Source organism: Ictidomys tridecemlineatus, chromosome 5 (assembly GCF_052094955.1).
Source record: "Ictidomys tridecemlineatus isolate mIctTri1 chromosome 5, mIctTri1.hap1, whole genome shotgun sequence".
Taxonomy (NCBI): Eukaryota; Metazoa; Chordata; class Mammalia; order Rodentia; family Sciuridae; genus Ictidomys; species Ictidomys tridecemlineatus.
Genome location: NC_135481.1, coordinates 93,411,040 through 93,481,229, shown reverse-complemented (window position 1 = coordinate 93,481,229; position 70,190 = coordinate 93,411,040). Strand labels below are relative to the sequence as shown.

General features: G+C 40.3%; 1 protein-coding gene and 2 pseudogenes across 1 annotated transcript; 1 reads left to right on the top strand and 2 right to left on the bottom strand.

Annotated features, from left to right (window-relative positions):
• Positions 1–12,899: 12,899 nt before the first annotated feature.
• Positions 12,900–12,994, bottom strand: LOC120886959 (U6 spliceosomal RNA; annotated as a pseudogene).
• A 20,664-nt stretch (positions 12,995–33,658) lies between these two features.
• Positions 33,659–51,229, top strand: LOC144377654 (sorting nexin-5 pseudogene; annotated as a pseudogene).
• LOC101957314 (disintegrin and metalloproteinase domain-containing protein 20) lies at positions 46,155–48,412 on the bottom strand. Its single transcript, XM_005321323.3, has one exon. It carries the CDS (start codon positions 48,384–48,386, stop codon positions 46,155–46,157), a length of 2,232 nt encoding a protein of 743 aa, XP_005321380.1. The 5' UTR covers positions 48,387–48,412.
• Positions 51,230–70,190: the final 18,961 nt, after the last annotated feature.

Sequence of the window (70,190 nt, the reverse complement as noted above, 5' to 3'; positions counted from 1 at the left end):
AAGCAAAAACTATCAAGTTACAGCTATTATCAGAAATAAAAATGAACATCTTAGGAAGAACTTGAGTCATTACTTCATTTCCCTCTCTTGATACTCAGGATGCATCTGCAGCTTTCAGAGAGCATCATTTTACCACTTGTTGGTATCTTCTCATGAGTAATAGATGAGAGGCTTTCTCGTTTTTAACAACTGTTTTCATTAAATTTCTTATAATGCTGTTAGGAGGGGCAGGAGTAAAGGAATATTCAAGTAGACACCTGAAATTTTAGCCAAAATCACCCCCATTGTTGCCTTAATTCCTCCTGTCTAAGGACCCCATTCTCCAAAGAATTGTTGTCTTTGGGACACAACTGTCTGTGTCCCATTCCTTCCAAGTCTGTACAGCCATGTGGCAATTTTTATCATTTGATCTACAATCTCTTCTATAACCTTCCCTGTGTCATCTATTTGTAAACAATAGTTATTCAAGTTCCATGCAACTCCTTGGTCTGATCCAGTTACTCAGATACTTGGGTCACATGACGATGTAGAATCTGGTAGGACTGTCCGGGACCAAATTAATAACAGCAAGCAATAGCAATAAGCATTCATATTGAGAAAAGGAAGAAAGTATGTAACAATAAGGGAATATTGTGGAGAATAAAACATTTATTTTAACTAGGCAGTCAACTCCTCAGGCTTTAGCCGTGCATTGACTGAGCAGCTTCTGGTGTGGCCAGAGCAGGCTTTGAGATCATTGTCTCCTCTTTTGTAGCATCAGGTGCAGGAGTCTCTCCAGATTAAGACTGTCCTCCATTTCCCCCATCCTCTGTTGGGCCAGCATATTTGGTTCTGGAGTGGTGGATCCAGGTGTCTATTCCTGTTACTTTGAGAGAAATAGAGGTGGTTAAGATTACAGTGTGGGGTCCCTTCCAAATTGGTTTTAAGGGTTCCTTTTTTTTTTAGTCTTTTATCCATATTTGCTCCTCAGATTTATGGGGGTGAAGAGTTATACCCAAAGATATGGCTATTCTGTGATCCACTTATGTATTTGTGAGACAGCGAGCTCCAAACTTTATAGCTGTTTATATAAATCTAAGTCTCCTGAATCTCTGGTGTCTCCCTTAAGCTGACCAGCAGAGGTGGTTGCCCATACAGGATTTTAAATGGCGAAAATCTCATGTTTGCCTGGGGTAAACATCTCACTTTTAAGAGAGTGATGGGCAGGATGTAGTTTCCACCAAATTTTTAAAGCCCTTGTCCATTATTTGATCCTATGATTAGAGGCATCCCATATCTGGGAATAATGTCCCTAGGAGAGACTTAGTATTCTCTTTTGTCTTTTTAGTTCAGGTTAAAAGACTTCTATCCATCCCATGAAAGTACACACAAAAATAAGTACATCCTCGGCTCAGGGTGACTTCAGTGAAGTCCACTTCCATATCCTTAAAGGGTAACAGTGCACAGTGCTGTGTTCCCACTAGTTTGTTAGGTCCCTGGCAAGCATTGTTTAGTAAGCTGTTCACGTAGCACTGAGAGACAGCAGAGCAGAGTGCTGGGAGATGAGCAATGAGGTGGTCCCAGCCTAATAAGATTTCCATGGCAATTTTCCCCTTGTGGGTCTATTCATGTTGGTGGACCAGTCTGTAAGCTAGTTGTTCCAGATTATACTCTCAGTAGTCTCATGTGAGCCACCAACTTGTCCTGGCCTTGGCTCCCCTTTCTTCTTCTTTTTTCTTTTTTAATCTATTTCTCTTCCTAGGTAGAACAGCTGGTATTTCTGGGACTAGCAAGACTTTGGATTTTTTTGTGAACTGCTTCTGGGCAACCTGTTTGGTGGCAGCCTCATTATGGTGGTTCCCTTTTGACACTGGGTCATTTCCCTTTTGGTGACCCTTGTAGTGGACAACTGTCACCTCCTTTGGCTCCTATACTACTTCTAGAAGTTTCAAACTTTCAGCTTGGTTTTTTATTCCTCTCCCTTCTGCATTAAGGAGTCTTTTTATATAAGTTTCCATGGACATGTAGAGAAGAAAAGGCATAAGATGAGTTGGTTTAGATATTGACCCACTGGTCTTGGCTGAGTTGTAATGTCCTAATTAATGTCCATAATTCTGCTCTTTGTGCTCACCATCTTTGGAGAAGTGCCTCTGCTTCCACCACTTTAGAGTCAGACACCACAGCATACACAGCCATCCTCTTTTTATCTTCCATAAAATTATTTTCATCAATAGGATCAAATCTGGGTTCTGAAGCAGTCCATAAGTCAAGTCTGGTCTGCTGAAAACCAGTACTTTTAAATAGTTATGGTCAGGGGGCCCTGTTTTGCCCAGTAGGAAGGGAGCTGGGTTTACAGTTTGTACAGCTTCCAGTTTCACCCCTGGATTTTTATATAGCAACCCTTAATAGTGAGTCATTTCTACATTTGTGAGCTATAACCTCTGATGTTCATCAGGGTTACAACTGAGTGTGAGACTTTAACATTGAGGTTTTGTCCCAGTGTTAGCTTGACAACTTCCCTTATCAGCAAGATAGTGGCTGCCAGTGCTCTGAGACAGGGTAGCCATCTGGCCGTGAGTGAGTCTGGTTAGGATTCCCAAGGCCATTCCTTTCTTTTCATGAACAAAGAGGTTGAACCCTGGTTATGTCAGGAAGTCCTAGGACTGGGGCCTTGGAGAATTTGGCCTTGACTGTTTTAAAGGTCAGTTCCTGGCTTGGTCCCCACTCAAGAGTTGGGGAGCCTTTTTCTCGCCTTTTAAGGTATCATATAGGTGTCTGGCCAAGTCCAAAAATCCAGGGATCCATATTTTGCAGGAACCTGTTGCTCCTCGGAATTCTTGGACTTTTGGACACGTGGAGGTAAGGATGGCACAAATTGCACATTTTCTTTTAGTCCCTGCATGATGTTAAAACCTAAGTATTTAGCCTCTCTGACAGATTGGTGCCTTTTTCTTTGATACTCAATCTCTTGCCTCTTTTAGTAGGGAAAGGGGGGCTGTTGTTCCTTGTAGGCATTGAGCCTGTGTTGAGCTGGCCAGCAGAAGGCCATCAGCATATTGTAACAAGACACAGTTTAGTTCCTTTCCTGGAAATGCATCCAAGTCAGTGGTTAAGGCTCCACTGAGGAGTGTAGGGGAGTTCTTGACCCCCTGAGGAAGTCTCATCCAAGTGAACTGTCTCTTAGTTCCCATGAGTGGGTTTTATTTGAAGGCAAACAATGTCCCAACTGAGTTGTGGAAGGGTCACATTGATACTGATGGCATCATGTTATTTATTTAATTATGCATGCATGCTTTGAGGAGATCTCTGCCATATTCTACCCTTTGAGGTTCAGATCCTTTTAGGGCCAAAGAGCACCCTCCTGATATAATGGTTTATATTTCTATAACACCATGAGCAACCACTTTGCTTTTAATCAGAATCTCTATGAAACTAGAAATAGATCTTATAACCAGGGGTTACAGGCAAGGCAAGAGACTTATGAGACTCTTGAATTTCCCCCAAAAGTTGAAAACCATCTTCCAAATAATTTCCTAGGGTTTTAAACTGTTCAGGTCTAGAATGGGATGTGGGTGACCTTTTTATCCAACCTGTAGGTTCCTGAGATAGTTCCCTGGTAGGAGAAATGGGTATGATAAAGTAGGGTTATGGTGATACCTTAGCCTGATTGAGTGATTTGAAGACATGGGTCACAAGGTGAGAGGGTCAAGTCCACAACGGGAGCCAGATCAAACACAACCAATAGTAACAAAGCATCCTGTCAAAAGGAGGTAAAAGTCTGCTAGCAGAAGCTTTTCAACCCAGGATCAATGAGCTGGAGCAGTTGCTGGTAATCCTAAAGTGAAAACTAAGGCTAAGACTGTGGCAAGTGAGATGGTAAAAGTATGGCAGTGTCAAAGCATCACAGTAAATAGACCAATATAGAGTAGTCCATTTATTCCAGCCAGGGTTGATTTCTCAAGCTTAGGCTGTATGGAGATTAGTCAGCTTCTGGAGTGACCAGAGCAGGCCTGTTGTCCTCAGTGGCCTCTGGGGTGTCTGTCTAGGACTAGACCTAATCCTTAACAAAGCAATTGACAACACTTGATCTAGTTAGTGTAGGAGGGTTTCCTGACACAGTTTGCTTAGTTGTAACTTCCAGATGTTCTTCAAACCCTTTATCACCTTAGAATGAACACCAGCCTATGGACGGCTGTGCTTTGGTTATAACTCTCCTGCCAGGTGTTTAAGGCCAAATTGGTCAGAATGACCTTGTTCCTATTTACTGTTAATAGTCAGATGAGATTCCTCGGGGGCTTTCTCTTGGTGCCTAGTGAGAAGCTTCTCAACTCCATTAGAGCCATCTCTTCCAGTTGTGCCATGTGCCAGGATGAGTCGCCCATGTGTGGCTTCCATTAGAAGCATTAGAGGCATTTTCCCTTTTTATTTACCAACTTATAAAAACACACATAGTACTTAAATATATTATCTATGGAATTCAAGAAGTCAGGAGTACTGGAGTTTATAAGTAGCAATTGATATTTAGTATTTTATTTTAATATTTATTTTTTAGCTGAAATTGGACACAATATCTTTATTTTATTTATTTATTTTTATGTGGTTCTGAGGATCAAACCCAGGTGCCTGGCACATGCTAGGCGAATACTCTACCACTGAGCCACAATCCCAACCCTGATATTTAGTATTTTAACTTGGTAAATTAACTAAATGTCTCCTCTAACAAACACATTTAGGAAAACAGTCTGTTTATTTTTAGTCTAATTTACTTCATTTTAATTGTTAACTGTGGGCTACCCATAAAAAAATGAACATATCAGACCAATGTAGCTAACAGTATAATCCATCTGCTCCTGATAAAGAAAAATCCTAGAAACAATGGATATTACATTTCTAAACATTTTATAGAAACCAAACACTCTATTGATTCACCACCTGGAAAAATGTGTGGGTAATTTTCAAGACATTTTTATTCTTATCTGTTTAACCAATTTAAATTAAACTTTTTCTTAAATGTTTAAGTCATGTGGACTAAAAAGTCTTTGTTTAAATTTGTTAAACAAATTTATTAAATTTAGGAGTGCTCATTTATCTATAAGCCAATTTTGATACCAGGTACATCACATACACACACACACACACACACACACACACACACACACCCATATAATACATAGATGTACACGAATATATAAAAACTATCAGGAAACAAAGACTTCATAGCTTTTTCTTGAATAACCTCTGAACAAAGTAGAAAAAACATAGGACTAAAAACTTCAGTTGGACAAAACAAGACTAATTGGAACAAAACATATTATTCTGGGCAAGCAGAACCAAATGTGAATTTATCACAGAAACCATGAACTTAAACAAGACAGATTTTTTTAAAAAATATATTTATTTTTTAGTTGTAGTTAGACACTGCCTTTATTTATTTCTTTTTACGTGTCACTGAGGATCGAACCCAGGGCCTTACACATGCTAGGCATGCGCTCTACCACTGAACCACGACCCCAGCCCGACAAGACAGGTTTTGAAGAAAAAAATGGCATGACTGTAATTATGCCCGAGATGTTAGGTTGTCCTTCAAATCAGTCCTTGTTCTTCTACCCAAAATAAAATTTGAATATCTTTTGCTCTAATTCCTTCCTTAGCTTGAATGGGTGAAGGATACAGAGCAGGTGGAGGAATGGGAGGCTCTGCAGCTGGCTCAGATTTTCTTTCCCCTTCATTGTTTGCATCATTCCTGAAGGCAGAAGTCAGGGAGTTTGAGCCTTTAGGAGGCCTAAACTTTGAGTCAGAATACTGAAGACTTTAAATAAATCAACAGTATTTTTATCATCTTTTGGGTTCTTTTTCTCTTTCATCCTAGGACTTTTTAAAATATTTCAACATAAGGTCCAGAGGAATATCTGGGGGGATTTTGTTGTCTTTTCCTCTACCAGCATACTTTTTCTCTAGACTAGAGGTTTTGAAGCTAAACTGCCCATTATGTGAAAGTTCCCACCCAGAGATGGTGCTGCACAACAAGGAAGGAATGCACACCTTTGTCCACCTGTCCACTGTCTTTGCAGAGATTTAGCATCAATGGCAGTTCATTGCCATTGACCTGCCTGGACCAACCCTGCAGGAAGGGACTCTTGATCCCCTTAAACCTTATGAGGTCACCCCAGAACTGCAGGTTAGGACTCACTCAGATTCTCTAGTCCAAAGATGGTGGAACATGGACTCTTGTCATTCCAGCCCCCACCCCCAACACACATACAAAATAGAATTGACGACCTCCTGAGAAAGCCGACCCTATACTGAGTGACACTCTGGTCACTGGGAAGTGATCAGTTTCCCCTTCCACCATGGGGCGGGACCTGACTTGGGCAGATTCCTCTGAGGGACTCACCAGTTTGGTGTCCTGTCCTGAAACCTGCTTTTGTTCTCCTTCTGAGTCTGACCCAGGAAGCAGTGGGAGCTGGGACCAGCACAGCTTAAGTGAGAGTCAGGATCTGGCAAGTGGCCAGGTGGCACCTATCCATCTGTCACCAGGTCTGCAGCCACAGCTTTCTCCAGTTCCCCCACAACAGTCATTGGTTTCCTAGACCATACACGAAAATGTTACAGAAAAATATAGTGCTGGAAAAAGACACGGGGCACTTGGAGATGTAGCAGAGCAAGGTTTATTCAAGCACTGGTGCTGGCTCAGTGGGGTCTTCTCCAAAAGCTGAATCCAGCCCTTTGTTTCAGGTTTCAAAACTTTCTCATGGAAGTAGGTTTATTTTTTCCCCCCCATCTCCAAAGCAGCTCTGATTCCTGCCACAGCTGCTGAGCAAGCATGATTACAGAAGCAGAAACTAGCAGGTTAATAGAGATAAAAATGAACATCTTAGGAAGGACTTGACATTTCAATGTTGCTTGCAAGAGATGTGGTCTCTCCCTCTTGTAAAGCCACTAGTATTCACTCATGGACACTTTTTTAAAAAATATTTTTTAGTTGTAATTGGACACAATACCTTTATCTTACTTATTTACCTTTATGTGGTGCTGACGATGGAACCCAGCGCCTCGCATGAGCTAGGCAAGCTTTCTACTGCCAAGCCACAATCCCAGCCCCTCATGGGCACTTTTGATGTCCTTATCTAATCCTAATTTCCTTGAAAATGCCCCAACTGTGAACATCATAGATTAAGTTTCTACCTTCTCAAAAGTTTCTTCCCTCATAAAAACCTCACAATGTGGATTGAAATTCAATATGTGTTTTGGAAGGGATAATATATATTCAAACCATAGCATCCCTGAAGTTTTTGCCATTATGTTATCTGGGAGAAAATCCAATCTTGTCGACAAGGGCATGATGAATCTGTCTCATACTTTAGAAACCAACTATAAACCAACTTTTAAGCAATAAGGTTAAAACTTATGCCTCTAGTGAGGACCTCCATCTCCAACTGTACTTCAGGTCTAAAGCCAATATTAGATACTGTTCAGAAACATAAAATAAGTCAACTGGCCATAGCCATTCCCAAGTTTCAACTTGAATTTCACCATTTTGAAGATAGCTTGACAAAGAGAAAATAAAAACGGAAACAACAGACTCTTTAGGAATATAATTCAGATCAAGAGGAATACATGCAGATATGGAAGGGTGAGATGGGAAGGACAAAGGGAGAAGGACAAATGCTGCACAGGAGAAGGGCAGGGCTAGTTAAGTACTAGGAACCCTGGGGTGACAGGCATGTGCATGGGCTTGCCTACACACACACTTGCAGCAGTCCCTGGGATTCATGGCCAAACTTTCAGAGCCATCTCTGACACACCAAAGAAAGGCAGGCTAGATAGATACTGTTAGCCCTGAGGGCACAGGTGTGTGCACACTGGCCACAATTGCTGGGATTCCCAGTGAAATAAGCCAGACTCAGAAAGTAAGGTTATATGTTTTCTCTCAAATGTAGATGCTAGAGGGAAAAAAGATAAAAGGATCTAAGGAAAACAGAAGGGAGACCAGTAGGATAGAGAAAGGAATGGGGGAGGGCAAAGGGGGATGGGGGAAGGTACTGGGAATGAAATCAATCCAATTATGTTCTGGGCTTATATGAACATGCCACAATGAAACACCCTTCTGTACAATTATCATACACCAATAAATTTTTGGAAATACCATGAATCCCATTTTAATCGCCAAGACATTTTATTTCAAAATGGCAACCTCAGAATGGCTAAAGGTTTGTGTGTTTACCAAAGTGAGTGATAATCTTTCCCCTAGGATGTGTCAATTGTACTTCCTCTGATGAGTGGTCTTCCATTAGCGTTTAAAAGACATAATTTTTCTGGGTTAAAAGATTTTTTTTTTCTGAGGTCCTTCAAGTTTCATTCATTTTGGAAGTTTTTATTGTTTTTCTTTTCCCTGATGTTTTAGTTTATCAGTGTTTTCCTGAATTCTTTTCTATAATCGTTTAACTATATTTATATCCATAAGGGCAACAAAAGAAAGTGAAAACAGAAACAGCTAAATGGAGAAATACTGTAAATAGTAAACCTACTAAAGATTTTAAACCATGGACTATTTTGAATCAAATATTGTGTTATCTGTTGGTTGAAAGGCTACACTCTGTACCACTCTCTGTCACAAAATGTTAGTCTATGACCACAAAGACAGTTGCAATTTTATTTCTTGTTACATACCCCATTTGCATCAATTCACATCACAGTAAAACCCCATATCTTCCTAATAAATACAATTCTGTAATATATAGTTTTTCCTGGGCCAAATGTTATATTGTCTACTCCTTTGCTCATGGGGCCTGTCTGCCCAATCCTATGGTAACTCCTGTCCCTTGCCTGCTGTTCCCATGCCCCACCAGGATAGCATTTCTCTTCCTCTGAAATCATAATCCCTAGAAAGGTGTCCCCCAGAATGGGTGGAGTAAGAGGTGAGATGCCAGACCAGTTATGCCCAAAGTGTGCATCATATCAAAAGCATTTTTCTTCTTTATTGCCTTGCACTGTAATATGAAAAAAATGTAGTGTTTCCCTTCTCTAGGAATATGTGTGGCACTGCCGCAATGCAGCATTGGGCAAAAAAGATGACCATTGTCACACTTTAAAGTCCAACATTGCCTCATAGTTTCCAAATCGATTTCCCATTACATTGAATTTTGATAGAATGCTGGACTAACATCTTTTATTCTCTAGTAAAGAAAGGCTTGACATGCACTTCATGATCACTGTAGTTTCTTTTCACACATATATCTAAGGCTGAACCTCGAGTTCCTAGATATAAAGGCATGTGGGCACCAGTGCATTTTCCCATCACAATATTCTGGAAGATCACAAATACAAACGGTGTCTCTGCAAATCACTATAGGGAAGACATAATTTTGGTCCATGCAGCAGCTTTCTATGTCACATAACAGTGCCAAGGGTGAGAGCACAACTGGTCTCATGACCCTCACAATTAGTATATTCTTTTAAGAAGCTGTAGTCATTCTTTTTTTTTTTTTTGATTTATGATCTTGTCTCTACAATAAGGAGCTACAAATGAATACTATTGTATGGAGTATTTGGCACAAGCAAGGATCCCAAGAATAAAGCTGATTGTGCAGTTTGTCAAAGGAGCAGTTGCTCAGCATAAATCAAAGAACAACAAGATTCATGAAATAGTTGCCTGTTCAAAATAAGAACAAGGAATTTTGTCATGTCTGAATCCAATGACATCTGTAGCATGTGTTGAAAGATTTCAGCCAGAAACAAGTGATACCTTGATTAAAAGCTAATGATACTTGTTAGTTTGGGGCTGCATACTCCAAAATGATAAAAACAAAGTGAAGACCCTAATATTTCATGCCTTCTAAGAAGAAGTAAAGTGTCAGGAAGAATCTTATCTAAGACATCCTTTATATTTTCACAAAACAAAATCAGTTATAGATATTGAACTCTATATCTGCATACTAGTTTCAACTTACTTTTTTAATCCAATAAGCACAGAAGATGTATGTAAGCATCCACACAAATTGCATAGCAAATAGAATACATTTTGTGGTTTATACTCACTACACTCTATATTATATGTGTGATATTTGTTATTATGTGCAGCAAGTTAGAAACTGTGTGATGTAGCTTGAAGTGTTTTATATTTGCCACAAATGAACTGTGCTTGTTCTGGGATTTTTAGCAAGTTTTACTTCTTCAAATGCTTGATCTGTCTTTTCCCCTTTAATATCATACCTTTCAGCTTCTTTTGTCTTCTGACACAAGCAGAGAAACCACATGCTCAAATTTGGAAGAAGCCTCCCATGGTTTGATTTCAAAAGCGAAGTCATCTGCCCCCAGCATGCCACACAGACCTCTGTAGCAGGTGTCCAGGGTGGCTGTTGCTTCAGGAGTCCTTTCCAGGTAGCTGTGCTAGTAACAGTCATCATTGGTCGTAACAGGAAAATGTAGGGGTGGCAAGTTAGTTTTAAGCTTCATATAGATCATGTCTTTAGCCCCAGAAGCAAATGCTGCAGGAGAGATGGTTTTGGCATCTCACTTCTACCCATTCTGTAAGGCACCTTCCAGGGAATTACCCTCAGAGGAAGTGAAGCAGCATCCTAGTGGGTTCCTTACACTAGGTGCTTCCTCCTAGCAGAAGATAGGGGAGAGGAGTACCCAGAGCACAGGCAGCCAGAGAATACCTGTCTGAGGGATCAGGCCCCTTGAATGAGGGATACTGGGACAAAAATAAAATAAAAATTAAAAAAAGAATGCAATCAAGTGGGAGGCAGGCAAGACTATTCTTGAAACACCAGGTTTCATAATAAGATCAGAGAGAGGGCCAAGGCTTGGAACCCTCTGAAAGGGGAGGCCAGGCTATTACATAACAATGCTGTGCTCATCAGGGGAGGCTGTGCTCAGTGAGCTGAATACCCTAGGGCCTCTGGGGGGCGGGGAAAGATAGTATATACCTGGGCTTAAAAGTCTAGTTACATAGTGAAGCAATAAATAGGGGAAGAATAAATGAGTTTGGTGTAATTTTAGGATAATTAATGATTTTATCAAACAGAAAAGAATCAAGGGATCATTTGTGATTGAAAGACAATCTTTAAATAATAGTAAGACAAGAGTACACTCCTCTTTACAGAAATTTTGATGGGGGAGAATTGGAGTTTGTAGAAATTGAATGGAGTTGGGGTGATTGATGAAATACAAGAGTAAAGTGATGTTCTCTGTGGGAAATGAGGATGTATGACAACAGTGTCCCCAGGGAACTATGCCATTAACATAGAACACATGTGTGTCCTTTGATTACACAAAGTGTGAATGGGTGGGTTCTTTGTCTCCTGAATTTGTTTTTTTTTAATTGGTTCTTCTTAGTTATACATGACAGTAGAATCCACTTTGATAAAATCATACAAACATGGAGTATATCTTATTCTAATTAGAACTTGTTATTGTGGGTGGGCAAGATGGTGGGATTCACTTAGGTATTTTCATATGTTCACATAGGAAAATTATGTAAAATATATTCTACTGTACTTCCTATTTCTATCCTACTCCCCTCCTTTTTTTCCCCATTGTCTAATCTACTGAACTTCTCCTTTCCCTCTTGTGCTTTATTACGGTTTATTTTTCACTTATCAATAAAAGCATTTGACCTTTTTTTTTTAGATTGACTTATTTCACGTAGCATAATAGTCTCCAGATCCATCAGTTTAAGGGTAAACATTATAAAGTCATTCTTCTTTATGTCTGAGTAATAGTCCATTGTGTATGTATACCACATTTTCTTTATCCATTCATCTGCTGAAAGGCATCTAGGTTGGTTCCATAGCTTAGTTATTATGAATTGTGCTGCTATAAACATTGATGTGGTTGCATCCCTGTAATATGCTGATTTTAAGTCCTTTGGTTATAGACAGAGGAGTGGGATAACTGGGTCAAATGGTGGTTCCATTCCAAGTTTTCTGAGGAGTCTCCAACTGCTTTCTAGAGTGGCTGCACCAATTTGCAGGCCCAACAATGTGAGTGTTCCCTTTTCCCCACATCCTTACCAATATTTATTATTACTTGTATTCTTTTTTAATATTTATTCTTAAGTTTTAGGTGGACACAATATATTTTACATTTATGTGGTGCTAAGGAATGAACCCAGTGCCTCGTGCATGCTATGCTAGGTGAGCACTCTACCACTGAGCCACAAACCCATCCCTTTATTATTACTTATATTCTTGATAACTGCCATTCTGACTGGAGAGAGATGGAATCTCAGTACAGTTTTAATTTGTGTTTCTGTATTTGCTAGAGATGTTGAACATTTTTTTTCATATATTTGTTGATCATGTATCTTTCTTCTTTTGAGAAGAATCTGTTCAGATTCTTTGCCTATTTATTGATTAGGGTGTTTGGAGGGGGGTATGTGTGTGTGTATTGTTGTGTGTGTGTATGAGAGGTTTTTGTTGTTTTTGTTGTTGTGTTTTTTGTTTGTTTTGGTGTTAAGCTTTTTGAGTTCTTTGTACAAACTGGAAATTAATGCCATATCTGAGGTGAAGGTGGCAAGGATTTTCTCTCATTCTATAAGCTCTCTCTCCATGCTCCTGATTATTTCTTTTGCTGTAAAGGAGCTTTATAGTTTGATGCCATCCCATTTATTGATTTTTTAAAAATTTTATTTATTGTGCTTTAGTAGTCCTGTTAAGGAAGTCAGTTCTGGGCTAAGGTTGTAGCTCAGTGATAGAGCACTTGCCTTGCAGGTGTGAGGCACTGAGTTCAATCCTTAGCACCACATAAAAGTAAATAAAGGTATTCTGCCCATCTACAACTAAAAAATAGCAAAACAAAACAAAAAAACAAAGGAAGTCAGTTCCTGTGCTAATTCGTTGGAGTGTTGGGCCACCTAGGTCTTTGATCCACTTAAAGATGATTTTTATGCAAGGTGAGAGATAGGGATCCACTTCAAAAATATGGAATGCTTCATGAATTTGCATGCCATCCTTGTGCAGGGGCCATGCTAATCTTCTCTAAATTGTTCCCATATGTGCTGCCAAAGCAAGCATTGTCTGGTGAATTTGAAGATTGAAATCCACAGACCCAAGAGGGAGGGAGGGGTGGGGGGAGAGATAAGAAACAGGATTTATTAGAGCAACAGAAAGAAAGCAGAGCTCCCAAACATGGAGGAGACCCAAGAAAGAGGTGCCAACCATTGTCTGTTGTCTAGGGGTTCTTATACTCCATTAATGAGGAACTAACCTTTCATTGGAAACTCTTCTCTTATTTGTTCTCTTTTTGACTCAATTGAAAGTATACAATTTGAATTTCTTATTCCTATAATGGGATGGTTTAATGTCTTTGCTTACCTGAGTTTGTCCTGTACTTGTTCCTTAGAATAAAGGAACTGCTTGAGTTAAAAACAACTCTTTGAGGTTGACTAATGTTAGGGTAGTCAAGGAAATATCATTACCATTGTAGCCTTACCTTCCTGGAGTAATAACTCCAGGAAGGTATGGTTACCCAAGTGTGAGTGGAGATTTCCACTCAGGCAGCTAAAAACAAACACAACACAACACAACAAAACTAGCATTAGCCTAAGGCTTTAGTCTGGGGTTATGGGACCCCCATTCTCTGAGGTCCCTATTTCTATCTTCACGTAGATAATCTAGCTCCTGCTTTACTTCCACAATGTCAGAATTCATTGAATAACAATAAACTCATCACATATATAACATTCATCAGCATTTTTTGAGAAGTGATTTTATGTATTTTAATTGAGTTTATTCAATTATATTTATTTATGATTTAATTGAGTTTATTCTTTATTCTTTAACAGTAAAGAAAGAAAATAGTAATTGACATTAAGACTACATGAAAAACATTACATGGTTAGAAATCGAAGGTTACAGTGTACTAGCAAGGAAAATGAAATAAACCTCTTTCCGTCCCCCCCTTTTCTTAATAAACATAATTTTTTTCCAAGAAAAGAATGGGATATCCATACTTGTCATAGGCTAGTAAGAAAACCATAACAACTAACAATAAGTAATTTTAGAATAGCCCATTAATCACAAAACAAACTATGTAAAAATTAAACCTAACACCATATTAGAAGCACACTTTGATTCACCCAACCTGTATATATCAAAATACAAAGAGAAAAATCACAAAACACCTCCTCTACTATTAAATCCACCTACTATTGCTTAAAGAATACTTAATCTTATTTGCAAAAGAAGAAGAAATCAAATGTACATATAGATGTCTTGGGATCCTTTTATGAAGGCCAGTGTGTGTGTGTGTGTGTGGAGGGGGAGGGGGGGAGGGGGGGGCAGGTCCGGGAATGAGAGAATTCACCAAGACAAAGAAAGCAATTAAAAGAGTTTATTGGCAGGAGATAGTCTGCAATAGCCACAGTAGGAACAGAGAACTGGGGACTGGGCTTATATATGCTTCTGAATTCTTTGTTTGTCTTTGGTGGGCTGTTTGCTAGGAGTGGTTTATGCTGAACTAGAGGTGATGGGGTGATTGACAGGTTCCTCTGCCTTGCCCAGAGTGCTTATTATGCATGTGTCCAAACCTGTTTCCCTAGATTTCATTAGATGTATGAGATGCAAGCAATAGGTATCAGATCTTGAAGGGGGTTTCTCCCTTATTAGGTTACTCTAGATCCAGTTTGGATCTCTTGAGTATGCTCCACAACAGTGGTCAGGCAATCTTTTTAAAAAATAAGATCTTGCTATTTCCAGTTTGGGGACTCTAGCTCCTCTGATAACAGCAAGAGGGCAGGATGAAGGGGAGGTCCTTAACTTCACATCAGTTCTGCTAATTGAGGTGGGGTGAGGCCTGAGATAAGGCTAATCTATCGTACCCTAATAGATTCATATTAAAAATGAGCCAATTCAGTAGCGTGCTCCCCTGGCAAGTGTGGGGCACTGGGTTCGATCCTCAGCACCACATAAAGATGTTGTGTCTGCCGAAAACTAAAAATAAATATTAAAAAGTTCTCTCTCTCTCTCTCTCTCTCTCTCTCTCTCTCTCTTAAAAAAAATGAGCCAATATAGAACATGATATATTTATAACTTTTACCACATTTTTTCATATTGTAAATTTTTTAGGGAATTACACATGAATTGGTTTTTAATAGTTTTTTTTATTACTCACATTGATAAATTTCTCTCTTGTGTGATAGGGCTTAAAATATTAGTAAAAATGAAAAGTGTTCCTGTGTTTTAAAAATTAATAATGTTTCAATCATCTGTGTAATCACATTTTTTTCAGGATGTAGCCACCAGAAGTATTGAGAAACTGAATATTCTTGAAGGCTCTCACTACAGTGATTGCTTTTATGGCTTTGATTTGTACTGAAATGACAGAAGACTTCCATATTTTAGTATTTATAGGATATCTGCCCATTTTCACTTTTCTCTGTTTGAAAAAGTTGATAGAGGAGTCTATATGCAGTCATTTGCAGGAAAGTGAATGGAACTGGAGAACATCATGCTAAGTGAAGTAAGTCAGACTCTGAAAATCAAGGGTTATAAGTATTATTGCATATATAGAAGTAGAGGGAATAAAAATGGAGTGGAGGTGGATGGAAGAATCTAAAAAAAAAAAAAAATAGAAGAGAGACAAGTAAGGGAAAGGGGAGGCACAATGAAATGAAATTGACCAAATTATGCTATGCAGAGGCAGGAATACATCACAATGAAGATTAATATTATATATATCATAATTATTTAATATATAATTATTATTATGTACAATTACAGATTCCCATACACATATGAATATGTATGTGTATGTGAAAATATTTTTGTGTGTGTGTGTACATGTAGTACCAAAGTTTGAACGCAGGGGTGCTTTACCACTGAGCTACATTTCCTAGCTTTTATGATTTCTTATTTTGAAACATGGTCTTGCTAAATTCCCAAAGCTGGCCTCCAACTTGTGATCCTCCTGCTTCAGCCTCTTGAGTTGGTGGGATCATAGGCATGTACCATCACCCTTGGCACCAATAAAAATATTGTTTCTAAGTGAGCTAGAATCACTGAGACCTTTCCTACATTCTTTATATTCATAGAGTTCCCTCCTCAGTCTGAGTCCTTTTGTGCCATAAAACTGAACTAGGAGAATTAAAGGCTTTCCCACAAAAGTTACATTCATAAATTCCATCTCCAGTGTTCAATACCATGTATCTTCTATAACTTTCAACAGAAAAAAGTGATTTGCTACATGCCTATAATCATAGAATTTCTCTCCAGTCTGTGTCCTTTCATGCGTTTGAAAGGAGTAAAGATCACTGTAGGCTTTCCCACAGGTATTACAGTTACATATTCCTGAGTCTCATACAGATTGTACCTAGTTTCTATCAGCAGAATTCTTCCTATCAAGGGATGAGTGACACATTAAGAATATTCCAGGTACAATGCATTCATATCATTTTACTCCATTAGAACTTCTTTTGCTTACATTAGGATTTGGAACCTGGCTAAAGATTTCTCCACTGAGATAATGGTCTTTGCTTTCACAGGTTGCTCTCTACTGTTATTAACTGTAAAACATGAGTTTTTACTTTGAAGACTACTACAAAAACATCTGTCCTGTTTTTGTAGTAATCTTCAAAGTTCCTGTCTTTACACTTTTTTCCTAGGAAGGCGTAGTTACTGGAGATTTCCCACATGACATCACATCTGTAGCATTTCTCCTAGGAAGGATCCACCAGAGCCTACTGCTCCTGGTTGAAGTCCAATGACTATATCCTCTAAGGCCACTGAGCCCATTTCTGGCTTCCAGAGTGTTCTGGTGTCCTCTCCACTGTTCTCTCAGTTACTGCAGGTCATAGCTTCACTGGCAGAGCCATCTCAGTGGTCATGGTCAGCTGAGATGTGCTGACAAAGGCAGTTTTAAACCATACCCATCAATTTTAATTCTCTGACTCCTCATGGTTCACTTGGTGTCATGACTATGGCAATTATAAATTCTCTTATTTCATTCCAATCTTAATTACTAACACTACAGTACACGAAGCACCCATTGCAATTTATAAAATGACATATATGTCAAAGTGTGGCTGTGAAAGAGTTAACAGTGACCATGTGTTTTGAAGACAGAACTGAAAGCAAAGGCAGAGTGCTGATTTGGAGCAAAAGAGTCACTGAAGGTAGTCACATAAGGGACAACACAGCCAGAGAACTTGTTCAAGGAGCAGAGTTTTTCAAGTGGGGAGCTGTTCAAGGGAAGGCCAAGGTCCTGAAAGCAGGCAGGTTGGCAGGCAGTTTTGAATGTGAGCCAGTCAAGCAGGGAGGTAGAGCAGAGATGAAGCCCCAGGCTTGTCAGGAGTCCCTCGCCTATTGCATTCATGATACATTCATCAGGTCGACTGATAAGGTGACAAGTTGGTGTGTACCACTACCTTAATTGCCTCTCCTTTTATACATTTCAGGTGAGAGGGTTTCACTATTCAGCCATCTGGTCTGTTTGATAAGCTGGCAGACCTTTCACTAATATGAGTTTGATATGCCCATGTATTCATGTGCTTCTGTTTTGTTGTGTAAGTTCACAAGTGGTCATTTTCTGTTAGCATGATTAATTTATCAGTTTGTGTCTTACGATTGTGCTGTGCCACACTGGTGGTTATTCCTTTTGATATGTTCTGCATGTCCTATATCAGGAATACATGGTGGTTATCTTGTTTAGCCCTATAAGTTAACTCATTCAGCCTTAGTACTTGTACTTGGTGGAGTAACCCAGGGGAAACTATGCTTTATAAAATGGAGTAATTCAGGGATAGGTGCAGCCTGAAATCTGTGTTCCATGCAACACAGAGTAATTCAGAGCTGGGCACAGCCTGCTCTCCAGTAATCGGTTTTTTATCAAGTAAAACCAATACCTACTCAATGATCTGCAAATTCTAATTCTAAGAACTTCTACATGTAGTCTTGTCTATGAATGCTCACATCTGCATTGTTCATAAGCTTATTCCACAAAGTAAGCAAAAATGTGGACCAACTTGGTGACTGAATAAGATCTTACAGTAATCGTCTCCCACTCCACACACACACAGACACACCAATTTGAACAAGTATTCACCCAAGAAACTATCTTCACAAGAGCTGAGGAAGTCAGATGAGAGAACACTGTGCCTGGTTTTAGTACAACAGTAAAGGACACATTGCAGAGTTGCACTAAAAAAAGAGTTGTCTCAATCACTTATCACTTATCCCCCAATTCTAAGCAATGCAACATGGAAAGTCTTGTGTCTTTCACTTAGTGAAAGGAAAAATAATTCTTTCTAATCCTAGGGTTAATACCCAGCACCAGGCTCACGGTTGTGCAACCTAGTGCCAACAAGAGCCCCGTGACTCCTGCCATTACCATGGACTCAGCTGCTGGAACTGTGTCAGTCAGGTGACCTAGAGACTACCTCCACTACCCTTCCCACAACATTGGGAAGCAGAATGATTGCAAGACTCCACCTACTAGGGTGCAGGGTGTGAAAGGTAGCACAGGACTTTGCCCTGGAGCTCTGGGCCAAGCCAATTCAGAGAGACCTAGCACAAGGGCAGAAAATAAAGGCCCCCTACCCAAGGCAGAGCTTACAGAGAGATCCTTTAGAACTGTTCCAGCATTAGGAGGAAACCTGTGCCCTGTGAGACAGGCTAGAGTTTGCAGTGGGTCTGGAACATAAACTGTCTCACTCCCAACAGCACAGGTGCCTATGTCAGACTTGGAGATCAAGGACTTGGAGGTCCTCTGACACTCCCTCCTTACATTCAGCAACACACCTATCCTCAGGCCAGTATTCTCAGAAGGACTTCACCTGTCTCCTCTTGACAGACATGCACCCCAGTGGTATACACTCATTTCTTCCTGTATCACTGTTATCTATAGCATGGGACTGCTGCAAAACCTAAGACTATGCAGGTCCTTGTGGCTGTGAGAGTAGGTAAAACTTAGCGTCACCTTTGGTGACCAGCACACTGACACGTCAATATCATGCAGCACAGAATGAGCAAGATTCCATTTGCAGTGAATAATGGGGTAGAAAGTACAGGACTTTGTCTTGGAACTAAGTGCTGGACTGGTAAAACCCAGTAGTGAACAGGTCTTAACAGCTCCCATTCCCAGGCCAGCACCTGCAAAATAGAGCCTCTGGAACAGTCCCAGTGCCAGGCATAGACATGTAATTCCAGTCTATTCAGAAGATATTCCAACCAGCATCACCTGTGCCTCCTTATAGACAAGTAAATTAATGAAAAAGAACAGAAGACACAAGAGAGAAACCCACTCAGATATAGTGCTCTAATCCCTGACAAAGATGTGAAAACATACACTGGAGACAAGACACCCTTTTTAAAATGTTGCTGGGAAAACTGGTTATCCATATGTAGAATAATGAACCTACGTCCTTATCTCTCAACCTGCACAAAAGTCAACTCAAAATAATCAAAATCATGCAGTTTGTTACTATAGCTTATAATATAAATTGAAGCACTACTTTTTGGCTTAGAATTACTTTGGTTATTCTAGGTCTTTTTTTTTTCTTTTCTTTTTTCTCCCAAACAAATTGTACGACTATTTTTCTAGTTCTGTAAAGATTGTCATTGGAGTTTGATGGGGATTGCATTGAACCTATACATTGCTTTTGATAAGTTATGGTTTGGATATGTGGTGCTCCCCAACGGTTCATGTGAGAGACAATGCAAGAAAATTTAGAGGTGAACTAATTGGTCTGTGAGTGCCTTTACCTAGACAATACTTTGGTCCCTTTCTAGGATGGCAACTGGATGGTAACTGTGAGCAGGTAGGTTGTGGTTGGAGGAGGTAGATTATTGGGGGCATGCCTTTGGGGTATATATTTTGTTAGCTGAGCTTAGTCTCCCCTCTCTGTTCCTCCCACTTACTGATGCCTTGTCCCCAGGTGTTCTCCTCTACCACACATTTCTGCCATGATGTTCTGCCTCATTTCAAGCTCCAAGGAATGGAGTTGGCCATCTGTGGACAGAGACCTCTGAAACTGTGAACCCCCAAATAAACTTTTTCTTCTCTAATTGTTCCTGTCAGGTCATTTTGGTCAAGTGGTGAGAAAGCTGACTAAAACAGATAGTATGGCCATTTCAACAATTTTAATTTTGCATATACATGAACATGGGAGGTCTCTCCATCTTCTTGTGTCTTCTTCAAGTTCTTTCTTCAGTGTTCTAGAGTTTTAATTGTAGAGATCTTTCACTTTGGTTAGATTTATTCCCAGATATATTTTTTGAGGCTATCATGAATGGGATTGTCATTGTGATTTCTTTTTCAGTAGATTTATTCTTGGTGTGTAGGAAATGTATTGAATTTTGTAAGTTGATTCTGTAAACTGCTACCTTGCTGAATTTGTTTATTGGTTCTAGAAGTCTTCTGGTAGAGTTTTTTTTTTTTTTTGGATCTTCTAAGTATAGGATCAATCTTATCATCTGCAAACAGTGATAATTTGACTTTTTGCTTTCCTATTTTTAGCCCTTTTATTTTCTTCTGTTACCGAATTGTTCTGGCTATAATTTCTAGTATATATTGGATAGGACTGGTGAGAGTTGAGTCCTTGTCTTGTTCAGGATTTTAATGAAAATTCTTTCAGTTTTTCCCTATTCACTACCATGTTGGCTTTGGATTTGTGGTATAGCCCTATTTTCTTCAATTTTTATTATAAATGGGTATTTATTGAAGGCTTTCTCTGCATCTATTGAGGTGACTCTGTGATTTTTTGTCCTTAGTTCTTTTATGTGGTAAATTACATTTGTTGATTTTTTTTTATTGTTGGTCATTCAAAACATTACATGGTTCTTAATATATCATATTTTACAGTTTGATTCAAGTGGGTTATGAACTCCCAATTTTACCCCGTATACAGATTGCTGTATCTCATCAGTTACACTTCCATTGATTTACATATTGCCTTTCTAGTGTCTGATGTATTCTTCTGTCTATCCTATCCTCTACTATCCCCCCTCCCCTCCCCTCCCCTCCCCTCCCCTTTTCTCTCTCTACCCCCTCTACTGTAAATCTTTTCTTCCACTTGTATTATCTTGTCTTACCCCTCCTTTCCTCTTATATGTAATTTTGTATAACCCTGAGGATCACCTTCCATTTCCATGCGATTTCCCTTCTCACTCCCTTTCCCTCCCACCTCTTATCCCTGTTTAATGTTAATCTTCTTCTCAAGCTCTTCGTCCCTACCCTGTCCTTAGTTACTCCCCTTATATCAATGGAGTCATTTGGCATTTGTTTTTTAAAGATTAGCTAGCTTCACTTAGCATAATCTGCTCTAATGCCATCCATTTCCCTCCAAATTCTATGATTTTTGTTATTTTTTAATGCAGAGTAATACTCCATTGTGTATAAATGCCACATTTTTTTATCCATTCATCTATTGAAGGGCGTCTAGGTTGGTTCCACAATCTTGCTATCGTGAATTGTGCTGCTATGAACATCAATGTAGCAGTGTCCCTGTAGCATACTCTTATTAGGTCTTTAGGGAATAGACTGAGAAGGGGAATAGCTGGGTCAAATGGTGGTTCCATTCCCAGCTTTCCAAGAAATCTCCATACTGCTTTCCAATTGGCTGCACCAATTTGCAGTGCCACCAACAATGAACAAGTGTACCCTTTTCCCCGCATCCTCTCCAGCACTTATTGTTGTTGGACTTCATGATAGCTGCCAATCTTACTGGAGTGAGATGGTATCTTAGGGTGGTTTTGATTTGCATTTCTCTGACTGCTAGCGATGGTGAGCATTTTTTCATGTACTTATTGATTGATTGTATGTCCTCCTCTGAGAAGTGTCTGTTCAGGTCCTTGGACCATTTATTGATTGGGTTATTTGTTATCTTATTGTCTACTTTTTTGAGTTCTTTGTATACTCTGGATATTAGGGCTCTATCTGAAGTGTGTGGAGTAAAGATTTGTTCCCAGGATGTAGGCTCCCTATTTACCTCTCTTATTGTTTCTCTTGCTGAGAAAAAACTTTTTAGTTTGAGTAAGTCCCATTTGTTGATTCTAGTTGTTAACTCTTGCGCTATGGGTGTCCTATTGAGGAATTTGGAGCCCGACCCCACAGTATGTAGATCATAGCCAACTTTTTCTTCTATCAGACGCCGTGTCTCTGATTTAATATCAAGCTCCTTGATCCATTTTGAGTTAACTTTTGTGCATGGTGAGAGAAAGGGATTCAGATTCATTTTGATGAAAATGGATTTCCAGTTTTCCCAGCACCATTTGTTGAAGATGCTATCCTTCCTCCATTGCATGCTTTTAGCCCCTTTATCAAATATAAGATAGTTGTAGTTTTATGGATTGGTTACTGTGTCCTCTATTCTGTACCATTGGTCCACCCACCTGTTTTGCTACCAGTACCATGCTGTTTTTGTTACTATTGCTCTGTAGTATAGTTTGAAGTCTGGTATCGCTATACCGCCTGATTCATACTTCCTGCTTAGCATTATTTTTGCTATTCTGGGTCTTTTATTATTCCATATGAATTTCATGATTGTTTTATCTATTTCTACAAGAAATGCTGTTGGGATTTTGATTGGCATTGCATTGAACTTATAGAGAACTTTTGGTAATATCGCCATTTTGATGATGTTAGTTCTGCCTATCCATGAACAGGGTACATTTTTCCATCTTCTAAGGTCTTCTTCTATATCTCTCTTTAGGGTTCTGTAGTTTTCATTGTATAAGTCTTTCACCTCTTTTGTTAGGTTGAGTCCCAAGTATTTTATTTTTGGGGGGGATATTGTGAATGGAGTAGTTGTCCTCATTTCCATTTCAGAGGATTTGTCGCTGATATACAGGAATGCATTTGATTTATGCATGTTGATTTTATATCCTGCCACTTTGCTGAATTCATTTATTAGCTCTAATAGTTTCTTTGTCGACCCTTTTGAGTCTGCTAGGTATAGAATCATGTCATCTGCAAATAGTGATAATTTAAGTTCTTCTTTTCCTATTTTTATGCCTTTAATTTCTTTCGTCTGTCTAATTGCTCTGGCCAGTGTTTCGAGGACTATGTTGAACAGAAGTGGTGAGAGAGGGCATCCCTGTCTTGTACCAGATCTTAGAGGGAATGCCTTCAATTTTTCTCCATTCAGAATGATGCTGGCCTGTGGCTTATCATAGATTGCTTTTACAATGTTGAGGTATGATCCTGTTATCCCTAATTTTTCTAGAGTTTTGAACATAAAGGGATGCTGTACTTTGTCAAATGCTTTTTCTGCATCTATCGAGATGATCATATGGTTCTTATTTTTAAGTTTATTGATGTGGTGAATAACATTTATTGATTTCCGTATATTGAACCAGCCTTGCATCCCAGGGATGAATCCTACTTGATCATGGTGTATAATTTTTTTGATATGTTTTTGAATCCAATTCACCAGAATTTTATTGAGGATTTTTGCATCTAGGTTCATTAGAGATATTGGTCTGTAGTTTTCTTTCTTTGAAATGTCTTTGTCTGGTTTAGGCATCAGGGTGATGTTGGCCTCGTAGAATGTATTTGGAAGTTCTCCCTCTTTTTCTATTTCCTGAAATAGCTTGAAAAGTATTGGTGTTAGTTCCTCTTTAAAGGTTTTGTAAAACTGTGCTGTATACCCATCCGGTCCTGGGCTTTTCTTAGTTGGTAGTCTTTTGATGGTTTCTTCTATTTCCTCTATTGTTATTGGTCTGTTTAGGTTGTCTATATCCTCCTGACTCAATCTGGGCAGATCATATGACTTAAGAAATTTATCTATGCCTTCACTATCTTCTATTTTATTGGAGTATAAGGATTCAAAATAATTTCTGATTATCTTCTGTATTTCTGAAGTGTCTGTTGTGATATTGCCTTTTTCATCCCATATGCTAGTAATTTGGGTTCTCTCTCTTCTTCTCTTCGTTAGCATGGCTAAGGGTCTGTTGATTTTATTTATTTTTTCAAAAAAACCAACTTTTAGTTTGTCAATTTTTTCATTTGTTTCTTTTGTTTCGATTTCATTAATTTCAGCTCTGATTTTAATTATTTCTTGCCTTCTACTTCTTTTGCTGTGTTTTTCCCTTCTTTTTCTAGGATTTTGAGATGAAGTATGAGATCATTTATTTGTTGGTTTTTTCTTTTTTTAAGGAATGAACTCCAAGCAATGAATTTTCCTCTTAAAACTGCTTTCAATGTGTCCCATAGATTCCGATATGTTGTGTCTGTGTTTTCATTTAACTCTAAGAAGTTTTTAATTTTCTCCTTGATGTCTTCTAAAACCCATTGATCATTCAGTAACCTATTGTTTATTCTCCAAGTGATGCATGATTTTTCCTTCCTTCTTTTATCATTGATTTTTCAGTTTCATTCCATTATGATCAGATAAGATGCATGGTATTATCTCTACTCCTTTATATTGTCTAAGAGTTTCCCTGTGACATAATATATGATCTATTTTTGAGAAGGATGCATGTGCTGCTGAGAAAAAAGTGTAACTACTTGATGTTGGATGGTATATTCTATATATGTCAATTAAGTCTAGGTTGTTAATTGTGTTATTGAGTTCTATAGTTTCCTTATTTAACTTTTGTTTGGAAGATCTGTCCAGTGGTGAGAGAGGTGTGTTGAAGTCTCCCATGATTATTGTATGGTGGTCTATTAGACTCTTGAACTTGAGAAGAGTTTGCTTGATGAACATAGCTGCACCATTATTGGGGGCATATATATTTATGATTGTTATGTCTTGTTGGTGTATGGTTCCCTTGAGCAGTATGAAGTGTCCTTCTTTATCCCTTTTGATTAACTTTGGCTTGAAATCTATTTTATTAGATATGAGTATGGACACTCCTGCTTGTTTCCGCAGTCCATATGAGTGGTATGATTTTTCCCAAACTTTCACCTTCAGTCTATGTATATCTTTTCCTATCAAATGCGTCTCCTGTAGGCAGCATATTGTTGGGTCTTGTTTTGTGATCCATTCAACTAGCCTGTGTCTCTTAATTGGTGAGTTTAGCCATTAACATTTAGGGTTATTATTGAGATATGATTTGTTCTTCCAGCCATATTTGTGTATTAATGTTACTACACCTGATTTGTTTTCCTCTTTGATTACTTCCCCCCCTTTACTGTCCTACCTCCCACTGTTGGTTTTCAATGTTATTTTCCATTTCCTCTTCCTGTAATGTTTTGCCAAGGATTTTTTGAAGAGATGGTTTTCTAGCTGCAAATTCTTTTAACTTTTGTTTATCGTGGAAGGTTTTAATTTCATCTTCCATCCTGAAGCTTAATTTTGCTGGATACACGATTCTTGGTTGGAACCCATTTTCTTTCAGTGTTTGAAATATGTTATTCCAGGATCTTCTAGCTTTCAGAGTCTGTGTTGAGAGATCAGCTGTTATCCTGATTGGTTTACCCCTACATGTAATCTGCTTCCTTTCTCTTGTAGCTTTTAAAATTCTCTCCTTATTCTGTATGTTGGACATCTTCATTATAATGTGTCTAGGTGTGGATCTCTTATGATTTTGCACATTCGGCGTCCTGTATGCTTCTAGGATTTGGGATTCTGTCTCATTTCTCAAGTCTGGGAAGTTTTCTAGTATTATTTCATTGAATAGATTCTTTATTCCTTTGGTTTGGAGCTCTGTGCCTTCCTGTATCCCAATGACTCTTAAGTTTGGTCTTTTAATATTATCCCATATTTCTTGGATGTTCTGCTCATAGTTTCTTAGCAGACTTGCTGAGCTGTCTATGTTCTTTTCAAGTTGAAATACTTTGTCTTCATTGTCTGATGTTCTATCTTCTAAGTGATCTACTCTGCTGGTAGTATTCTCAATTGAGTTTTTAAGTTGGTTTATTGCTTCCTGCATTTCTAGGATTTCTGTTTGTTTTTTATTACCTCTATCTCCCTGTGAAATTGATCTTTTACTTTCTGGATTTGTTTATGTAGTTCCTTGTCAAAGTGACCTTTCATTGTCTGATTTTGCTGTCTCGTGTCTTCCTTGAGACTCCAGATCATCTGAAGCATGTATATCCTGAACTCTTTATCTGACATTCCATCTATTGCAGCTATTACCTCTTCTAAAGTTGAGTTGACCTGCATTGCTTGTGGTCCTTTCTTTCCTTGTGTTTTTATACTGCTCGCGTTTCTTTCTGCTTGGTGAAACTGTTGTGTTTTTGAAATTTACCCCCTATTTATTTATATTGCTCTTGTATAGTTGGGAAGTCTCCCTTGCAGGGCGGGTAGTGGCTGTGCTCCTCCTCTAATTAGGGTGGTCTGTCTACCACTCTGGTCAGTTGCAGATCTGCCCACCCTGTGGGCACAGGTGGCGGCTCTGCTCTGCCCCCACTCCAATTGTGGTGACGTAACTACCACGCCCTCGGGTCGTTGGTCCTGATCCGGATGTGGGCAGCGGCTCTGCTCGGTCCCCACTCCAATTGGTGTGACGTGTCTACCACGCTGGCAGGCCTCTAGGCCTGTTCCGCCGGTGGGTTGCAGGTCTGCCCACCCTGCGGGCTCTGGCGGCAGTTCTGCTCAGCCCCCACTCCCAATGGGGGTACCTGACTGCCTCTCCAACGGGTCGCTGAGCCCCCTCCGGACACGGGCGGCGGCCCTGCTCCACCCCCACTCCAACCAGTGTGACGTGACTGCCTCGGTGCTACGCGTCCACCACACTGGCAGGCTACCAGGCCTGTCTGCCTTGCAGGCTCATACAGCGGCTCTGCACAGCTCCTACTCCAAATGGAGTGACTTGGCTACCACGCCGTCGGGTCGATGGTCCTATTCTAGGCGTGGGCGGCTACTCTCTTCGGCCCCAGCTGCAGTTGGGGTGTCGTGATACCACGCCAGCGGGTCACTTGGCCTGCTCTGGGCGCAGGCGGCAGCTCCACTCTGCCCCCCGGCCCCCACAGCACCCAGCAGGACCCGGACCAAGAAGCAGTCACCGAAGGTTCCCCAGCCCTGGGCCAAAGCAGCTTCGGGAGCCAGAACCTGGCCTCTCCGATCCCGGCGCACGCTCCACTAGGAGCTGGCTCCTAGGAGCGACCCCCGCGGGTTCCCCAGCCCCAGGCCAAAGCAGCTCCAGGAGCCAGAGCCCGGCCGCTCCAAGTTCTCCAAGCTCGGTGCACGCTCCGCTGGGAGCAGGCTCAAAGATGCAGTCCCTGCGGGCTCCCCAGCCCCGGGCCAAAACTGTTCTGGGAGTCAGAACCCAGCTGCCCGAGCTCAGCGCACGCTCCACTTGGAGCTGACCTCCACACGCAGTCTCCGCAGGTTCCCCAGCCCTGGGCCAAAGCAGCCCCGGGAACCAGAATCCGGCTGCTCAGAGCCCGGCGCACGCCTTACCAGGAGCGTGCCCCCAGGAGTATTCTCCACAGGTTCTCCAGCCCCGAGCCTGAGCGATCTGTCTGCGAGACGCAGGCAAATACCAGCCTGAAATCACCTGTTCCATAGCTGAATGAGCTGAGATCAGTAGAAAACAGGGATGATTACATCAGCTCTCCAAGATGGCGGCTGCTGTCCTCCTCCGTGGTCCGACCAGTGTCGAGAACCGAACTGGACCGCTTCTCTCCTCTGTCTCAAAGCCGGAACTCAGCACTAAGCACGGCCATTGCACCACTGGCAGGAGCCCCCAAAATCCGCATCGCTGCACCCCCGCTCCGGCACCTCACCACTTCCTAGCGTGTGCCATAGACTCCAGCTGCGGGGTGGTCCGCCGATCACATTTGTTGATTTCTATATATTGAACAATCTTTGAATCCCTTGAATGACAACCTTGATCATGATGTACAATCTTTTAAATGTGAGTTTCAATATGATTTACTAATATTTAAAAATTTTGCATCTGTGTTCATCAAGCATATTGGTCTATGGTTTTATTTCCTTGAAGTGTCCTTATCTGGTTTTGGAAAAGCATTATAATGGCTTCATAGAATGAGTTGGGAAGTGTTTCCTGCCTATTTTGTGGAACATTTTGAGGAACACTGACATGAGTTGTTCTCTGAAGGTCTGGTAGAATTTATGTGAGAATCCATCGGGTCCTGGGCTTTTCTTTGTTGGAAGGCTTTTGACTACTTTTTCTATCTCATTGCTGGTTATTGGTCTGCTGAGGTTTTCTGTGTCTTTTTTATTTAATTTTGGCAGGTTCTATGCATCTAGAAACGTATCTGTTTCTTCTGGGTTTTCCAATTTCTTGAAGTATAAACTTTGAAAATAGTCCCTAAAAGTCCTCTGAACCAAAATAAGTCTGTCCTCCATTAAGTTGAATTTTAAATGTATTTTGTCAGTAACTAAAGCTGACTAAGGCATGGAGGGTGCAAAAAGATTCAAAATGCACCATATCTTGAGTGTTCTCTTTCACATTGTCTTCTTTCTTCTCTTATCCCTCTCCTTTTTTTTTCTATGTTTTCCACATCCCATGACTACCCAGAAAACCCACAAGGATTGGACATGAATTATTGGATATGCTATTGTTATGAATTTGAGGACTCTAAACAAGGGACAAGGAAACATAAATAACCTCCATCTACAAGTTGTGGTTAAGGTGAAATCTGCTGCTTAGTTAGAAGGACAAGAAGAGTTACTCAAATTTCTCCTGTCTTATAAAAACCCTGACGGTGGTTCACTTGTAATGGCACCTCATTTTCTCAAGTGAATTAAGCCTTTAACTTCTCTGTGAGAAACCCAAATATACAGAGAATTTTTAAATAGGTTACTGCTATTACTTGAAATGTGACAAACCCTCAATACTGGGAGGTTTTGGGTCAAGAACAGCATGTATCAGAGAAACATGAATTCCTTCAGTGGGGAAGCGAGACCTGCTCCTGCTGTTCAGAGATTGTTTTCACAACATGGAGGATGCAGGCTCTGATAATTTTTTGGTCAACCTTTCTTTAGATTGAAGTAGGTATTTTACATTTGTTTTTAGGAGTTCTTTGGATGAGCAGAGAATTTAGGTTATTTCCCTAAATCCAAAGACAGAGCTGGGCTTTCCTACTATCTCCAACTGCTTGTACTATAGAAACTCCAATTCAACCCAATCACCTGGCAAGATCTGGACTAGATATATGTTCTGGCACTAAGTTTGTAGTTCTGTTCACTTATACCTACATGGCATGATTTCAGAAAGCATAATCTTGAACTATAGTACTCCTTTGGTTATGAGAGCGCATCACACTGTGCATTCATGTAGCTCCATAGATGGGAAGAGTACTATGGTAGGTGACTTACCAAGGATAGCTTATTTCAGTTGATATGAGGAAACCAAGAAAAGACAGCTTGGAAACTAACCAATTTATTGAAATATAAACTTTGAAAATAGTCCCTAATAATCCTCTGAACCCAAATAAGTCTGTCCTCTTTTAAGTTGATTTCTACATGTATTTTGTAAAATATATAACAGGTCTTTGGAGGTCTCTTTCAACAGGTTTCCTATTCTATCTCTTCCAAAGACCTGTTCCCTTCTATCTACTTTGTTTCTTTTTCTTATAACCTCACTATTTACATAGGCCTTCTATCCTGATCCTGGTCTACTTTTTGGCTCCTTGCCATATCCCTATTATGCATTATAAGTATTACCATTGGACTCAGAACATTAACTCCCACTGTATACGACAGAGTCCTAGAAATGCAGGGAGGAGAATCCTGTAAAGGTTTGTTTTGAAGTTTTCTTTCCTTGTGTTGACTAAGTAAATGCAAATGTGTTGACAATGGTATGATGACTCTATCTCAAATATCTGGCACCAATTAGATACTGCTTTTCATATATCACCTTAACAATGACACTGCTGCCTTTTAATTTATGGCTCCAAACCTGAATTATCAAATACTACTCAGAAACATCAGAGACGTGGCAGATCACAGCTGCCTCTAGGTACAATAGCTTGGTCACTACCTTGAAGACTGCATGATAAACATCAAGTAAACCACACTGGTTCAAACTTACCATACCACAGAGCATAGTAATGGCTCAAGGGAAACAAAGAGGCCTGAGTAAACACAAACCACATACATAAGGATACCAAGCGAAATGAGGAAAGAGGTAAGGGGGAGATGAAGGCTTCTGAGCCCACGGTTATCATGCTTTGGCAAACAGGCTGCTCAAACAGAGCCTGTATGACTGCCCTTCTATAGAGAATGACAGGCTGTAGTTTCATTTATTGCCTTTGGATCAAAAAGAAACATCCCTACTTTGCAAATGGTCATACAGACTTGCTTTCAGTAGGTGCTGGTATTAGGTGAAAATGCAGCTACTGATATTTGAGAAGGGCTCAATAAACAGGAACTCAGACCCATCTTGGAGGAGCATGCAACCTGCTCTATCACATAAGCCACCTGGGCAAGAATTGCTGGCCCACAGAACTCTGGAAAGATGGACAAACTATAATGTCACCATAGCAACTCCACTGATTCTCTCCTTCTGTATCCTTCTTCTCCCTTCTGGTACTTACCCTAATCCAGACTCCCTGTGAAGAGGAAGAATTTGAAATGAGACCTTTTAAAAGACCACCAGACTCCAAACCCTTTAAATGAGACCCTTGAAAAGGCCACCAGACTCTGAACAAGCACACTGTTTCTGACGTGGTTCTTCCTGCCCTATGGTTAGTTGCATGCTACAATTTGTAGCCCGGCTGAGTTTTTGCAATTCCTGGGATTTTGTATGACTCATGAGAAGCATTAAGAAGTGTTCTATTATTGCCCATCATTTTTCATGTGATTGTTAATCAACAAAGTGTCAAAGACTTTATGCATAGAATATCACAGGTTTAGCACAAGAGAATAAATCTGAAGATAATGAGACTGATGGCCACTCACATGTACTCAGTCCTAAAACGTTCCAGGCTTTCCTTTGGTGCCATCATTCCATTTTGATTGCTTATGGAGAAGTACATTTCATGTCTCCATGTTAAATTTAGTCCTCAAAATTCTGAAAGATTAGTGCTTTTTCTATAAACTCTTGGTCAGCAGGTATCAAAACCTGAAAATCAAGATGCCTGTAATGTAAAAGTTTTCGTCCTCCTTGTGTATCACTGACAGATGTCAATTTTTATATTTATTAGTTTTATACTACCAGTAAAAAGAACAAAGAATAAAGACAACAAAAACCCAATGCTTACCGTTTGGAAACAGTCTGTGACAATGTTACAACCAGGCACACTGATGCAACTAAGATTTACTACAGAGGCATCTAGAAGACTTAGAACCCACATTTTACAAACATATCTCCTCTTGCAAGTGAGTCTGATAGTTTCTGTTTCACCTCTACCAATATTAAGAATATGTAGGGTATAACTCAGTAATAGAGCACTTACCTGGCATGTGAGAGGCCCTGGAATCTGTGCCCAGCAACACACACACACACACACACACAACACACAACACCAGATATGAAGTGTTAAATGAATGTGAACACAGAGACCCATTTTTTAATACCCAAGTGGTTTTATTTTAAGGTGACAACTTCCAAATGAAAACTTCAGAATGACTAAAAGATGGGTAATTGTCAGAGTAATTATTGAGCATTTTTTTTCCAACAAGTGCCAGTGTGATTTTCTTCACTTGATTTTCTTCATCTACTTCCTCATTTTTTTTTGCTCTAGTATTTCTTCATCTTTTGTCTCTATAATTTCTTCATCTTTGTTCTCTAGTATTTCTTCAACTTTAGTACTCTCAAGTCCTCCTGGACATAATTTCCTTATTATACTGCTTTTTGGTTTTATAATTGCACCAGCAGTAATTGAAAGCAGGAAAAAAATGAATGAAAAATCACTAAAAGACTACTGGCTGGTTTATAGTTACAATTATTCTGACTTGCATATGTGGTTGTCTTTGAGGTGGAAAGCCACTATCTGTACTACCACCTGTTCCTTTCTGTTCACAATTTGGTGGTTGGCAACCCTGCATATAGTGACAGTATTTTTTGTTATTATACACACCTTTGAATCTGCATGTGTTCACATCACAATCAAAACCCATGTATTAATGAAAAGTACAATCCTGGTCCAAACAGGTTGCATCATCCACTACAAGCCACATTTCTGGTATTTTTGTGCCATGGTGTGCATCATATCCAAAGCGTCTTTCAGGTTTGATATTGTGAACTAATATTTGATGAAATGTGGTATGTTTGCCTCCCCCAGGAATGCATTTAATTTTACCACAGTGCAATATTCCACATAAAACATCATCTATTTCACATTTCATAGGTTTACTTCCCCCTTGTTGCAACCTGTTCCCACAGTTTCCAAATCAGTCACCCATTACATTCAATTTTTCATAGCCTGCCAGTGAACCATCTTTTACTTGGGTATCCAAAAAGGGCTTGACACTGCATATCACGGTCACTGCAGTTTCCTCTCACACAAACAGCCAGTGGTGAACACGGGGTTCCATCCTGGATGTAGAAGTCATTTGGTCAAATCTTCGTTTCTCCATCACAGTACTCTGGAAGGTCACACATACCAAGTTGTCTCCTTCCGGGAATATTTATGGTTTTTATAGCAACGTCCTCAATCACACACACTGCCAAGAGTGGGGGCACAGAAGTTAGTACAACACTCATCATGGGAACATTCTTTTAAGGAGCCACAGTCACATTCCTCACCTATAGTTATGTTCTTGTCTCCACAATGAAATGAATAATAAGGATAATTTTGGTATGGAACATTTTCTTGACTCAAGCAAGAATCCCATCCATGAACATGAACATAAGAGCAATTGCTGAACATATCTAGAAGGCCAGGCCCAGGAGCCATGGCACAATTATTTCTTCGAAAACAAACACAACCAGGACCATCGTGGGGTGTGCCTATATTATGACCAACGTCGTGAGCTGTAATAGTGGTGGCCAAAAATATATGATACCTTACTGCATACACATACAGTACTCCCCAGTTGAGGCTGCATATTCCTTGATAGCTGGCATAATAATCTTGACTTGCAATTCTGTGTCCAGTAAAAAGCTAAAGTCGAATGTGGAATTTCATCATACTATCCATGCAATTTCCACAAACCAAAATCAGTTACAGCACGTTCAGCATGGTACCTGTTATCTAAGTCAACCCAATCTCACCCATCCCATATACACAAAACATGTATGAAGACATTTAAATTGGTTGGTTTGAAAATGGTATCTAAGATGCTGTTTATAATTACTACATCCTCTATGATAGTAAGGCTAATGTTTATGGCTTGCTGAGCTAATGAGTTACAAACAGTGTAATGAAGTCTCAAGTTTTTCATATGGGTGTACCACAAATATGCTGGGCCTGCTCTAGGACTTTCAGCTAAGTTTACCCCTTCAAGTGCTTGATCTGTCTTTTGCCATTCAATGTCACACCTTTCAGTTTCTTCTGCTCTGTCTTCTGACACAAGCAGAGAAACCACATACTCAAATTTGGAAGAAGCCTCCAATGGTTTGATTTCATAAGTGAAGTCATCCACCTGCAGCATGCCACACAGCCCTCCATAGCAGGTGTCCAGGGTGGCCAGATAGCTGTAGTAGTAACAATCTTGAGGGACATATGGGTAGTACTCCTGCTTGGCCCCTTGGTCATTATTAGTAACAACAGGAAAATGTCTGGGCACCAACTTCTTCTTGAGCTTCATGTGGATCACATGTCTTTGGCCCCGGAAGCGAATGCTGTAGGCAAGCTGGTTTGGCATTTTAATTTCACCCCTCCTCTGGGATACCTTCTTGGGAATCACAATCTCAGATGTGAAACGCCATTTTGGGGGGCCATGGGAGCAACAGACAAGGCAGAGGAGTACCCAGAGTATATGCAGCCAGAGAACTCCCATCAAGGGTCTCTGGGCCCAAGCAGGCCCCGTGAATAAGGGAGCCTCCGCCCAAAGTAAATAAGGCCAAGTGGGAGGCAGGCAAGACTGTCCCTAAGGTGGTGGTAGTCTAGAGGACAACAGTGACTGCAGGCCTAACCAATTCTGAGAGGTGGAGAGAAGAGTGAGGCTATTACATCACAATGCTGTCCTCATCAGGGGAGGTTGTGCTCAATGAGCTGGGTACCCTAGGGCAGAGGATACTCTAAGGCAGGAAGAGATATAAAAGGTAGGGAGGGTATTTGGAAAAACAGTGCATACCTGAATTGAAAACTCTCCAGTTCTAAAGGGAAGTCATAATCAGGGGAAGAATAAGTTGATTTGGTGCAATTTTTAGACAGTTATGGCTTTTTATCAAAATAGAAAGAACCAAGATATTACTGTGATTAAATGATGGACCAGTAAACAATAAAGTCATAAGTGGGGGAAGAATAGGTGGGTTTTGTCCAATTTTAGGACAGACAGGAATTTTTTTCAAAGCTGTATGAATTAAGAATTCAACATGTAAGAAAGACAGGAAACTTAAACAACAGAGAGCAGATGCTCAACCTTTTTATAATGTTATGGAGGAACCAAACCTGAATACAAAATGAAATTATAAGAACATTATGATGAAGAACCAATGCCTGGGAAAGGGTTAATTCCCCCCCTCCCAGCCTCTCTTTAGGGCAACTTATTAGCCTTGGTGAAGCCAGAATTAAAGACAGGCAGTTAGTATAAATAGACAATCTGATCAATTGAGAGAAGACCAATTTGGGTTCAGAAAGACTGCCCCTGAGGAACTGAAATGTTAATGCCTTCAGAGGCCTGCCTTCACTCTTATCAAGATAGACTGCTCCTGCTCCAATCGGTTGCTAAGATAACCTGTCCCAGGAATTGTCCCTCCTTATAAGGAGTTGGAAAAGTTGTTAATTAATATGACCTGGGTTGCTTCCTGCCTGGATCACTCCAGTTGGCCCTTCCCCCAGTCCATCTGCTTCTCACCTTTTGGCTATCCCACCAGAGCATCTCCTGGGCCTAGACACATATGCAGGAAGGAGAGAACTCAGGGGTAAGAGAGCAGGAGAAAAAAGCCTAGGATGTATAAAAGAGTAAGAATGCTCTCGTATCACAGAAAATTTGAGGGAAGAATGGGAGTTTATAGAAATTAAATGGAGCATTGATAAAATTCAAGAGGAAAGCGATGTTATGTGTGAGAAATGAGAGTATATAACAATGTTGTTCTGAGTAAGTTATGTCATTAATGTAGTCCAGAGACATTTGTGTACTTTCACAATGTCAGAACTTATTGAATACCAGTAAATTCACCAACTACCGAATATTTTATCAGCACTTTTTTTTAAAAGTTGTAAATGGACACATGCCCTTAATTTTACTTGTTTATTTTTATATGGTGCTGAGGATCAAACCCAGTGCCTCACAGGTGCTAGGCAAGCCTCCTACCACTAATCACAACCCCAGTCCTCAGCACCGTTTTTTTGGACTTTGCATATTTTAATTGAGTTTACACAGTTTTGAAAGGGATGAAAATAACAACACAAGGCTAATTGATAAACATAGTTAGAAACTGAATACAGCAATTTATTGGATGGAAAATGCAAGAAAATTTTTCTGCCCTATTTTTTTTTTTTTTACAAAACAGTTTTTTCTTCATAAGAAAAAAAATGAAATATCCATTGCCTGCCACATAGGCTGGTAGGAAAATCACAACTGACAAAAAGTTATTTTACAATATCTCTTTAATCATAAGACAATTAAACTATGTACAAATTAAACCTACCACCATATTAGAAAAACACTTCAATTTACCCACCTACATATATTAAATGGAAGAATAATTGTATTAAATTGCTAGGAAAAACACCCAACCTATTACTATTGCTTAAAGACTGCTTAGAGAAATATCTCACTTTAATTTTATTTATAAAAAAAGTGAAATCAAATATACATAGATATATATAGATATATATCAAAATTGAGCTAGTGTAGAACATAATATATTTATAACTTTCAAAATATTTTTTTCATGTTATGGATTTTCTAGAGAAATACATAGAGTTCCATTTTCAACAGGTTTTCCTAATCACTTCATTTAAAAACTTTCTCCACAGTGTGATTTTTTCAGATGAGTGAACATACTTAGTAAATTGGAAAATCTTCCCACATTATAATAATTAGTTGTATTTCAATCCTCTATGTAAGCTTACATCCTGCTGGAAAGGGTATAGGCTACCAGCAGCTTTGACACACTGCATGTATTCATAGACTTTCTCACCAGTGTGAGTTTTTAATGGGTTTTATTTGAACTAAGAAGACAGAATGTTTTCCCATATTTCCATAAGTATGGAGCATCTGCATTTTATGCATTTGTTTCTTTGTTTCAGAAGTTACAAGAGAAATTAAAGGATTCTCATGCAACTTAAATAGAATTTCTCTGCAGTATGAGTTATTCCATGAGTTGGAAAGAAATTAAGAATTTTCAGGCTTTCCAAATTTGTTCAATTAATTTGGTTTGTCTCCAAGATGAACTGTCATTTCTGATACTTAAAACTAAGTAAATCTACTCACGCTTTTACCACACTATTACATTCATAGTAATTTTCTTCAGTGAGGGCTTTTGTGCCTGAGAACTGAGCTGGGAAAGTTAAAGTCTTTCCCACAAAACTTCCATGTATAAGGTTCATCTCCATTAAGAACAGTCATGTGTCATCCAATGTTTGCAAAAGAAATGAAGTTTTTCCCACATTCCTAGAATTCATAGTTTCTCTCTTATGTGCCTCCTTTTGTGTACTTGAAAAGAGTGAACATGAACAAAGGCTTTCCCCTCATTATTAATATTTGTAGGGTTTTTGTCCAATGTGAGTTTTGTCACGGACTCAGACCCAGAACCACACAAAGCTTTCCCACATTGCATATGGTTATACAGTTTCTATCCTCGGTGAATCCTTTCGTGAACCCCCAAAGAACTAGAATCACTAAAGGATTTCCACGTTTCCTACATTCATAGAGTTTCTCTCTAGCGCCAGTCCTTTCATGGACTCAAGCAGAACCAGAATCATTGGCACCTTTCTTACCTTTCTTACATTCGTAGGTTTTTTCCCCCATTGTGAGTCTCTTCATGCCTCAGAACTGAACAGGGAATCTTAAATGCTTTCCCACCAAATTTACATTTATATGGTCCATCTGCAGTATGAACTATTGTGTGTTTTTCAGACCTTTTAGAAGTGAATTCTTTCCATAGTGCTTGCATTCACAGGGTTTCTCTCCAGTGTGAATCCTTTCATGCCATCTCTAATATGAAAAATTCAAGTCTTCTGTAGCTTTAAAAGGAGAAATGATTTCCCACATTCCTTGAAATCACAGAGCTACTCCCCCCCACCACACTGAGTCCTTCCATGTCTTTGAAATGAGTAGTGATCAGTGAAGAACTTCCCACATTGCTTACAATTATGTAGTTTTTTCCCCTACCCTGAGTCTCATATGGTTTGTGTCTGATTTACATCCACAAAATTAGACCTATTAAGGAAAGAATTCACATTAAGAATAGTTCAGACACAATATATTCATAGGGGTTGAGCTCCACAAAGGCTTTTCTTGCTCATATTAGTATTTAAAGTCTGGCTAAAGATTTCTCCAACATCATGATTCTCTTTAATTTCACAGGCTCTCTCTGCATTATTATTGTTATAAAACCGAGAACTTAGGAGCCATTAATTGCTCCATAGATGACCAAGATCTCTCTGTCGAAGCACACCTCCCTGGAAGAGTGTTAGTGGGCTCCAGTCCGTATCATAGCCCTAGAGTCAGTGGTCTCTGCATGGTGCCAAGCAAGGCTGAGGTCTGTGTGTGTGGACCTGAATTTTGATACCTCACTTCAGATTGACCTACCTGATGCACTCAGTGAGAAGAGAGAAGGTCAAGTATACAGTGCACACCGAGACTACTCTGCCCACTTTTCAGAGCCCAGTTTTCTGTTACAAGACATGAAGACTTCCTGTGGCTACATGATGATCCTATTGAAAGCATAGACTATGCTGGACTCATTATTGCTGCTGCTCCTACAAAACCAGATTTTGGTGGTCTCAAGAAAAGATGCAGACCTAAGAAGAATTTGCAAAGATGAAGCAAGAACTAGAAGCTGAATAGTATCTTACAGTCTTTAAGAAGACTGCATCCTCTCATGAGGTATTTCTTCCGCGGTTTTCTTCTCATCCTGTTCTTAGTAAAGATGACAACTTTCATGTTTTCCTGGAATATATCAGGATCTAAGTATTAGGTGGAAAAATACCACAGAAATGTTTGGTGGCTTCTTTCAAAGAGTGGTGAAAAGTGCTGATCAAGTTCTTTTTTTTTTTTCTGAAGTTAAGTGGGTGGGTGACTTCTTTGAGCAAGAGAAGAACTTCCTTATTAATTATTCCTTGACTCCCAAGGTCCTGCTGCTCAAGCTGAAAGAATGACCACATTTCATAAAAATGTTGCTGAGGACTATATTCACACTTCAGCCTGCTTGCAGAGTCTGGCTTTAGATGAACCCACTGAAATAAAAAAATACCTATTGAAGGGTGCTGAACTATTTGAAAAACTTAGCAAAGTAGGGGGTCAGGTCTCATCAGATGAAGACTTAAGCGGAGAGAGCTTCTCTGATACTACATGCTCAACATAGAGGCTGCAGAGTATCTCATATACAGATGCACCAGAGCCCTCTGACTATGAGAACTCAAAGCTCCTGATAAGGCCTGGTTAAAAAGCAAAGATGTCAAGTTGATTGAGGCACATCAGCAGGAATGCTGCCAGAAATTTGAACAGCTTTCTGAATCTGCAAAAGAAGAACTTATAAATTTCAAGTGGCAGAGAGTGGCAGTGTTTAGAAAGAACCTAACTGACATGTCTGAACTGGAAATAAAGCATGCCAGAAACAATGTCTTGAGCTACATTGACTTGTTCAGGAACAACTGATCTGTCTTTTCTCTGAAGGAAACAAATGTGAAAACTGCATCACTTGCACTTAAATCATTACCATTGAATATAACTAGCTTTGACTTTCCTTTTAAAATTCTATGAATAAATATTCTGATTTCTAAAAATCTTTCCATGTGACCATGTTGGTTTAAAAACATTTTTTTGCATGCTACTTGGACATAAATAATATTTTCCTGATGCATTTAATATCTCAGAGTGAGCAGAATCTATATACTGGATTCTCCTCTAGTTTGTCTTCAGTTACTTAAGAAAGGATGTAGAAGATGTGTGTCTTCTGGAAATTAGTAGAAGCAGTCAACAAGCCTATGTCGGTCTCCCTGATTCATAAGCCCATGTCCCTACAGACTGATTCAGTCAGCGAGGTGCCAGTTTGACAGAAAATAACAGCTATTTGTTACAGCTAACAGACATTCCATTCCTTCATTAGGTATTTTTTCCTCCTCATTACTCTCATGGTTCTTGAGTCACCTCAAGTGTTTGTATAATAACGAGGGCAAACAGATCTCATGTATCTCTGTAAAAACCCTTTGCAGTTCCATTTTGGTAGCTGGGATATAAATATGTGAGGAAAGAGAAGTATGTAGGGGTATACATAGAAACAAACAATTTTGGTGTGCTTTAGAAGACAAGAAAGATGTAAGCTCTTTCCCTGATGTTGGGGGGAATGTGTATTTGGGCTTTCATCTTCTATAAAGTATGCAATAAAATAATAAATCATCTTAAAAAAAAGAAAAAGAAAAAACTAGAAATTAACCCCCTTGTTTTGGTAGCAATCTTCATTCCGTGGCTTTCTTATCCTGTTCTTAGTAAAGATGACAACTTATGGTCCGACTTTTTTTGCTAGAGAAGCCAACTTGCTAAAGGTATCCCACATTAAATCTCTAGAATTTCTTCTGGGAAGGATCCAGCAAAACTCCTCCTGGGTGGAGTCTACAACTACATCAATCAAGGCTGCTGAGTTCATACCCAGCTCCCAGAGTGTCCTAGTGTCCTTCCCATCCTTCCTTGGTAACTACCTACAGGTTACTTCAGGTCACAGTTCCACAGACAGAACCACCTTATTATGGTTTGGATATGAGAGTGACCCAAAAGTTTATGTGTGAGACAATGGAAGAATGTTTAGGGGTGAAATGATTAGGTTATGAGAGGCATAACTGAATCAGTGGCTTAATCCATTGATATGGATCAAGTGAGTAGTAATTGCAGGCTGGAAGGGAGGGTATGGCTGGAGGAGGTTAAGTGACAAGGGTATGCCTTTAGCACTTATGATTTGTCCCTGGTGAGCAGAACTCTCTCTCTGAGTGCCATGTCTTAAGCTGCTTTTCTTTTCCATACCCTTTCACCATGATGTTCTGCTTCCCCTGAGGCCCAGAGCAACGGAGTTGGCTGTCTGTGCACTGAGACCTCTGAAACCATAAGTGCCAAATAAAACATTTCCTCTTCTAAAATCCTTGTCAGGTCTCTTGGTCACAGCATTTAAAAAACTGACTAAAACCCACCTCATGTAGTTATAGACACATGAGATGTGCTGACAAATGCCTCTTGAACCATTTTCATCACCCTTAATTCATTGAACACTCATGGTTCAATTGGTGTTGTGACCATTGTGATCCTTATGTCTCTTATTCCATTTCAATCTTAATTACTATATATTTCTTAATTTATACACATATATGCATACACACACACACACCACACACACACACACACACACACACACACACACACACACACACACATACACACTTCTAGACACACCTCTAGGGGTAATCTGAGAAAGGGTTAACATTGGTCACAAGATTTGAGAAGACTAGCCGGAAAGCAAAGGCAGAGAACTGATGGAAAAGAGTCACTGCGGGTGGTCAGATAAAGTAAAGCCCAGCCAGGGGACTTGAGGGAGGCTTATTCAAGGCACAGAATTTTTCAGGTGGGAACTGTCAAAGATAAGGCAATTGTCCTGACAGCAGGAATTTGGGCAGATAGTTTTGAGGTGAAGCAGGGAGATGGATGTGAACTAAAGTCCTGAGGATTGAGTTAGGAGTTCATCACTTATTGACCTGGTGATTCTTTCACTAGGTGGTCTGATAAGAGGACAGGTTTACAGGTCAGTGTGCCACCATACCACTGCTTTAGGTGCTTTTCCTGTTAGGTATTTCATGTAAAGGACTTTTGACGTTCAGTGATCTGGTTAGTGTGTTTGCTAAACTCATGGGACTGGGTTTCTCTGGTATGGATTTGATATGCCAGTGCATTCATGTTCTTCTGATTTAATTTGACAAATTCACAGGTGGTCATTTTTTATTAGTATAATTAATTCACTTTTTAGTTTGTGCCTTATGGCTGTGCTATGCAGTTGGGGGGTTATTCCTTTTGATATGTTGAACATGTCCTACATCTGGTGATTTATCTGCCCAGACAAGGCACCAAATCATTGTGCCATAGCACTTGCACTCCAAATAGAACATCTCAGGGAAAACTGCTGCTTTATAAAGTGGGAGGGAATTCAGGGCTAGGCACAGCCTGAAAGCTGATGTTCTATACAACACAGAATAACTCAGAACTGGGCACAGCCTCCTCTCTATAAATAGTTTTTAATCAAGTAAAACCTTATACATATAGTCTATATATGAAATTTTCCAATCTCAGGAGGAGAAAGAAATAAGAATTTAAACACTCAAGCAGAATATAAAAGACTGGTAATCCAACAAACATGTACCATGAGGATCTGAGATGAAGAATTCAAACCTAGTCTGAGAATTCTCCAAGTCTTTACACTCTATCTACTTCATTTTTAATGTAAATTCTATTTTTAAACTGTTTATTTTCACATTTTGCTATAAGAAGTAAATAAAAACCATAGAGATCCTTTCAAGATTTGTTTAGATGCTCTAGTTCACATCTCTCTTTGTTTTTGTAAACATTCATTTAGTTGTCGATGGAGCTTATTTATTTATTTAAACGTGATGCTGAGAATTGAACCCAGTGCCTTATACATGCTAGGCAAGTGCTCTACCACTGAGCCATGACCCTAGCCCTAGTTCACACCCTTTTTTTTTTAACACCCCTTCCACAAAACCCTCAGGAATGGACACAAGTTACATTTTTGAAATTTTATAACAAAGATGACCTTTTCTACAAATTAAAACAAGTTATTCCTCATTTTCTGCAGTTGACTGGCAGAGATGACGCTGCCACTACTGGCCAAGCTGATGCATTTCTAAATGTATTAGTTCTTATTTATGTTCAAAGCTTCTGACTTTCTGTGTCACTATGATTATTTTACCATCTAATGTTGAATCTCAGTGAAATCCCTCAGTCATCCACCTTGATGATGAGCATTAGTCCTGCTGCTGGAATCTTGAGCTAAGGAGAAATTAGAGAATGCACCCTTTCTCTAATCTGTCATTTTCCATTTTGCCTATGCCTTCTTGCAGCAATCTTGGTCACAAGTCCTCCTCAGCAATAGGCAGCTGATTGCACTCTGGGCCTCGGTCCTTTCAGAGTGCTGTGTTATTCTTGGCAGGCTGTGGGCTCAGGGTGTAGCATGACCTTTTGGTGTTTGGGGCCACAGTCATGACTTGAGAATCTGAAACTAATTTCTGTGTGGTGATTGTGCTCTGGACCCAGGATGGTGACTCTGGATGAGGCCAACTGGGTTTACCATTGCCTCAGGGACAGGCTTGTAGGGACTACTCTTTTTAAGTATACCCAATTTCATTATAACACACTAAATGTAAATTGGGACATAGAAGGTTTTGGTCAACCCTGTTGTTGAAACAGCAAAAACTTGACTTTCCCTTTTACTTCCCTGTAATAGTATCTGAAAAACTGTGGCCATATTAAACGGGGTATTCTACATGATGCTGCCTCAATTAAGTAAAAATCAAAACACACACATACACACACAGAAAAAAACCCCACAAATAATAGACTCATGGCAATTCTAGAACATAGGGTTCCATCTAGTGCAAGGAAAAAGTGACTCTAGGCTTAGTGAAAATCACCAGCCTACTTAGAGCTTAATTCTTCAATACCCTAATGATAATGCATGTCAACAGGTATCAAGAACTTTCATGGAAACATGTACTCAACCAAATATCAAACAAGGCACCAGAAACTGTCCATAGAGAGTCCCCAATGGGAGAACCTTCAGAAGACCTGAAAGCATCTTTTTCATCAGAACTCAATGAGCTTCAAGAGAACACAGAGGACAGATGCAAAACCCTAAGAGAGAAACTTGGAAATATGGAAGCAATTTGAAAGCCCCAACAGATATTGAGCGGAAGGATATGCCAAGTAAAAATTAAGAACATGATTGAATAAATAAATAAATCAAACAGAAGAATAAATCAAACAGAAGAAAGAATGAGTGAGCTTGAAGACAGGCTCTTGAAAATACATAGTCTAGAAAGCAGAAAATAGAAAAAATAGAAATGGAATTTGGGGACAGCATTTGGAGAGGAAATATTTCCAGTTGTTGGGGTTCATGTCCGACTTGAGAATGCCAAAGCAACAGAAAGTTTATTCTAAAAGATAGTAACAGAAAACTTCAGAGGCCTAGGAAAGTTGTTCTGGTTTAGATGTCTTCCAAAAGCTCATATATTAGATGACACAAGAATATTCAGAGGTGAAATTATTGGGTTTTTTAAGAGATGGTCTGGGGTTGTGGCTCTGTGGCAAAGCACTCGCCTAACACGTGCGAGGCCCTGGGTTCAATCCTCAGCACCACATAAAAATAAATAAAAATAAGAGACTTAACAAAATCCATGCAATACCTTCATCTGCTTGAATTAACTGGGTGGTAACTGTAGGCTGATAGGGTGTGACTGGAGGAGGTGGGTTGCTGTGATTTTACCTTTGGGATTTATATTTTGTCCCTGATGAATCAGGCTCTCTGTGCTTCCTGGTGGCCATGTCCTGAGCTGCTTTCATCCACCACACTCTTGTGCCATGAGATTTTGCCTCAACTAGGGCCCAGAGTAATGGAGTTGGCCATGTATAGACTGAGGCCTCTGACATTGTGAGCATTAGGTAAATTTTTTGTCCCTGTAATTGTTATTGTCAGGTTTTCTGATAACAGTTGTGAAAAAAAAAACTAACTAAAAGAGAAGCATACAAAAATTCTGGTACAGAAAGGTCCAACATTATCCATCAGATAGAACCCAACTAAGCCTACCTTAATGTATAACACAATGAAGCTCTCAAAGGATAGAGATAAATTTCTCAAGGCAGTGAGGAAAAAGGAAAAAAAATAATGCATCAAGGGTGTTCCAATTAACCTGAAAGCAGACTACTGAACAGGAACCTTATGGGCTAGAAGAATGTGGCATGAGATTTTTCACAGCACTGAAGGTGGGGGGAAAAGCTGACAAACATAGCATAGCAAAAATATAATATATATCCCCAGAAAAAAACAAAAACTGAGAGATGTCTCCTATAAGAAATGTTAAATGGCATTCTTCAAACTGAAAAAAAAAAAAGATCCCTTAATGGGTAGGAAGAAAAATTGGAAGGTGTACCTCATTGGTAAGAATAACTATACAGACAAATTCAGAATCTCTAATACTGTAAATATGATACATTTATATATTGACTAAAGACTAAAAAAGAGAAGTTTTTTAAGAGAGAGAGAATTTTTTAATATTTATTTTTTAGTTTTCGGTGTACACAACATCTTTATTTTATTTTTATTTTTATGTGGTGCCGAGGATGGAACCCAGCGCCCCATGCTTGCCAAGTGAGCGTGCTACCACTTGAGCCACATTCCCAGCCCCAAGAGAACAGTTTTTAAAGTAACTATATTAATATGTTAGGTAAGCAATTAGAAACTCACTTCAACTCTAAGGAAATGCCTAAACTGAAAGTGATGGACAGAATAAGATATCCCAAAGAGGAACCCAAAAGAAAGCAGGAACAGCCTTGCTAATATCCAGATGAAATATAAGTTAAAAGCAGTAAAAGAGACAAAGATGACCGGTATATAATGATAAGTGGTTGATTCAGCAAGAGGAAATAACAATTCCAAATATATGTGCACCCAATATCAGAACACCCAAATATAGAAAGCAAATATTAACAAACCTAAAGGGAGAGATTAGATAGCAATTTAGGGACATTTAATGCCTCTCTTTCTGGGATGGACAGAACTCTGGAAAGATGAACAAACTGTAATATCACCAGGGCAACCCCACTGATTATCTCCTTCTGCATCCTTCTTCTCCCCTCTGGTACTTACCCTAATCCAGACTTCCTGAAGAGGAAGAATTTGAAATATGACCCCTTTAAAGGAGGAATATACTATCCTAGTCACTCACCAGGCTCCAAATAAGCGCACTGTTTCTGACGTGGTTCTTCCTGCCCTCTGGTTAGTTGCATGCTACAATTTGTAGCTGGCCTGTGTTTTTGCAATTCCTGGGATTTTGTATGTGCTATCTTATTATTTCAATCATGAGAAGCATTAAGAAGTGTTCTATTATTGCCCATGATTTTTATGTGATTGTTAATCAATAAACTGTCAAAGACTATGCATAGAATATCACAGGTTTAGCATAAGCTAAGAATAAATCTGAGGATAAAGAGACTGATGGCCACTGGCATGCGCTTAGCCCTAAAACGAGATAAGATTACAACTAGTGAATTTTGGCTTTCATAGGCTTTTCTTAGGTGCCATCATTCCATTTTGATTGCTTATGGAGAAGTATGTTTCATGTCTCTATGTTAAATGTGGTTCTCAAAATTCTGAAAGAGTAGCACTTTGCCTATAATCGCTTCGTCAGCATGTGGCAGAACTGCTGTTGAAATTTACAATGCGGGTATAATACACAAGTTCATTTTAGTCCTCCCTGTGGATCTCTGACAATTCTTACCCTCAGTAGTTTTCCACTAATGATAAAAATAACAACAAAAACTCAGTGCTTACCAGTTGGAAACAGATTGTGACAGTATTAAAACTAGAACATCCTAGCACATCTGGGATCCAGAACAGGGCATATACGAACACTTAAGAGTCCACATCTTCAATGAGTTTCTCTTCCTAGTGAATCTAAAAGTTTGTTTCACCTATAGGAGTATTAAGGATATGTATAACCTGGTCAGTGGGTGTAGCTCAGAGGTTGAGCTCTTACCTGGTTATTTGCAAGGCCCTGTGTTCAATTCCTAACAAAACACACACACACACACATACTCACATAAAACATACACACACACACTCAATCTCTCTCTCACTCATTCAAAAATATGATCAGATATGAAGTGAATTTAAGCACAGTAAACCATTTTTAACTTTCCAGTGAATTTTATTTCAAGATTAACTTTAAGATGACAACCTCAGAATCACGAAAATTTATGAAATTGTGAGAGTAATCATTTCTTTCAGCAAGTGCCATTGTACGTTTTTCCATACAGTGAGTCCCATTAGTATTCATTTCTTAGGAGGTTTAGCCTTTTTCTTCGCATCTGCAGTCATTTTTGCTTTTATAGCTGCACCAATACAAATTACAAGAAGAAAAGCAGTGATACGAGATAAGATTACAACTAGTGCCTTGTTTACAGTGACTTGAATTTTGGCTTTCATAGATAACTCTTTATCTGGTGGAGGACCACTGTCTTCACTGCCACCTGTTCCTTTCTGCTCACAATCTGGTGGTTTCCAACCCCTCAAACAGTGACACTTTTCCAGATTGTTGCACACACCTTTGTAATTGCATGTCTTCACATCACAGGTAAAAGGAAAATCCCGATGAAAAGTACAATTTTTATTTAAACAGTATTGTCCAGGGCCACAGGTTGCACCATCCACTACTAGCCCCATTTCTGGTAGTTCTTCACCATAATGTGTATCTAATCCAAAGCATGATTCCAGTTTAGCGTCACCTACATATATGTGATGAAACGTGCTGTGCTCAGCTACACCAGGAATTTTGTGAACATTACTACAGTGCAACATTCCACATAAAACATCATCTATTTCACATTTCATAGGTTTAATTCCCCCTCTTACATACTTAAGCCCACAGTTTCCAAATCGGTCACCTATTACATTCAATTTTTCATAGCACATTGGTAAAGCATCTTTTACTTGGTATCCAAGAAGGGCTTGACACTGCAAATCACGGTCACTGCAGTTTCCTCTCACACAAACAGAGAGTGGTGAACATGGGGTTCCATCCTGGACATAGAGATCATCTGGGCAAATATTCCCTGTCCCATCACAGTACTCTGGAAGGTCACAAATACCACGTACATCTCTGCAAAGCTTTCCCGCACCAGCGAGTTTACAATGATCGCAGCAACCTCCAATATCGCATGTACTGCCAGAAGTGAAGGCACAGTTGGTAGAACAACAAGAGTTATTGGCACACTCCTTAAGGGAGCCACAGTCACATTGTTCATTCACATTTAAAACCTTGTCTCCACAACGATTAGCAATATAAGGAAAATTGTAGTATGGTACATTAGGTAGACTCAAGCAAGGATCCCATTTATGTACCATCCAATGCAATATATTATAAGAACAATTGCTAAACATATCTAGAAGACCAGGTATTGAATTCATAACACAATGATGTCTTCGAAAACAAACACATGAAGGGTTGTCATGACCTATGCCCATGTTGTGACCAATTGTATGTGCCGTAAGAGCTGCGATCTTAAATATGTGATAGTCTTCAAAATGCACATATGCTGCTCCCCAATTGGGGTTGCAGTAGCCAGAACTGGAGGCATAATACTTTGAACCTCCTATCTTATATCCTACATAAAGTATTGAAGTGTCATGTGTAAAAACTTTCCACAGTTTATAAAATTTCCATAAACCAAATTCATGTGTAGCCGCAGAAGCACTTTTGTATGATTTCAGTTCAAATTCATCTTTTTTTTCCCAAATGCACAGAATACGTATGTTGGAATATAAATTGCCTTGTCTGAAAATGGAATCCAGGATATTATTTATAATCACTACATTTTCTATTACCTGGGTCTTATTTTCATTCTTCGAATACACTGAACTAGTAATTGTGAAATGAAGTTTCATGTGTTTCATGTGTAATCGCCACAAATAAACAGGGCCTGCTCTAGGACTTTCAGCTAAGTTTACCTCTTCAGGTATTTGATATGTCTCTTCGTCTTCAATTTTACACCTTTCGTCTTCATCTGCTGTGTCTTCTGACACAAGCAGAGAAACCACATGCTCAAATTTGGAAGAAGCCTCCAATGGTTTGATTTCATAAGTGAAGTCATCCACCTGCAGCATGCCACGCAGCCCTCCATAGCAGGTGTCCAGGGTGGCCACAGACCCAGGAACCCCTTCCAGATAGCTGTAGTAGTAACAATCTTGAGGGACATATGGGTAGTCCTCCTGATTGGCTCCTTGGTCATTATTAGTAACAACAGGAAAATGTCTGGGTATCAAGTTCTTCTTGAGCTTCATGTGGATCACATGTCTTTGGCCCCGGAAGCGAATGCTGTAGGCGAGCTGGTTTGGCATTTTAATTTCACCCCTCCTCTGGGGTACCTTCTTGGGAATCACAATCTCAGAAGATGTGAAGCGCCATTTTGGGGGGTCATGGGAGCAGCAGACAAGGCAGAGGAGTACCCAGAGTACCTGCAGCCAGAGAACTCCCATCAAGGGTCTCTGGGCCCAAGCAGGCCCCATGAATAAAGGAGCCTCAGCCCAAAGCAAATAAGGTCAAGTGGGAGGCAGGCAAGACTGCTGTGGAGGTGGTCAGGAGGACAGCAGTGACTGAAGGCCTGGCCAACTCTGAGAGTTGAAGGGGAGAGTGAGGCTATTACATAACAATGCTGTGCTCAAGTAGCTGATTACTCAGAGGATTGAACCTTCTTGGGAAGGGAAAAAATTGGGGTTGTATTTGGGGAAAAAAGGGTGTATATCTGAGCTGAAAATCTCCAGTTCTAAAGGGAATTAATAAGAAGAGGAAGTGTTAGCACAAAAAGATTGGGCCTGACGCTTCACAGATTAGCCCAAATCCCTTATTCAGGAATGGAGTCATGGTTCTCATGGGCCCACTCTCCTAGTGGAAAAATGTATCACTAAACAAAGGAGGGGATTTGGCTTATGAAGAGAGGTGATTTAATTAATGAGCATGTCAGCTTGGGCACACAGGAATTTGGGGTCTGTTTTACTGGGTCAAATGGGAGGGAGTCTGGGGTCAATGGTGGGTCTCTGGGATTTATCTTACTGGGCCTGGTGGAAGGCCTGGGGTCAGTGGTTGGTTTCTGGAAAGGATTTGTTCAGGGAAGGATTAATGCTTTGGCCTCTTCCCAGAGACTGCCTTTCTAGGTTTGATGGACATCTCCTCTCCAGGATTTTTTTTTCACTACTGGAAAGTATATACTAGGAGAGGATCAATGTTCTCAGTGTAGGGATTTCCTTCCCACTCCCCTTTTCCTAGGTCTCACTATTTGGGAGTTTGTCATTTTCCATATGCAATAGGAAGGATACATAGATTTGGTGCAATTTTTGGACAGTTATGGCTTTTTCTCAAACTAGAAGAACCAAGTAAATAATAAACAATAAACAGTAAACAATAAATCATAAGTGGAATAATAATAAATGGGGTTTGTGCAATTTTAGGACAAATATGAAGTTTTTCAAACCTATATGAGTTAAGGGTTCAATAGTAATTAAGTTAAGAACCTTATAAAATGGAGAATAGATATTCTCTTCAGGAATTTAGAGGGGAGAATTAAATTTCATGGAAATTGAATTGAGTTGGGGGTGATTGATGCAATGAAAGTATAAATACATGTCAGGAAATGAAAAATATAAGGTGTGAAACAATTTTCTTATCAAATTCAACCTTACCTACCCTGTGGTCATCAAAAAATTCCAGCCCTATAGGGTGGCTCAGTGGAATCCATTTTGTTAATACCAACAATTAGTTGCTTCATACCCAGTGTGGAAACCAGAAGGGCATTCATGGGTCTGCCAGTCTTGGAGTGATCAGCTTCAAATTCACCAATACTAGTAGCAATTATCAGCAATCAGCCTGAGATAGGCCTGTAATCATGTTCTTTATAAGGTCTCTCTGTCCTGGGGCATCCATGATAATCACATAATACTTGCAGCTCTCAAATTTCCACAAGGAGATGTCAATGGTGATACCACGCTTATACTCACTTTTTTTTTTTTTGTCTAAGACCCAGGTACACTTGAAGGAGCTCTTTCCCTTCTCAGCAGCCTCCTTCTCAATGTTTTAATGGTTCTTTTGTTGATTCCACCACATTTGTAGATCAGATCCCAATAGGGATAAACTTGCTTGAATCTATGAGTCCAATGATAACAATGTTGTTTTCCCTTTCCCATTTGATTTAGTGGTAGTTCTTTTAATGGTGTTCTGGCACCAAACCCATGGGGCAGGGTGGGATGGGGTGGGGGCCTTTTTTCATGTATCTTCTTCATTTGTGTGAGTGTATGTGTGTGGTGCTGGGGATTGAACCCAGGCCCTTCTGCATGAGAGGCAAGCACTCTACCAACTGAGGTATATCCCCAGCCCATTTTTCATGGATCTTGAAGAGCATTTTATAGTATCATTTAAAGGTTCACTTTACTTTTAGTGGCCTCATAGTATCCTTTCATATAGATGTATTCAAGAAGTTTCCTAATAATGGACTTTGAGATGACTTCCTATTTTATTTGGTTCTTACAAACTACTCTTGAAAGGGTAAAGTTTCTAAGCTGCAAAGCCTGAGTTAAAATGTAAAGGACCATGTGGTGAGCCGCCTCTGCCGCTTATGCAGATTATGGTCGCCATTACAAGATGGCGATTGCTCCGTTGTGGTTTGTGACAAACAACTCCTTATTTGGGAGAGTTGGCGCATGGTTTTTCAGCACCCTATGAGAAAGTTCCACGTGGCAGCTTCGCATTGGGCCTTGAGATGCTTTATTAAGGCTGGGAGGGGCATCCGAGGGATCAGTAGAAGAAATATCAAGGGCCTGAATAAACCGCTGAAAGAAGATTCCCGAGTTGCGTCTTCCTTGCGGGCAAGGGGTCGCGACAGGACCAGGCATTGTAAACCTGCTTCTAAACTGCAAAGCATGGGTTAAATTGCTGAGGCAGTTAAGACAAGGCCCTACTGGGAATTTGGTTGATTTATGGTCTGGGATCCTGTGTAACTCCTCACGTAAGCATTCAAGACCCTGTGCTGCTTGTCACGTAGACATTCAGGGCCCAAACCAATCAGTTTAAATGTAACCCCCTCCTTAGGAATGACCTATCACTCCAGCCAGCCCTGTTCCCGCCAATGAATGTACTAATCAAGTCTAAGAATTGTTGTTTGATTTTCCCTCGTTGTATGGTGATTTGTTAAAGGAGACTATGATGTATGCAAAGCCCCCGCCCTCCCCAAAAAGTGTACTTAAGCATTATTCAACCCCTGCTCTGGGATCTGGGCTGTTTTCCCTTCCTGAGTGAGCCTAGAGCCTCAGCTCGCTGAATTGTATCCTCAATAAAAATCCCCGTCTGCTTATTGCATGAAGCCAGTCTCTTGTGGTCTCTTCCTCTGACGTTTCGCCGGTCCCTTACACTCTGAGAACACACTTATAAGATATATTTTGGAGTACAGTAGAAAATATATTCATAGAAAAAATTCCTAGCAGTGACATTGTTGTATTAAAAAATTTGAAAACTGATTTTCTATATTATTGAACCAAGCAAAGCATTGTAAAGTTTGGTCCTGTTATGGTTTAGAAGAGGTGTCCCCCAGAAACTCACATGTGAAACAATGCAAGAAGGTTTGGAGGAGAAATGATTGTGTTACAGCCTTAACATAATCAGTGAATTAATTCCTACTGGGATTAACTGAGTGGTAACTGGAGGCAGGAGGATATGGCTGGAGGAAGTAGTTTTGTACAATATATTTTGAATCTCTCTCTGCTTTCTGATCATAATGTGAGCTGTTTTCTTCCCCCACACTCTTCTGCCATGATGTCCTGCCTCACCTGGAACCCTGAGGAATGGAGTTGGACTTTTATGAACTAAAACTGTGAGCCACCAAGTAAACTTTTCCTCCTCTACAATTGTTCTGGTCAGGTTATTTTGTCACAGCAGTAAAATAGTTGACTAATACAAGTTCTATTTTTTTAAAAAAAATCCAATCCTAAGAAGTTATACACATAGTCTTGTCTATGGTGCTCAAAGTGTTATTACTAGGGGACACAAGATCCCACCCAGAGAAGAGTACATCTTGTGTCCCCTAGGGTCACCTAGTAAGAACAATAATTTTTCAGGCTATTCCAGAAAAATTCAGAGTCAATTTGGTAGGAAAATAGCCAGCTTTGAATGAAAGTGGAGGAAACTTAAATGTTTCAAAATTTCTATCTCTGAAATCCCTGAAAATTAGAACTTTTAAAGAATAAGAGGCAGGGAAATGTACATAAGTAGATTTAGTCTGTATTAGGCCTGAGTAAGCAATCTTCATTTCCTTCTCATGGAGCCTGTGGGGGGGGGGGTCACAGCCTCTCAGCTTCCTTTCTCAGCAGGAGGAATGTTGTTCCAGATTCAGGGGTGTGGCCTGTTTACTTTATATCCTGATTCTGAAATCACTAGTGAAAATTCTCTGGGTACTTGCATCCTATGTGAGAGAAAATGTCAGGCAAGTGTAAATGTTTAGCAAAAGAAAATTTTTTAGTCAAAATGAGGATGGAAGTAGAGGCAAATGTTCACTCTTATGAAAGCCAAGGGAGAGTGAAAGTGGGAGAGTAGACTGATTCTGAAGAGGAAATAGGCCTTATGTTTCTTTGTCTTCTATAATTTATTTAGTTTTAAACATGCACAGCACTGCAGATATAGCTCAGTTGCATGCACAAGGCCCTCGATCCCCAGAACCACAAAACAAACAAACAAACAACAACAACAATAAAACATGCACAGCAACTACACTCCACCTACTAGGTAACTTAATTCCTTTCTTATTGCCATAATTCACAACAATAACCCTCGTTATATACCATTTTGGCTGTGAAACAGCAACTCCTTCCTAAGATGTTTCTTTTTATCTCTGCTAATAACTGCAACATGCTAGGTTTCACTTCTATATCATGCTTGCTCAGCAGCTGTGGCAGGAACCAGAGCTACCTGGAGTAAGAGGGAGGGATCAAGGCTACTTGCATGAGAAAGTCTTGAAACCTGGAAGTCTGTATTGTATAAAAGATACTAAGAATATGTTGAGGGCCACAGCTGAGTGGGAATGATGCCTGGCATTTTGCCAGAGGGAATGGTTGAAAGGTGACTGCCATCGAGCCATTGAGATGATGATGGTTAGTTAAGCTGTGTATTCATTTGTATATTAGACCTTTGCTGTCCGGCAATAGGGCGGCTCTTGCTGCCTCTGGCGCCTGGCTCCGTGCCCACTACTTTGGTGTTCCCATTGAGTTCTCCTGGGATTCCGAGAGGGTTGGCGCGGAGCCCAGGGGAGAGAGATTCCAGGAAGTGTGCGTGGAGTGCTGGTGGAGTTTGGGCAATAAAGTTTCCTGTTTGAACATACAAGTGCTTTGTGGCAGCTTGGTGATTTGTGCCCAGCCAGACTTCAGCAAGAACAAAGGGCTGAACTTAGCCTTTGGAGAAAACTACTGAGCTCACACTGGTGCTGAATAAACCTTGCTCTTCTGCATCTCCAAGTGTTTGTCTCTTTGACCCATTGCCATAATTTTCCATATTTTCTGTAACAGCAATATGCATATTCATTACCCATAGGCACCAAGCCCACTGGTGGAGCAAATCTGAAACTACAGTAAGATGTAAATTATATGATAATCAAGCAAATCAACTATTGGTCACTCAAAATGGCGAGAGCAGGCCCTGTCTTTATTGACTGGTGGAGAGTGTTTTATTGTGTGGATCCATTTTCTCCCCTGACATAGAGTCTGACAGTCTGGATCCTCCATTTAAAGCTACTTATCTCCCATGATCCAAGGACTATTTCTAGTCTAATAACCTAGATTTCTCTTTTGAAGTGCTTACCTATCCCAGCCCTGGACCATATGATATTTGAAATATAAGAAATTAATTATAAACCTAAGAATCTTAAAATGGCAACTGTCACTTAAGATGGCTGTCCAGATGCTAAGCAAGGACCTTACAGTAGTTATGAAGGACAAAGTTCATTAATGTCCTTCTCTCCTCCATAATTTCCAGGGTTGAAGATATTCCCTTCTCAAATTCTAGGGTTGTTCTCTTCCTCTACTGCTAGAAAATTGATATTTTTTTTTCATCCTAGTAGCTAAAAATTAATTTTGAATAGTCTTCTAAAAACATACTGCTCAGACTGATAAACCCAGCCTAATTCCCTCTTAAGATCAGGAGCCATCTTGTCAAAAGTTATAAAAGATACATTTCTGTTTTCTGTAAAATATCAGGATTTCTATTTGGCCTGGCCATATTTTGATGTTTTAAACTTGCTTGGAATGCCTGCTCGTGTCTTGAACTCACCCATGCCTGGTTTTCCCTGACCAGATAACAACCCTCTCTGAAACCCTAATGGCACCTCATAAATTCTGATGTTGGGATCTAAATTTACTCCCTATGTGCTGAGCCATTAAAACTATTAACCTACGGAGGAGGAAGACACCCGGCGCCAAGCCAGACCGGAGGAGGAAGTCTGGCCCCGTCCCGAATGCTAGTCCGGAGGAAGCCCATCAACCCTTAAAACCCATCAAAGGGGGTGTGGCTACCAGCCCGGTTCTGCGGCTGATCCAGGTACCCAGTTTCCAACTCCCCCACCCTTAGCTGCGATAACTCAAAATATTTCCCACAAGCTTTTGGGAGTTGTAGCTATCAACGCAAAACAACAACTGTACAGGCACCTGGTTTCTACCTCAGAGACTAGAGTAGGGAAGATACAGGTGGGAGCTCATTTCCTTTCACACTGGCTATACCCACCACCTTGAAAACAGAGGCTCAATCTAGGAATAGACAACGCCACCTACTGGAAGCAAGGAAAACAGTGTTCTGAGAGACTTTTTTTTTCCTCTTTCTTTCTCTCTTCTCTCTCTTCCACAACTTCAGCATATGTGAAACCAAGAACTATGCATGAACAACCGAATTACCAAAGTAATATAATATAGAAGAATTGCATATACCCCACCTTCCCCCCATTTGTTTTCTTTATTTCTATCTTAATTTCCTTTTCCTTCTCTTATTTCTCTTTTCTTCCTTGTTATTTTTTCCTTTTTTCATTTGTATTCTCTCTATCACACTTTCAATCTCCTAACTTTTGCTATCTATACATAGGGTAACTATCTAAATACAGATAGGAGGTTGAGTCTATACATTCTTCCATAAATTACCAGTCTATTGGTTAGAGTTCTCCAAAGGTGCTAAGTTAGTTTAAGCTCATACCCTCACTTCTTTCCCTCTAAGTATATCATCCTTCGTCTGAAATTAAGTTTTCTATATGCCACCAAATATGGTACGCCTTTTATGAAACTAATGAATATATTCTAAAGTAATAATTAAAACCAATATCTATAGTCTTAGAATCTAACTATAAATGTATTAATAACGAAAACTTGTGCTTAGATAATGTACTGTTGATATTGGGAACTGTTAACATTGTCTTTCTCCGCAAAAGAGGGATTTTGGAACTATAAAAGAACAATACAAATATATAAGGGGAAAAACATTAACACAACAGTTTCACAAAGCTAGAAAGAATCATGAGCAGTATGAAAATACAAGGAAAGAAAGGACCACAAACAATACAGGTCAATTCAACATTAGATGAGGTAATATCTGCAGCTGATGGAATGTCAGACAAAGAGCTCAGGATATACATGCTTCAGATGATCTGGAGTCTCAAGGAAGACATTATACAGTAAATTCAGACAATGAAAAATCACTTTGACAATGAATTACATAAACAAGTCCAAGAAGCAAAAGATCAACTCTATAGGGAGATAGAGGATATAAAAAACAAACAAACAGAAATCCTGGAAATGCAGGAAACAATAAACCAAATTAAAAACTCAAATGAGAGTATTACTAGCAGAGTAGAACACTTAGAAGATAGAACTTCAGACAACGAAGACAAAGTTTTTCAACTTGAAAAGAACATAGACAGCTCAGCGAGAATGTTAAGAAATCATGAGCAGAACATCCAAGAATTATGGGATAACATCAAGAAACCAAACCTAAGAGTTATTGGGATACAAGAGGGTATAGAGGTCCAAATCAAAGGAATGAGCAATCTATTCAATGAAATAATACTAGAAAACTTCCCAGACTTAAAGAATGAAAAAGAAATCCAAATACTAGAAGCCTACAGGACACCGAATGTACAAAATCATAAGAGATCCACACCAAGACACATAATAATGAAGATGCCCAACATACAGAATAAGGAGAGAATCTTAAAAGCCACAAGAGAGAGGAAGCAGATTACATTTAGGGGTAAACCAATCAGGATAACTGCTGATCTTTCAACACAGACTCTGAAAGCTAGAAGATCCTGGAACAACATATTTCAAACGCTGAAAGAAAAAGGGTTCCAACCAAGAATCATGTATCCAGCGAAATTAAGCTTCAGTATTGAAGATGAAATAAAAATCTTCCACTATAAACAAAAGTTAAAAGAATTTGCAGCTAGAAAACCAGCTCTTCAAAACATCCTTGGCAAAACATTATAGGAAGAGGAAATGAAAAATAACAATGAAAACCAACAGCAGGAGGTAGTACAGTAAAGGAAAAACTAGCATAGAGGAAAAACAAATCATGTTAATATGGCTGGAAATACAAACTATGTATCAATAGTAACCCTAAATATTAATGGCTTAAATGCACCAATCAAAAGACATAGGCTAGTAGAATGGATTAAAAAAAGATCCAACAATATGCTGCCTACAGGAGACTCATCTGATAGGAAAAGACATACACAGACTGAAGGTGAAAGGTTGGGAAAAATTATATCACTCATACGGACCCCGGAAGCAAGCAGGAGTGTCCATACTTGTATCAAATAAAATAGACTTCAAGCCAAAGTTAATCAAAAGGGATAAACAAGGACACTACATACTGCTCAAGGGAACCATACACCAACAAGACTTGACGATCATTAATATATATGCCCCAAACAATGGTGCAGCTATGTTCATCAAACAAACTCTTCTCAAGTTCAAGAGTCTAATAGACCACAACACAATAATCATGGGAGATTTTAACACACCTCTCTCACCACTGGACAGATCTTCAAACAAAAGTTGAATAAAGAATCCATATAGCTCAATAATACAATTAATAATTTAGACTTAATTGATATATACAGAATATACCACCCAACATCAAGTGGATACACTTTCTTCTCAGCAGCACAAGGATCCTTCTCAAAAATAGACCATATATTATGTCACAGTGCAAATCTTAGCAATTACAAAGGAGTTGAGATACTACCATGCATTTTATCTGATCATAATGGAATGAAATTGTAAATCAATAATAAAATAAGAAAGGAAAAATCCTACATCACATGGAGATTAAACAATATGCTACTGAATGAACAAAGGGTTACAGAAGACATCAAAGAGGAAATTAAAAAATTCTTAGAGGTAAAAGAAAACTCAGACACAACATATCGAAATCTCTGGGACACTATGAAAGCAGTACTAAGAGGAAAATTCATTTCATGGAGTTCATTCCTTAAAAGAAGGAAAAGCCAACAAACAAATGACCTCACACTACACCTCGAAATCTTAGAAAAATAAGAACAAATCAGCAGCAAATACAGTAGAAGGCAAGAAATAATTAAAATTAGAGCTGAAATCAATGAAATTGAAACAAAAGAAACAATCAAAAATTGACAAAACTAAAAGTTGGTTCTTTGAAAAAATAAATAAGATTGATAGACCACTAGCCACGGTAAAAAAAAAAAAAAAAAAAAAAAGAAGAGAGAGAACCCAAATTACTAGCTTACGGGATGAAAAAGGCAACATCACAACAGACAATTCAGAAATACAGAAGATAATTAGAAATTATTTTGAAACCCTATACTCTAATAAAATAGAAGATAGTGAAGGCATTGATAAATTCCTTAAGACATATGAACTACCCATATTGAGTCAGGAAGATATAAACAACCTAAACAGACCAATATCAAGTGAGGAAATAGAAGAAGCCATCAAAAGACTACCAACCAAAAAAAGCCCAGGACCGGATGGATATACAGCAGAGTTTTACAAGAACTTTAAAGAAGAACTAATACCAATATTCCACAATCTATTTCAGGAGATAGAAAAAAAGGGAGAACTTCCAAATTCATTCTATGAAGCCAATATCACCCTGATTCCCAAACCAGATAAAGACACCTCAAAGAAAAGAAATTACAGACCAATATTCCTAATGAATTTAGATGCAAAAATCCTCAATAAAATTCTGGCAAATTGTATACAAAAACATATCAAAAAGATCGTGCACCACGATCAAGTAGGATTCATCCCTGGGATGCAAGGCTGGTTCAATATATGGAAATCAATAAACGTTATTCACCACATCAATAGACTTAAAGATAAGAACCATATGAAATCTTGATAGATGCAGAAAAAGCATTCGACAAAGTACAGCATCCCTTTATGTTCAAAACATTAGAAAAACTAGGGATAACAGGAACTTACCTCAACATTGTAAAAGCCATCTATGCTAAGCCTCAGGCTAGCATCATTCTAAATGGAGAAAAACTGAAGGCATTCCCTCTAAAATCTGGAACAAGACAGGGATGCCCTCTCTCACCACTTCTATTCAATATAGTTCTCAAAATACTAGCCAGAGCAATTAGACAGACAAAAGAAATTAAAGGCATTAAGATAGGAAAAGAAGAAGTTAAAATATCACTATTTGCGGATGATATGATTCTATACCTAGAAGACTCAAAAGGGTCAACAAAGAAACTACTAGAGCTAATAAATTTATTCAGTAAAGTGGCAGGATATAAAATCAACATGCATAAATCAAAGGCATTCCTGTATATCAGCGACAAATCTTCTGAACTGGAAATGAGGAAAACCACCCCATTCACAATATCCTCAAAAAAAATAAAATACTTGGGAATCAACCTAACAAAAGAGGTGAAAGATTTATACAATGAAAACTATAGAACCTTAAAGAGAAAAATAGAAGAAGATCTTAGAAGATGGAAAAATATACCCTGTTCATGGATAGGCAGAACTAACATCATCAAAATGGCGATATTACCAAAAGTTCTCTATAGGTTCAATGCAATACCAATCAAAATCCCAACGGCATTTCTTGTAGAAATAGATAAAGCAATCATGAAATTCATATGGAAAAATAAAAGACCCAGAATAGCAAAAGCAATTCTAAGCAGAAGTGTGAATCAGGCGGTATAGCGATACCAGATTTCAAACTGTACTACAGAGCAATAGTAACAAAAACAGCATGGTACTGGTACCAAAACAGGCAGGTGGACCAATGGTATAGAATAGAGGACACAGAAACCAATCCACAAAATTACAACTATCTTATATTCGATAAAGGTGCTAAAAGCATGCAATGGAGGAAGAATAGCATCTTCAACAAATGGTGCTGGGAAAACTGGAAATCCATATGCAACAAAATGAAACTGAATCCAACTGAATCCCCTTCTCTCACCATGCACAAAAGTTAACTCAAAATGAATCAAGGACCTTGATATCAAATCAGAGTCTATGCGTCTGATAGAAGAAAAGGTTGGCTCCAATCTACATATTGTGGGGTCGGGCTCCAAATTCCTTAACAGGACATCCATAGCACAAGAGTTAATAACAAGAATCAACAAATGGGACTTACTTAAACTAATAAAGTTTTTTCTCAGCAAGAGAAACAATAAGAGAGATAAACAGGGAGCCTACATCATGGGAACAAATCTTTACTCCTCACACTTCAGAGAGAGCCCTAATATCCAGAGTATACAAAGAACTCAAAAAATTAGACAATAAGAAAACAAATAACCCAATCAACAAATGGGCCAAAGACCTGAACAGACACTTCTCAGAGGAGGACATACAATCAATCAACAAGTACATGAAAAAATGCTCATCATCGCTAGCAGTCAGAGAAATGCAAATCAAAACCACCCTAAGATACCATCTCACTCCAGTAAGATTGGCAGCCATTATGAAGTCAAACAACAACAAGTGCTGGCGAGGATGTGGGGAAAAGAGTACTCTTGTACATTGCTGGTGGGACTGCAAATTGGTGCAGCCAATTTGGAAAGCAGTATGGAGATTCCTGGGAAAGCTGGGAATGGAACCACCATTTGACCCAGCTATTGCCCTTCTCGGACTATTCCCTGAAGACCTTAAAAGAGCATGCTACAGGGATACTGCCACATCGATGTTCATAGCAGCACAATTCACAATAGCTAGGCTGTGGAACCAACCCAGATGCCCTTCAATAGATGAATGGATAAAAAATGTGGCATTTATACACCATGGAGTACTACGCAGCACTAAAAAATGACAAAATCATGGAATTTGCAGGGAAATGGATGGCACTACAGCAGATTATGCTTAGTGAAGCTAGCCAATCCCTAAAAAACAAATACCAAATGTCTTCTTTGATATAATGAGAGCAACTAAGAACAGAGCAGGAGGAAAAGATTAACATTAAACAGAGACATGAGATGGGAGGGAAAGGGAGAGAAAAGGGAAATTGCATGGAAATGAAGGGAGACCCTCATTGCTATACAAAATTACATATAAGAGGTTGTGAGGGGAATGGGAAAATAAAAAAGGAGAGAAATGAATTACAGTAGATGGGGTAGAGAGAGAAGATGGGAGGGGAGGGGGAGATAGTAGAGGATAGGAAAGGTAGTAGAATACAACAGTTACTAATATGGCATTATGTAAAAATGTGGATGTGTAACCAATGTGATTCTGCAATCTTTGTAGTGTTTTGAACAACCAATAAAAAAAAGACTATTAACCTACTACCTGCCTTTGTATTATGCTTGTGAAAATTCTGTTACCTGTATGTTCTCAAGACACCCTCCTTTTGCAACTTTTTGTGCTATGAAACTGTGCTTCTAGAGAGCTGGAGTACTGTTCTCTAACCCAAGATTTCAGGAGAGACAGTTCCAGCTGGTCGGATTTACACGCTTGCTTTAATTTGATTTAAAATTGGAGTCGCTGATCTTTTCTTTGCGTCGTGGTTTAACAAGACCCAGGCTTTCCTTCCTTGTACCAATAGGACAAGAGAGAAAAGAGCATTTTTATGAAAAGAATTAAAGAGAATTGACTTTAAATTTCCTGATCCCCTTTCTGTTTGAGCTGACACCAAGAGGATGTAGTTCCAAGTGGTACACCAAGAAGATGAAAAATGCCTAGGAATGGTCAAAAGTACCTAAAATTTCAAAATAGTGCTATGTAACCTCTTGCCCCTCTTATCCTGATATTAATTAGGAAGTAGTCAAAAGAGTATGCTTCCTTTCTAGAGATAGTTGTATTTAATTACCTTTCTAAGCCCTTATTAAGAAGTTGTGTGAGCCATTGTGCAAGCCAAGAGATACAGGAGGTAAAGGAACAGGGTAGGTTAACTATAACACCTAACAATACCTAAAGCCTGTAGATGGTAGGGAATGTGAATAGATTGTTGAATACCTTGACAGCCCATTGTTGAGTGACTTTAGCAATCAAATATACACCATTGTCAGGTTGCAAATGGTCTTGAAATTCAAAAACATGATGCAGAATAGTTTCATGTCCTCAATTACAATGATGTGGCTGAGTTCAAGTGATCAGACTAGAGCAGCAATATAGGTAAGTCACTACTGATAGCCCCAACAAGGGATCAAAGTTCTGATGTAATTGGTCTTCTGGGAGAAAGCTGGGGCAGCACCTATAAAATGCAGACTTCCTCACTTTGAAACAAACAGTCCAACTTTTAGCAGGTATCAGAATTCTGGCAGGCAGTTGTAGCCTCTGCATCAGACATATAGTCCTTACTTTCTGCCTAGTAGAAAGGCAATTGATGTTATTTGCTTATAATTCCTGAACTATAAGTTTCTGCCCAGAAACTAATGGTGTCATTGTGTGGTATGATAATAGATATAGGCAGGAAGGGTAATAATCTAAGACATGTGTGCTCAATCAAAGCCAGTCCACTCTTCAAACATTGTTGAAAGGAAAGTCTAGAACAAAATCTGTCAGTGCTAATGTACTCAATATGTATAGAAATGTAAGAGATCCACACAGAATTGTCTCTCAATGAATAAAGATATAGAAGTGTAAATACTGTCTAAACTTCTGCTGAGGACTATTGCAAATAACTCACTTGCTGGTCAGCATGAGAAAGAAAGAAGAAGCAGAAGAAGCCCAAGCAGCAGAGGGAAAAAAAAGTCACTTTATTGTATACAGCAATCTTCTTATAGTATTGTGAACAAAGAAGGCAGCCTTCCAACAGCAATAAGTCAGGTCTTTCAGCTAGTTAAACATAGCATACAGAAGTCCTACTTTCTAATCAGAAGTGACCCACTTCTCATGGCTTAATCTACTCTTGGCCCAGAGCATACTGAGCTCTGCTCTTTGTTAAGAACAGATAAAAATTTTCTCAGTGCCCTCCTAGCCCACTTGGCAGAACATCTCATTTGCGAGCAAGTCCTCCCAAGGGCAGCAGACACCTTGTTTTCAAGCATGTCCGCTGTTACCTATCTAAACCTTGAAGGAACCTCTCATTTGCAAGCAAGCTCATCAAAGACAACAAACGTCTCGTGTGCAAGTATGCTTGCCGTCACCTTATCTAGACTTAGATAGAATATCCCATTTGCAGGTAGGCTCCATCAAGGACAATAAGAATTACGTTTTCAAGCTAGCAGTCACATCTAATTCTCTATAAATGACTGTAAGAAATCATACACCAGAAACAATGCATATATTTAGCATCCCCCATCCCCTGCTAGTCTTATTCTATAAATACCATTATCCGTTCAAAAGAAGTCAGGAGTCCTGGAAAAAACTGCTGTAAAAAAAAAAAAAGCAAAGAAACCTAGAACAGGTAAAATATAAGATGAGCCTATGATATTTTGTGCCGAAAAGTAATGGTATGCTCAAAGAATAACAGAGACATGTTGAAAGGTGACAGATGATAGCTTAAATATGCTCCCACCTGTCAATTCTAACAATTTAGCCTTAAAATAAATGAATGAAATGAATGAAATAATGGATTGTTGGTAAAGATGGTGCCCAGAGCGCTTCTCTTCCGGGAGCTCAGGTCCATGACGCACTGAATGGCGTGTGAACCATCACCTCCAATCCCTGTGAATGGCGCGGACTTTGAATGGTGCACCTCCAATCCCTGAAGTGGCGCGAACTCTCAGCCAATGAAGAAGTAACAGCCCACTTGCCTTGCTCCTCCTCATCCTGTGAGGAGCCCATAAAAATCAACACCGTGTTGGTGCTCACTCTCTTGGCTGCTACGGTACTGCTAATAAAATCTCGGACAGGTAAATGGTTGTTTTGGCTTCATGGGTTTATGGAGCTTTTCCACCATTCCTTACATTGGTGCCAAAACACGGGACGGGGATCCTCATCGCTCAAGGTGGAACCCCGTTCCCAAACTCTGAGCCCAACCGTTCCTGTCGTAGTCCACTTCCCTGCCCACCTGCCTGATATCCACCACCAGCCTGCAGATTGGTGAGTTCCCGCATCCCATGAGCACCTGAACCCTAACTCACCAGAAGAAGGGAATTGGCCATTGAGTGTCCGGCAATCCCCCCGAGTATTTTAGGGGGGAATGCACCCCACTCAGACCCATCAGGGTCGTGGTGGACCCCGGGTGCTCTGCTAGGACACCCCTGGGAATCAACCGCCTGGGATGTAGGATTAATTCTCTCTAACTCCTCCATCTCCCTTCACTCTTAGCTCCCCTGGACGGGTTAGCGCAATTGCTACAGCCTGTCTCACCCGAGTCTGGAACTCCATTCCTCCCAGACTGAACTCCATTCCCATTCCAGACTCTTTCGTTCCAGTCAAAAAACTCTCCTGACATCAGGTTGCCCGCAGCTCTGGCCCTATTTGGATCTCACAGATCATACTTCACTGGTGACCACCGGGAAGTGCCCTCTGTATTTCCCTGCGGCAGTCGGTCATTTTGGGGACGCCCACTTGATCCTCTGTTCACTCGGGAGCTTCCAGGAAGCTCTTTCCAGCCCGGGTTTTCTCTCTCCCTCTCTCTTACTCTTTCTCCCAGCCGATTCTCCCTTGTGTGCCTCTTAGATAATTTGAAAACCCTAAGCCTGGCCCCTGATATTAAACCAAAAAGGCTCATAAAATTCTGTACCCAGGACTGGCCTACGTACCCCTTAAACAACCAAAACGTTTGGCCCACGAGTGGGTCTCTGGATCCCAATTTACTCCAGGATCTTTTAATTACTGTGAGCAATCAAAGAAGTAGAACTACATTCCCTATGTGAAGGATTTTTCCTTGCTTCGATCTCATCCAAATCTCTGCATCCAATGCAAGCCTCAACAGTTACTCCTCGCTCTCAAGCCTCCTTCCTCCTCTTCTTCTCTACCCTCTGCTACACCTTCTCTCCCTTCTTCCTCTTCTCTGCTCTCCGCCTCCACCTTCGACCCAGCTAATGAACCGCCTCCATACCGCTCTCTCCCACCCTCAGCCTCACTTTCCCCACCCCCCACTTCCCCATCCTCTACATCTGTAGCTTCTTCTGTGGACACTCCTCCTCCTCTTCCTCCCAATATTTCCGCACAAACTCCTCCCACTTCTGTTCCTTCTGCCCAGTCCCTCCACCTCAGTTTAGTCCGGCCGCCACCTGTTTAGCCACCCATTCATGTACTAATGCAGCACCTAACCCATAAGTCACTACATCTCATCACCTGACTCAAACTTCACATGTTGTGGCCCCCCTTCGAGAGGTTGCCCAGACCGGATGAGATTTTAAGGGTTTATGTTCCTTTTTTCTATACTTGATCTTTCTCAAGTAGAAAAAAATGGGATCTTACACTGCAAACTCTGTCTCTTATATTAAAGAGTTTCAATACTTAACTCAAGCCTATAGCCTCACCTTTCATGATCTCTATATGATTCTGTCTAATACTCTCCTTCCTGAGCCCACCATCCCATAGGGGCCCAGGGGATTCCAGACCAAGACCCCCATTGAGATTATAATAACCCCCAAGATCTGGGATGTAGGGACCACATTATTACCTGTCTGATAGCTGGCCTAAAGGCGGCAGCACAAAAGGCTACTAACTTGGGCTGGGGATGTGGCTCAAGAGGTAGTGTGCTTGTCTGGCATGGGTGCCGCCCAGGTTCTATCCGCTGAAAACTAAAAAAAAATAATAATAATAATAAATATTTAAAAATTTGCGCGCTCTCTCTCTCTCTCTCTCTCTCTCTCTCTCTCTCTCTCTCTCTCTCTCTCTCTCTTTCTCTCAAAAACAAAGGCTATTAACTTTGATAAACTCCAGGAAGTCATCCAGGAGAAGAATGAAAACCCATCAGTTCCTAGACCGACTAACAAAGGCTCTCCTTCAGTACACTAATTTGGAGCCTGAATCCCTGGATAGGAGGCAGCTTCTTATGAACTGTTTTTTCTCACAAAGCTACCCCGACATCCAGGCAAAGCTAAAAAAATTATAGAAGGGACCCTTGACTCCTCAGACCGAGGTGTTGGCCCCGGCTTTCAAGGTCTACCACAACAGAGATGAAAGAGCAAAACACCCAAAATGCCAGATGTTGGCCCAGGTGTTACAGGGCTCCTTCCAACCTATGGAAAGGGGGAGACAATAACCCCCACAATGAGGACCCCTGGGCCCTGCTTCCAACCTATGGAAAGGGGGAGACAACAACCCCCACAACAAGGACCCCCTGGGCCCTGCTTTAAGTGTGGTGATGAAGGACATTGGGCTAGGGCTTGCCCTAACCCCAGGGAACCACCCAGACCATGCTCCAGATGCCGACGTCCTGGCCACTGGGGATCGGACTGCCCCAATTCCCGGAGGGGAGCTGAGGTCAGTCACCCCACCAGTGACTTGCTGGGCCTAGCAGCCGAGGATTGACAGGGCCCTGGGTCTTCTGTCCCGACCTATTCAATCACCAAGCAGGAACCCAGGGTGGTTATCCGAGTGGATGGGCGTCCTATAAACTTTTTGGTAGACACCGGGGCCACATCCTCAGTTCTGAGAGAGTTTTGGGGAACTACCTATCCCTCCGAATCTCCTATTGTCAGGGTAGGAGGTCAAACCATCATCCCGTGCAGAACTCCTCCCCTCACTTGCTCCTTATCTGAGTTCTCCTTTTCACACCATTTTTTGGTTATGCCTCAGTGTCCAGTCCCCTTGCTGGGAAGGGATATATTATCCTCTTGAAGGCCTCCATAACCTTACCCTTATTGTCCTCCCCTCCTTATATCTTCATCATGCCTTTACTTCCTAATGAAGAAGAAACTTTACCCCTTTGTGTCTGGTGTGGAGACCCCAACGACCGCCAGAACACACATTTTCCCCTCCCCTGTAAAATAGTAGATCCAATTGTATGGGACACTAAAACCCCGTCCTCTGCAAATTGCTCTCCCGTGGAAGTGCATCTTAAAGACCCTAACTACTTCCCAAACCAGGCCCAATACCCACTGCCAACTGCCAGTCTTAAGAGCCTGAAGCCAATCATTCAGAGCTTACTAATAAAGGGATTCCTCTGGGGCTGGGGATGTGGGTCAAACAGTAGCGTGCTCGCCTGGCATGCGCGCAGCGCTGGGTTAGATCCTCAGCACCACATACAAATAAAAATGTTGTGTCCACCTAAAAATAAATATTGAAAACTCTCTCTCTCTCTCTCTCTCTCTCTCTCTCTCTCTCTCTCTCTTTAAAAAAAGGTGGAGGTTCCTCTGTCCCACACACTCTCCATTCAATACCCCAATTTTAGCCGTAAAAAAAGCCTAATGGAACATACCGTTTGGTGCAGGACTTAAGGTTAATAAATTCTTCAACCAGGCCCATACATCCCCTGGTTCCAAATCTTTATACTATCCTTTCCTCCATTCCACTATCTTTCTCTTCCCAAGACATATTTGCCTTCACCTGGACTGATCCAGAAACTGTAGACATTCCCGACAGTTAACCTGGACTGTCCTGCCCCAGGGGTTTCAAGACTTGGGACAAGTCCTCGATGAATATCTTGAGGATTTTTTTCCCTCTATGCCCCGACTTAACCCTCCTACAATATGTTGATGACCTCCTCCTCTGTAGTCCCTCATTAGAAAACTCAAAGTCTGACACAGCCACCCTCCTGAATTTTCTTGCTCACCGAGGATATAGGGTTTCTCCACAAAAGGTGCAGCTCTCTCTCTCTCGCTCTCGCTCTCTCTCTCTCTCTGTCTCTCTCAGGTTGTTTAATTAGGGTTCCACATTTCCCCAGGGAAGAAAGCTATTACAACCAATAGAAAAGGCCTTATTGAAAGCCTTCCAGTACCAAAAACTAAAGAGGAGATTCTCTCCTTCCTGGGTCTGGCAGGCTATTTTAGGGCATGGGAACCAAATTACTCATTACTTGCCAAACCATTATATGATCTAGCAAAGGGGAACAAGCATGAGCCCTTGTTACTTTCAGTTGCACCACATTTCAGAACCCTCCAGAAAGAAGGCCCTCTTACAAGCACTGGCTCTACACCTGCCAGATGTTAATAGGCCTTTTACGCTCTATGTTCATGAAAACAAAGGGCAAGGTTGGGGGTGCTGGGACAAATGTATGGGCCCACCTTCACTCCGGTAGCATACCTCTCAAAACAGTTAGATCCAACTGTCTTTTATCTCATGCAGCAATTTGGAAGGAGAGAGGTCTCCTGAACTCAAAGGGCACCTCTATAACCAACCCCACATACATCACCCAGCTACTACAAGCCTCCCAGCTTCCTAAAAAACTTGGAGTTGTCCATTGCAGATCACACCAAAACGACTCCTCCCCCGTCGCACAGGGGAATTCAAAAGCAGATCAGGCAGCCAGGTCAGCCGCCCTTTCAGACCCCACCGGGTCTCTCATTGCCATGTGCTCTCCATCATTACCCAATAATGGAGACCCACCTAAACACGCCCTCTTTACTTACCTCCACTCCATTTTCCACACCAGTCCGTAGACTCTCAAAGCCTTTCTCCACTCTTTCTTTACTCCGACTCCCCAGGATAAAGAAGTGATACAGCAAATCACAGCCTCCTGTCAGATATGCAAAAGAGTGAATCCCAATACATCTTTAAAACCTGGAACCTTCCCTTCTCATCAGGCTAGGGGCCATATTCCCGGAGCAGATTGGCAAATCGACTTTACCAACATGCCCAGAGTAAAAAACTTCAAATATATACTAGTTTTAATAGACACATTCTCGTGTTGGGTAGAGGCCTTCCCCACCTCAAATAAGTGGGCTACCACAGTGGCTAACATCCTCCGAACCAAAGTAATCCCTCGGTTTGGGATGCCTGCTTCCATCCAATCTGACAACGGGCCTGAGTTTGTCTGCCAAGTAACCCAGAATGTGGCAAAGACATTGTCCACCCCATGGCACTTTCATTGTCCCTATCGCCCCCAAGCCTCAGGTAAGGTGGAGTGAGCCAACCGCACAATGAAAGACCTCATGACGAAACTATCTTTAGAGACTCATTTAGATTGGGTTAAACTCCTCCCTCTTGCCCTACTATGACTGAGGGCTTTACCAAAAAAGCCATCCCTTGCCTTCCCCTTTGAGGTAATGTATGGTTGTCCCCTTCTCCCCCCAGGAATCTCACCAGAGCCTCGGCCCCTCCCCGACCAATATGTCTTCCCCTCCTCTTCCTTCCAACAAGATTTGTTGCTTCCGGAACCAGAGTACTCAGCTGCCTCCTTTCCACTCAAACCAGGAGAATGAGTCTACTTTTCTTCCCCAGGGGAAAGATCCCCCCTAACCCCAAAATGGGGAGGGCCATTACAGGTAGTCCTGTGTACACCCAATGCTGCAAAACTCCAACAGGAAGGAAAGAAACTAACCCCCTGGATTCATATTTCTAGGTTAAAATCAGCGGCAAGCCCTCCAGAGGACAATCCCACCACAGCTCCCAACCTTGCAGGACTCCCACAATCGCCCAGATTTACCTGTGAGATATCCCCAGATAACCCTCTCAAGCTCCGTTTTTCACGGTCAAGAACCACCCTTCATCCCATTCCGGAGAAGAACATTCATAAGAATGGGCCTCCCAATGGGATCTAGGAACCCACGGCAACACAGTACACCCACACCCTTTTTAGACTTATGTCTACTGTCCTTATATCTGCTAACTCTCTTTCAAAGTGTAGTGCAGGGAAGGTTAAACCCTGTACCATCCTGTCCCACAAACTGTAGCCAAACTCCTCCTAGAAAGAGTTTTAAATTCTTAAACAAAACCTCTCCAAAAGACTGTTACCACGGTGATCCCCAGGCCTGTGAACACAATAACAATAGATACTGGGTGGCCATTGGGAAAAACCCAGGCCTGGCTCCTCCCACACCATGCCCAAGTGGCTGGACATTCAATAGGAAGAATTGCTGAAAGAGGACGATTGATATACCTAATTGGCTGCCTGATTTGGTTAAGGCAAAAACAGTCAAAGAACCTCTTCTCTCTCTTAAACTTGGCGATATCTCTCTCAATCTGTTAAAGGCTACTAATAATACAAACTGTGTACAGGGATGTTGGCTGTGTTTGCAGGCTAGAACTGAATCTCTCCAAAACTAATAGCATACCCGATAAATAGTTCTCAGGCTGCGCTCAAGGAGGCCTCTTCAACCCAAGACACCACAGTCAAACTCTCAGGTGTCCCTCTCTACCAGGCTGCTCCATTATGTTTTCAGTCACCAGGAAACATACCAGTCAGTAGGAGACTTATCTGAGAAGCAATGTCAACAAAAAAAACCTCTACCAAAAGGTGGTAAGGTCCACTGCCCACCAGTCTCCGAAGCATCACTCTTATGTAGGATGATTGTATACCACTGTCTGCCCCCTGACTAGGCAGGCACATGTACCCTTGTTCTATTGTTTCCCTATGTAGACATAGTTCCAGGAGATAAGAAATACTAATCTCCCTCATGACACACTTAAGACCCAAACGGGCAATCCAATTCATACCTCTCCATGCTACTTTAGGAATTACAGCAGGTTTGGCGACAGGTACAGTGGGTTTGGCTACCTCCTTCACAAACTGTGATCAATTGTCCAAATTGTTCATAGATGACCTCCAACAGGTGACTGAGTCCATACTTACCCTCCAAAATAAATTAGATTCCCTAGCGGCAGTAGTCCTACAAAATTGCCGAGGCTTAGATATACTCACAGCGGAGAAAGGAGGCCTCTGTCTGTTCTTCCAGGAAGAATGTTGTTTTTATGTTAATCAGTCAGGGATAGTGAAAGATAAGATTAAACAGCTACAGGAACAACTCGAAAAAAGAAAGCAGCAATTGACACAACAATCCTATTGGGACCTCTTCACAAACCCTGTCA

What these genes read in the sequence shown, in the direction of transcription:
- LOC101957314 (XM_005321323.3), bottom strand. Translation starts at nt 48,386, where the DNA reads ATGGGGCCTGCTTGGGCCCAGAGACCCTTGATGGGAGTTCTCTGGCTG.